The following is a 60,948-nucleotide window of genomic DNA, read 5'->3' on the forward strand; positions in this document are numbered from 1 at the left end:
CAAAGCTTCCTCCCATCCCTGGTGGAAGGTACCGGGAAGGGGGTTGGCTTTGGGTCCTGGGGGTTTGTGATGGCTGTTATTAGTTAATTAATCTATCTATCTATCTGCCTATCTATCTATTTATTTATCTGTCTGTCTTTTTATTTATTTCCCTCTGAAGTGTTACAGTTTACCATGAAAACAGGCCCCTTCTCCAAAGCTTCCCCATCCCTGGCAGAACGTACTGGGGGGGTTCTTGGGACCTGGGGGTTTGTGGGGGCTGTTATTAGTTAATTAATTAATTATTTTATCTGTCTATCTATCAATCTATATTTTTATTTATTTCCCTCCTGAAGTGAAAATGAGTCCCTTTCCCAAAGCTTCCCCCCATCCCTGGTGGAAGGTACTGGGAAGGGGAGGGTGGCTTTGGGGCCTGGGGGTTTGTGGAGGCTGTTATTAGTTAGTTAATTAATCTATCTATCTATCTATCTATCTTTTTATTTATTTCCCTCCTGAAGTGTTACAGTTTACCATGAAAACAGGCCCCTTCTCCAAAGCTTCCCCATCCCTGGCAGAACGTACCAGGGGGGTTCTTGGGGCCTGGGGCTTTGGGGTGGCTGTTATTAGTTAATTAATTAATTATTTTATCTGTTTATCTATCTATCTGTCTGCCTATATTTTTATTTATTTCCCTCCTGAAGTGTTACAGTTTAGCATGAAAATGGGGCCCCTTTCCCAAAGCTTCCCCCCATCCCTGGTTTATTTATCTGGCTGTTTAGTTATTTATCTGTTTGGATATTGATTTATCTATCTGGTTATTTATGTATCTATCTGGTTACTTATCTGTCTATCTATCTGGTTATTTATTTATTTATTTATCTGGTTATTTATTCATTTTTTTATCTGGTTATTGATTTATTTATCTGTCTGGTTATTGATTTATCTGTCTGTCTATCTGGTTATTGATCTATCTGGTTGTTTATTTATCTATCTAACTGGTTGTTTATCTATCTAACTCGTTATTTATCTATTTATTTGTCTATTCATTTATTTATTTTCCTGGGAATTGTTACAGATCAGCGTGAAAAACCTTCCCCTTTTCCCAACATTTCCCCCCAGTCCCTGGAATTGTCCAGAGTCAGGTTGGGGCAGAAGCTGCTCTGAGTGAAGGTGTCCCTTTAATGCCCCTTCCCACCCAAAGCATTCCGTGATTTCCTGACGTGGGAGGCAAACTGAGGGGAATTTCTCCTGAGATAAATGCCTGTTCCCACTTTCCCTAAATTCCTCACCCTATTATTTTTTTTCCTGGCTTGTCTCCAGGCTCAGGGATGTGGGGCAATGATCTGCCCAGAGCACTGAGGGGGTGTGGGCAGTGAGGGGCTGCTGGAGGCTTTTCCTCTCCTCTGGGATCACCCCCCTGCTCTGCTTTTCTGTGCCAGCCCAGCGCTGGTTTTACTGGTTTTTGGTGTGTTTTCCTACTGGTTTAAGGTGCTCCAGGTTTCAGCTGGGTTTTGGTGGCCCCTGTGAGCCCATCTGAGTGCCAGGACAAGGGGGAAGGGCTTCAAAGTGACAGAAAGTCGGTCCAGATGAAAGATTAGGAAAGAATTCCTCCCTGGGAGGGTGGGCAGGCCCTGGCACAGGTTGCCCAGGGAAGCTCTGGCTGCCCCTGGATCTCTGGGAATGTCCAAGGCCAGGTTGGAGCAACCTGGGATATTGGAAGGTGGCAGGGGGATGGAATGGGGTGAGCTGCTGAGGTTCCTTCAAACCCAAACCATCCCATGATCCTGTGAAAAAGGGGCACTGCTGCCGTGTTCCTCAGCCCTGGGGAGGCACAGCTGGAGTGTGGGGCCAGTTCTCCTCGGGACAGGAGGGACATGGAGCTCCTGGAGCGGGTCCAGGGGAGGTCGTGAGGATGCTGAAGGGGCTGGAGCATCTCTGTGACCAGGGGACACCGAGAGGGGACCTCCCCAGGGCGTGTCAGTGCCTGCAGGGGATGGACCAGGCTCTGCTCGGGGCTGCCCAAAAACAGGACACAAAACTGATGCCCAGAAGTTCCACCTGGGCACGAGGAAGAACTTCCCTGAGCAGTGACCCAGTGCTGAACAGGTTGCCCAGTGTCCCTCCCTGGAGATATTCCAGAGCCACCTGGACACATCCCACGTGCTCTGGGATGATCCTGAGCAGGGAGGTGGGACCAGGTGACCCCCTGAGGTCCCTCCTGACCTGCCCCAATTCTCAGGGAATTGTTGCCTCCATCTCTCCTGCTCCTGCAGGGAGCTCCTGGTCTGAGGGAGAGCTGAGCTGGGGCTGGAGAAGGGGGAGGAAGGAGATGATTCCTGGTTTTCCAGGGCTGGGTAACGTTGTGGGCCTGCACAGAGCAGGAGGGGAAGGGTTTCCCTGGCCCACAACCCCCTGGCTGTGCCTGCCCCCTGAGCTGGTGGCTGCTGTGGCAGCTGCATTTGCACAACAACCACGTTTTGAGCAAACCATCAGATATTTGCAGCTGCCTCACGTGACAGGAGGGGGTTTGAGAAAGCTGCTGGTGTGGGGGAGTGAGGCTGAACCAGCAGGAACCACCAGGGGATCTCTTTTTCCTGGGACTGTTCCCAGCAGGATGGAGCTGCTGCTGCTGTTCAGTCCACCTGGGTCACTGCCACAGGCTGCTTGTGCCAGGTTTAATGTATTTATGTATTTAAAGTACTTAAACTCTTGCTAGATTTAATGTATTTGGGCTCTGATAAAGTTTTGTGTCTCAACTTTGCTCTGGGATATCTGACCACGGCCTGGTGTGTGCTGTTCCCAGGGAAGATCCCCAAGCTGTTCACAGAGGTGGAAGTGAGTTCCCAGAGAGATCCATATCCCACTGAAAACCCCGAGTCTCCTGGGAGGAGCTCCCTGCAGGGGGCTGGAAGAAATCCTGCCACGACGAAGCCACCGAAGAACACCAGGGCTGGTGAGTGGCTTTTCATCCCACTGGGCAAGGAACAGGCTCTGGAACTGTGAACCCCCTGGTGGGGGCTGTTTAGGGGCAGCATTTTGTGGCTCTGTGGTTCAATAAACTGCAGATGTCCAAGTGGAACTTGCCTGAAGTTGATATCAGCAATTTTTGGTCCCTGAAAACGCTGCTTTTCCTTCAGAGAAAGTCATGATTCTTGCTTCCCTGAGCCAGCAAAGCAGTGCCTGTTGGAAAACACTTTAAATCCTGGAAGCTGCCTCCTGTTCTTGCCGTGTGGTGCCTGGGGTTTGCAGCTTTTTCTCTGGAAAAGGTGCACAGAGGCTGCTGAGGCCGTTCTGTAAAACCAGCCTTGAGGAGGCGGTGACCACACGACGTGGCTCAGCCAGCGTTTGAATCCATCATTCCAAAGGCTTCCTGGCTCTTGTGGCTCTCTCCATCTTTCCATTTGGGTGGCCTCCCATCAGCAGGGGGAAGTTTTACTGCCTCAGGAGCTGCAGGATCCTGGTTTGGGTTGGTTTTTAAACTCCTCTGGGAGGTGCCGGGGGCAGGTGAGGGTTTAGATCCCGTCTCCACTCGCTTTCAGAGGAGCAGGACGGGGAGGACCTGGAGAGGAGGAAGAGGAGGAGGAAGGCAACCAAAAGGAAAAGGGAAGGGAAGAGCCAGGAGGAGGAGGGGCCCCTGTCCTGTGACATCAAGCTGGACGACACCCTGGACCGCACCTTGGAGGATGGAGCCAAGCAGCACAACCTGACCGTGGTCAACGTGAGGAACATCCTGCACGTGAGTCTGGGGGGATTCCAGGGGCTGGGGAGAACCACAGGATCACAGGATCAGCTGGGTGGGAAGGGACTTCTGAGATCAAGTCCAACCCTTGATCTGCTACCACCACAGTTCCCACACCATGGTGCTGATGCCACATCCAGTCTCACCTTAAGAACCTCCAGGGATGGAGAATCCACCCCCTCCCTGGGCAGCCCATCCCAAGGGCTGAGCACTCTCTCTGGAAAGAATTCCTTCCTAATGTCCAACCTAAACCTCCCCTGGCACAACCTGAGCCCCTCCTGTCCTGCTGCTGGTTCCTGGGAGCAGAGCTCGACCCCCCCCAGCTCCCCCCTCCTGCCAGGGAGTTGTGCAGAGTGGGGAGGTCTCCCCTGAGCCTCCTCCTCTCCAGGCTGAGCCCCCCCAGCTCCCTCAGCCTCTCCTCCCGGGAATTGTGCTCCAGACCCTTCCCCAGCCTCGCTGCTCTTCCCTGGCCCTGCTCCAGCCCCTCCATGTCCTTCCTGAGCTGAGGGCCCAGAGCTGGACACGGCACTCGAGGGGGGGCCTCGAGGGGCACAATCCCTGCCCTGCTCCTGCTGCCACCCTGATCCCGAGCCAGGCCGGGATCCATTGGCCCTCTTGGCCCCCTGGGCACACTCTGGCTCCTGTTCAGCTTCCTGCCCATCCCAAATCCCAGCTCCCTTCCCACTCTGGCCCAGCCCGGGGGTTGTTGTGCCCCTTGGCCTGGTTGAGCCTCATCCCGTTGGAATCAGCCCCTGGATCCAGCCTGTGCAGGTCCCTCTGCAGAGCCCTCCTGCCTTCCAGCAGATCCACACCCCCCAGCTTGGTGTCACCTGCACCAGCTCTTCCCTGGCCCTGCTCCAGCCCCTCCATGTCCTTCCTGAGCTGAGGGCCCAGAGCTGGACACGGCACTCGAGGGGAGGCCTCACCAGTACTGAGTCCAAGCCAGGAATCACTTCCCTGGACCTTTTGGCCACACTGATCCTGATCCAGGCCAGGAGGCTCCAGCCCAGCCTGTGGGTGCTGGTGGGGGCCCTGGGATTCCTGCACAGGGATGTCTTGGCCACCCATGTCCCGTTGGATCCACAAAGGGAGGATCACGGGGTGTCCGTGTCACCCGGGCCCTGCTTTGGTGGGAGCTGTCGATCCCAATTCCCTTCATTTCCAGTGGCACACGGGGCTGTCCTGCTGTTCCTGAGCAGCAGGAATAACTGAGCTAAAAACCATCCTCTGGGGGAGCAGGTGTAGGCTGTGAGCTGCTCTTTCATCCCAAAATCCCGATGGAATTCCAGGGGGATTCCAGAAATGCATCGTGCCCAGGCTTTGAGTCCATCCCACAGCCCCCAGCTGGAGAGGAGCTGCCAGAATTCCTCTGCTGGCAGAGCTCTGCAGTGACTCTCTGACTCTGCCCCTCTTGGTCTGGATTCCAGCCCATCCCAAAGCTGGAGAGCAACAGGAATTATTTTCCCACAGAAATGGTGCCTTTTTTTTCCCCCTCCCCTGCAGTTGGTGTTGCTCCAGCCCAGGTGATCTCAGATATTCCCCCTTTTTGCCATCCCTGTGGCAAACAACGTGGAGGCTGCCAGGATGATTCTGTCAGGCAGATTCTGCACAATAAATTAATTACCATAAATTAATGCCTTTCTCTGTAGGTGCAGCACAATTTTTAAAGGGTTCACATATGATAAATATATAATAATGTAGTTTATTATTCCACACTTCCTACAGAGAATCAGCCCCTTGTTTTGGGAGCCTGTGAGTGCTTAAAGATTGGAGTTTAATTAAGATTTAAGTTCTCTGCTGCACCTCCCAGCTCATTTTGCTGACTGTGTGACAGGACTGATGACACAATTCCAGGGAAGCCGGGGTGGGCTTTTGTTTTGACTGCTTGGCTTTCTCTCTGCTGGGAATTTATTCTGTGGAGCTTTCACAGGGAATGCAGTGCAGGGTTTTTATCACTGGTTTTTATTGTCTGATCCCTGAACAGTGGTTTTATTTGCAGTGTAATTACAGAGCACGTTGTACACTGAATATTTTCCGGGTGGTTTGTTTTAAGGTTTGTTGTATTTATTGTATTTTCTGTGTCTTTTTAGCAAACAGAATGTAAAGGACACTTTTTTTTTTGTGTTTCCCCCTGCAGGAAGTGATCACAAATGAGCACGTGGTGGCCATGATGAAAGCAGCCATCAGTGAGACAGAGGATATTCCTCTGTTTGTGAGTAAAAAAACCTTGTTTAATTTGGTTTTTTTTCAGTTGTTCCAAATGCCTGATGCCCTCACTGGTCTGTCTCTTCAGGGGTGTGGAGAGGCAGAGGCAGAATAGGGGATTTCATTGTAATATTTATTATAATAATTAGGTTTCATTGCCAGATTCATCACCTGGATGAAGGGAGAAGTGTCAGTGTCTGAGTGTCAGTTATAAACAGAATTATGGGTAGTTATTTGTGGTGTCTGAAAGGGGGTGAATTTAAAGGGGGTGAATTTAAAGGGGGTGAATTTAAAGGAAGAAGAAAATTTCACAGTAAAGAGTTGCTGGGGAAGAGTCTGCAGTGAAGGCAAATGGCTGAATTGGTGGCTCTTGTCTTGTTTTAAACCCTCAGGAGCCCAAAATGACTCGTTCCAAACTGAAGGAGGTTGTGGAGAAAGGGGTGGTGAGTCTGAAATCTGCTTTTACTGTTGCACCCTCCCCTTCCCTGGGTGGGGAGCAGGGGCAGGGCCTGAGGGAGCAGCTGGAGCTCTGTTAGGGGGAGTTTAGGGGAGTATTGGGAAAATCCTTCCCCCAGGGAGTGGTTGGGCACTGACCAGGCTCCCCAGGGCTGCCAGAGCTCCAGGAGGGTTTGGACAACAGGGACAGGATTTTGGGGTGTCCTGGGCAGGGCCAGGAGCTGGGTTTGGATGATCCCTGTGGGTCCCTTCCAGCTCAGGGTGTTCCGTGGCTGGTTTGGAGTTTGGGGCCTCCTGAAGGGAGTTTAAAAGCTCTCACGTGGTGGAGTCTTGCAGTGGAAAAAAAAAAAAACCAGTTAAAAGGGTGTAAGAGAGAGTTGGTTGGAGCTGAGCAGCACAGGGCCAGGGCAGCGCTGGGCAGGGCAGTGAACCCCTTTGTCCCGAGGCTGCAGCCTGGAGATCCCAGGAGGGTTTGGAGCCTTTGGCTGAGCTCTGGTTCTTGCTTGGCCACTGTGCAGGTCGGGCTCAGGTGCTCCTTTGGTTTAAGAGCCCCCTTTAAGCTGTGGGAACAGCTCTGAAGCAGCTCTGGGGTTTCTGCTCTCCCCAGGTGATCCCGACGTGGAACATTTCCCCCATTAAGAAGGCGAACGAGGTGAAGGTGAGTGGTACCTTCTGGAGGGCTGGAGCAGCTCCTCTCTGGGCTTTGGGGTGTTCCCTCAGTCAGAAATCTCTGCTCTGACCCTGCAGCTCTTTGTCCTGCCTGTTAAAAGCTTCCCACCCTGGGACAGCAAAAATTCCTATTGCCCAAAACTTGATAAATCCCCCCCCAGGGTTGTTACTTCGATTTTATTTTCTCTATTTTTGTACTGATTTCTACCTTTCTACCCATAAAATATTTGGGCAAATGGAAGAACTTTGCATGACCTCTGGCTGCTTGTGCACGTTTCCCTGTTCAAAGGCAGGACACAGAGTCTTTCTGATGGGATTTAATGCCTCCCATAAGTGAAGGAATCACTTCTCTTGTGCTGCAGCCACCCCAGTTTGTGGACATTCCCCTGGAGGAGGATGATTCATCTGATGAGGAGTACCAGCCTGATGATGAGGATGAGGATGAGACTGCAGAAGAGGTGAGTGCAGCTTGTGCAGAGGTCTGAGGCAGGAGAACCCTCTTTATTTTAACTCACTCCTCGTGAGTCATCCCGGACCTTCTAGTGATGTTCCTTTGTCACTCTGTTATTAACTTGGCTAAAAAAGAGCCCCTGAGACGTTGGCTGGAGCAGAGTTTGAGGCCCCTCTGCCTGTCTTGCCCTGCAGAGCCTGCTGGAGAGTGATGTGGAGAGCACGGCCCTCTTCCCCTCGGGGGCCAAGAGATCCCGGGCCCGGCGCTCGTCCGACGAGGAGGGGGGGACCCCTGTGAGGTAAACCCTGGGGGGGGAGCCCCTTCCTCCTTCAGAACCAACTCACAGTCCTTGTTCCTGATTTATTAGCCCCAAATCTGGGTGCTGGTGGATTTGTGGTCCCCCTGCCTTGGCTGCTGCGTGGCCAGTGAAGTCCGAAATAAGCCCTTAAAGCTCTTGGAATGGCAACAGTTGTCTCAGATAATGGTTGTTGTCTCAGATAATGGTTATTTTTCTGGTTATTTGTGGGAGGAGTGCAGGGGAGTTGCTGTCTGTGCTTGGCTCAAGAGGAGAAAGTGGGTTTTGTAGAAGCATGAAGTTGTTTCTGGTGACTCTGGACACCAACACCTCAGTGGGAGTGGAAGGTGCAGAGTGATAAGGACCAAGGATCAGCAGAGAAGTGGCTGAGAACTGACCCTGCAGTCAGAAAGAGCAATATTATATTGATATTTTCCTGTTCTGCTCACCATGGGTTTGTATTCTGCCACAATAACTCGTTTATCAGCTCTAGAAATGTTGAGGCTGATACTCAAACCCTCCAAACATCTCCTTTCCTGCAAGTCTTGACGTATCTCTGTGCTTTCTGAGAGCCAAAGTGAGTGTAACATGAGGAATCCATTTCCTCCTGAGAAGCTTTTCCCTCCTTCCTTCTTGTGCCAGGCCAAGAAAAAAACAACCACAAAAAAAAGAGACTTTATCCTGTCCTTGGAAATGTCCAGGCTCTAAATCCAACCTTTTAACACCAAGGCCTTTCTGACTAGGTGGAGAAGGTCACTCCACCTGCTGTGAGGCACATCAGTGCTGAGGTTGTTCCCATGGGGCCTCCACCACCTCCCAAACCCAAGCAGAGCAAGGACAGCACGTTCATGGAGAAGCTGCACGCGGTGGACGAGGAGCTGGCCTCGAGCCCCGTGTGCATGGACTCCTTCCAGGTACAGCTCTGGGGGGGTTACTTGGGCCAAAACTGGGCAGAAATCAGGTGGATTTCTGGGGTTTTCTGCCCCTGCTTTCAGTGCACTCTGCTCTCCTTTAAATCATAAGTGGAACCCTGAGCAGGCTGCTCTGGGGGAAGGTGTCCCCTGTTGGGACAGGGTCATCTTTAAGGTCCCTTTAAGGTCCCAAACCCTTCTGTGGGTCTGTGATCCTGTGGAACTGAATCTCCACAGTGGCTCTGTGGGAGAATAGAAGTAACTGTAGTGTGTATATGTATAAATATATATAAAATATATATCTCTATTATACACGTAGATAACGAAGGAATGTTTTTAGTGACGTAGACTTTTAGTTTCTTGTAACTACACTTTGCATTTGTGCTCATGAGTCTCTCACTGCCTTTATTTTGGCTGTTAAATGCACCTCTCTGACATTTACAACACTAATCAGAATAGTTCTCCTTTTTGCAAGCAGTCCTGTTGGCTGAGCTGTGTTTTGCAGGAACATCCTGTTGGGACAGGGTGATCTTTAAGGTCCCAAACCCTTCTGTGGGTCTGTGATCCTGTGGAATTGAATCTCCACAGTGGCTCTGTGACAGAACAGAAGTAACTATAGTGTGTATATATATAATATATATATAAAATATATCTCTATTATACACATAGTTAATAAAGGAATGTTGTTAGTGACATAGACTTTTAGTTTCTTGTAACTACACTTTGTATTTGTGCTCATGAGTCTCTCACTGCCTTTATTTTGGCTGTTAAATGCACCTCTCTGACATTTACAACACTAATCAGAATAGTTCTTTTTGCAAGCAGTCCTGTTGGCTGAACTGTGTTTTGCAGGAGCAGTTTTTACTATTTACTATTAACTGTTTACTATCAGCTGTTTACTAGCTGAGGAAATTGGTTGTCCAGTTTATTTGGAACTGAGCTCAGTTCCAAATTGGAGTTGAGGAAATTGCTTATCCAATACTATTTACTATTAACTGATTATTTACTACCAACTATTTACTATTAACTAACTATTTACTATTAACTGACTATTTACTACCAACTATTTACTATTAACTAACTATTTACTATTAACTGACTATTTACTACCAACTATTTACTATTAACTAACTATTTACTATTAACTGACTATTTACTACCAACTATTTACTATTAACTATTTACTATTAACTGACTATTTACTACCAACTATTTACTATTAACTATTTACTATTAACTGACTATTTACTACCAACTATTTACTATTAACTAACTATTTACTATTAACTAACTATTTACTACCAACTATTTACTATTAACTAACTATTTACTATTAACTATTTACTATTAACTAACTATTTACTATTAACTGACTATTTACTACCAACTATTTACTATTAACTAACTATTTACTATTAACTATTTACTATTAACTAACTATTTACTATTAACTAACTATTTACTACCAACTATTTACTATTAACTAACTATTTACTATTAACTGACTATTTACTACCAACTATTTACTATTAACTAACTATTTACTATTAACTGACTATTTACTACCAACTATTTACTATTAACTAACTATTTACTATTAACTAACTGTTTACTATTAACTGACTATTTACTACCAACTATTTACTATTAACTGACTATTTACTATTAACTGACTATTTACTATTAACTGACTATTTACTATTAACTGTTTACTATCAACTATTTACTATTAACTAACTATTTACTATCAGCTCTTTACTATTAACTGACTTTACTATTAACTGACTTTACTATTAACTGACCCTTTACTATTAACTAACCCTTTACTATTAACTATCTATTTGCTATCAACTATTTGCTATCAACTAACTCTTTACTCTCAACTAACTTTACTCTCAACTAACTTTACTCTCAACTAACTTTACTCTCAACTAACTCTTTGCTATCAATTATTTACTATCAATTATTTACTATCAATTATTTACTATCAATTATTTACTATCAATTATTTACTATTAACTAACTCTTTACTATTAACTAACTTTACTATCAACTCTTTACTATCAACTCTTTACTATCAACTCTTTACTAGTAACTATTTACTATTAACGAACTTTACTATCAACTAACCACTTACTATCATCCACTCACTATCAACTCTTTACTATCAACTCTTTACTATCAACTCTTTACTATCAACTCTTTACTATCAACTAACTTTACTATTAACTAACTCTTTACTATTAACTCTTTGCTATTAACTCTTTGCTATTAACTAACTTTACTATTAACTCTTTGCTATTAACTCTTTACTATTAAGTCTTTACTATTAACTAACTTTGCTATTAACTCTTTGTTATTAACTATTTACTATTAACTAATTCTTTGCTATTAACTCTTTGTTATTAACTCTTTGCTATTAACTCTTTGCTATTAACTAACTGTTTACCATTAACTCTTTCCTGTGAACCATTTGTCAGCTGAGTTGGTTGTCAGTGAGCTCAGCCCTGTGTGGTGTCAGTGATGAGAAGTGTTTGTGCTCTGGGTGAGGGTGGGGGGAAGTCCAGTCCTGTGCTCTGCCCCACATTAATGGCAGACAGTGCAGGGGCAAACACGGGAAAACACGTGTGGAAATCAAACAGTGGGAGTGGAAACTGCTGGTGAGAGCCCAGTGTGGGATGATAAAGGAGCAATAATGAATTTACAAACAGGGAGAGCGGGCAGAGCTCGGCTCCCCCCGCCCCAAACCCAAAGGATTCCTGGTGGCAGGAGCGGGGTGGGGCCCGTGCTGGGCTCTGGGGAGGGCAGGGCCGTGGTGACAGCGCTGTCCTTGCCCTGGCAGCCCCTGGAGGACAGCCTGATCGCCTTCAGGACCCGCTCCAAGAGGCCCCTGAAGGACGTGCCCCTGGGGCAGCTGGAGGCCGAGCTGCGCGCGCCCGACATCACCCCCGACATGTACGACCCCAACACGGCCGACGATGAGGAGTGGAAGAGGTGGCTGGGGGGGCTCATGAACGACGACGTGGAGAATGAAGGTGAGCTGGGGGATCTGGGGGGGGTTTGGTCACTGGGATTGGGGTTTTGGGGTTTAATAAACCGAGGGTTGGGGCTGCGCCGGCGCCGGGGCGACGCCCGGGGTCGATCCGGGCTGGGGACGAGCAGAGCGGGGAGGATTTGGGGGAGAGGCTGGACATGAGCCAGACCAGAGGAGGCACCGAGGTGAGCAGGGCTGGAGCAGCTCTGCTGGCAGGAAGGGCTGGGAAGGTTGGGATTGTTCAGCCTGGAGAAGGGAAGGCTCCAGGGTGACCTTCCAGGACCTGAAGGAGCCTCCAGGAAGGATGGAGAGAGGCTGTTTACAGGGCTTGGAGGGCCAGGACAGGGGGGAATGGCTTCAAACCGGCAGAGGACAGGGTTGGATGGGATATTGGGAAAAAATTCCTCCCTGTGAGGGTGGGGAGGCCCTGGCACAGGTTGTCCAGAGAAGCTGTGGCTGCCCCATCCCTGAAAGTGTCCCAGGCCAGGCTGGATGGGGTTTGGAGCAACCTGGGATGGTGGAAGGTGTCCTGCCCATGGCAGTGGGGTGGAACAAGATGATCTTTAAAGCCTCTCCCAACCCAAGCCATCCTGTGGTGTTATGTTGAAAGCCCAAAGCTTTGTTTTCTGTTCATACCTGATGTCCTCGTGAGCCTTTCCTGCCCCCAGCTCCCCTCATCTCCCCCAGGGACCTTGGTGAGAGTTTTCAACCCTCAGGGCCCTCACTTGGGAATATTCACTGTCCAGCACAAAGGAAAGGGGTGGGTTTAAGCCCTTGTGCTGCATCCTGAGCATCTACAGCTGAACCCGAACGTGTCCTGCTCCTTGAGAGGGACCTGTTTGGGGAGAAACAGCTTTTTGTTCTCTGGGAAAGAACAGGGACAAGCTTTGGGGCTTCACCTCCTGTTCCTCCTGTGTTTGCTGGTTGCCCCCAGCTGGTTCCAGTCGATTTTCACCCGTGTAAATTGAACATGAAACACAAACTGAACTCATGTCACTGTGTGAAACTAAACTTTGGTGAAACTCTGGTCCTGGGGAATCCAGCTGACTCTTTAAAAGGGGAAAGGCAACAATTCCAGCCCTTCCTGTGCCGGGTCAGGCAGGGAACAAAGTGCTCCTGGGTGGCCCTGGGGCAGGGGAGTGACACCCCCAGATGTGCTTCCCCTCAGATGAAGCTGATGATGACGATGACCCCGAGTACAACTTCCTGGAGGATCTGGACGAGCCGGACACGGAGGATTTCAGGAATGACCGTGCTGTGAGGATCACCAGTGAGTTCCTGGGGAATCCTTGGGGAATCCTGGGGAATCCTCCCCTCCTGGCTCCTAATTCTTGTGGGGAAGGGTTTTGTTGTGAGGATTTTTGCAGTGTAGGGTGATTAAAATCTGCAGCTTTTGGCTTTGTGGGAGCTTCACCCCACAGCAAAGCCTGAGCAGCAATGTTTGGGTGGTGATAATAAACCTGGAAGCTTCAGCCAGTTCAGGCTTGAATGTTTGCCTTGTTCTTGAGTGTAATTAAATTTTCTCTTAAGTCCTCTCAGTCTTCAACTTATTTTATAAAGGTACCACTTTCCACCTTTGCAGCAAACCACAGTTCCTTTAGGTGTTATTACAGGTTAACATAACTTTGCATTCATTTGTGAAAATGAGGTTTTATATTGTATTTTTGAATCCAAACAATCTCAGTGAAGTATTTTTGGCCCAGAATTAAAAAGGGAATTACCAGGGGCCTTTCCTTTTTGATCCTCTCTGCTAGAGGAGGGTTTCCCTTTGTGAGAGAAATTCCTTAGATGACTTAATATCACAACAGGATTGCTGAGTGTTCCTCAGAGGAGGAATATTCACACTTCTTTTTGATTTTTGCTTGCAGAAAAGGAAGTGAATGAACTGATGGAGGAGCTGTTTGAGACAGTAAGTGATGAGCTGAGGGAAAGAGCTGTTGGATGTGACATGAGATGAGGGGAGGCACCAAGGGGTGGGCTCTGGGGAGGCCACAGCAGGGTCAGTTTAGGCTTGGGATCGTCTGTAGGAACTTCCTTGAGTGCCTGCAGGGGGGAATGTCTGTGCTGAGAGGCTCTTCCTGAGCTTTATTAACTGAAGGCAGTGGGAATGTGTTCCCTGGGTGTTCCCCCCTGGACTGTTGGCTCCGTGTTCTCTGCAGTTCCAGGACGAGATGGGTTTCTCCCACATGGAAGACGAAGGCCCTGAGGATGAAGACACTGTCACCGAGTCCAGGCCGAGCTTTAACACCCCCCAGGCCCTCAGGTGGGAGCCTTTGGTTGCAGGGGAAAAAGAGAGGAGCTGCCTGGGCAGCTCAGAGAGCTCTGGGGTGTTCTAATTTGTGGGATTGGGCATGGAGCTGCCTGGGCAGCTCAGAGAGCTCTGAAACGTTTTTATTTGTGGGGTTGGACACTTGACCCTCTTTTCTTCTGGGTGCCACGTTTAACTTTGCTGCTTGTGATGCATCTGGAGGAGGTGACAGCAGTGAAAGTGTGTCCTTTCAGAGAGAGACACGTTCAGAAGAGTGTTTGCACTCAAAGATTGGTGCTGCCAGTTCTGCAAACAGCCAAGGCCTCTCAGAGTGGTGATGTTTTCCAACAAGGCAGGAAGATTCTGTCCCTGCTTCTTCACCTCTGTGCTGAACAGAGAGTCACAGAATGGTTTGGGTTGGGAGGAACCTAAAAGATCAACTAATTCCCACACTAGCCCAGGTTGCTCCAACCTGGCCTTGGGACACTTCCAGGGATGGGGAATCCATAATTCCCTGGACAACCCGTGCCAGGGCCCCCCCAGCCTGGCAGGGAAGGGTTTCTTTGTAACATCCAATCTGAATCTTCACCTTCTTAAAGGAGAGGGTGAGGTTCTCTTGCTGCCCTGGTGGGTTTGGGGTGGCAAGGGAGGGACACCTGAGGGTTTGACCTTCAGTTTGAGTGAATAACTTGGTGTAATGTTGGCCTTTCCATGGAAAACGAGGCCTGGGACAGCTGAGGGCTGGGAATGAAGTGACTCTAAAGCTTGGAAATTGGCTTTTGATGATTTTTGGGTTGTGTTCAACAGCACCTTGAAGAGGAGAGGGGCTAAAACAGCTCCATCCCTGGGCTGGACGGGGCTTGGAGCAACCTGGTCTAGAGGGAGGTGGAATGAGAGGAGCTTTAAGTCCCTTCCCACCCAAACCATTCCATGATTTCTTTCTGGGTGATGATAATTCCTCTGTATTTACCAGCTGCAGGCTCTGGAAAGGGGGGCAGCAGGAGCAGTGGGGTCTCCTTGTTTATGGGGCAGAGCAGCTCGAGGTGCAGCTGTGTCTGTTTGGGAAGGGAGCTAAAGTGAAGGCTGGAGTTCCTGGATGCTCCCTCTGGGATGAGCAGTGCCAGAGGGGAGCTCAGCAACTGTAAAACCAGCTACAGGCTGAAAAGCCAGGAAGCTTTATTCCCTCTTTTGTTATTTTTATGCATTTGGGTTTGATAATGGGGTGTTTTATTCATTTTTCCTTGGTGGGCAGTTCTGCAATTGTTTCTTCCCTGGCTTTCTTTGCACACAGGATTTTTAGATGTCCCATAAAACATCTTTATTTGCTGGGTTTGTTGTTGTTTTTATGATACCCTGCATTAGGAGCATCACAGAACAACTTGACTTACAAGTGACTCCAGGCCTATTAGAGAAGAAAAGGTGATAACCAGCAGAAATCAGGGTATTAACTGATGTAGCTAAAATAAAATAGATAAAAATGAAATCATAACAGGGGATAGTTAAAACTGTTTTTGAAAGGGTGGTGGCAAGTACATCCTCTTTTCTGCTACTTGTTGTACTGTCTCTAGCAGAGTCCTCTGCGTGAAGCTGGGTGGTAATTTATTTGTTCATTTTTTTTTTTTAATAAAGTGACAGCTTTTGGAGCAGCCTGAGGTCTTTCTGGAGACCCTCCAGGTGATAAAATGCCCCCCAAAATACCTTGGGGAGACGACCAACAGTGCAGGGGTGGGTCAGAAGACTTACCCAGTGTAAATAACTGGGTGTTTTTTAAATTGGGGAGTGTTTGAGGAGCACAGTGAATGAACTGTGGTGAATCCCAGATAGAGTAAAATATTCTGGATCAATGGGAAGGGTTTTTAAACCCTTGGTTTGTTGTATTTTGCTCTCCCTGGCTGCAAACAGGTTCGAGGAACCTCTGGCCAACCTGCTGAACGAGCAGCACCGGACGGTGAAGGAGCAGCTGGAGCAGCTGAGGATGAAAAAGTCCTCCCTCAAACCACCCCAGGAGGCTGAGAAATCAAAACCCCCAAGCGAGAAGCCCCTGCAGAGCCTTGTCCTGGACAGTGCCCAGAGGAAGAGGCTCCAGCAGCAAATGCAGCAGGTAATTAATTAAACGTGGGGTGGCCTGAGCTGATGAACCTTTGCCTGGGGGCCCTGGGAGCCAAGGGCACAGCAAGGCTTTGCTTCCTTAAAGGAATTCCTTGGAAAAGCTGAACCTGGCTGTTGTTAGGGGTTGATTGCACATGGAGGGACAATTGGAATTGAGTGTGTGAATCAGAGCTGCTTCCTGGGCATCTCTTCTCATGTGGGATGACCTTGGCCACCTTGGAATCCTGACTCTGATCTGTCCAAATCCTCTCTTTTCATCACCTTCTTTATCACTGTCTGTCCAAATCCTCTCTTTGCAACACATTATTTATCACTGTCTGAGAATATTATTCCTGATCTGATTTAGGTTCTTCTTTTTTTCCCCCTCCCACCTTGAAGAAACCTGTGTAAAACTTCAGAAATGGGCAGTTCTGAGAGCTCAGGTTGCTGAAGAAATGGAGATCTGTTTGTTTAGGGGGAAAAAAAAAATCCTCTCCATGTGGCTTGTTTTGGTTGTGAGGTTTTGGCACAAAAACTGAGAAACTGCCCTGAGATCACACGGACAGTGGGTTCAAACTCTGTGTATTAAACTTCCTGCCAGTGGGTGTCAAACTGTCCCCTCAGTTTTCTGTTGTCTAAAAGGTGTTTTGCAGACAGGGGGTTTTGGGGCTGCTCTCTCGTGCCTCTGGACTTGTGCTTTTCAAGTTTTTTGATTTCTGGTACTCTGAAAAAAACCCACTTTGTGTGATTTTTTTATTTTTTTTTATTGTTCTTCCAGCACGTTCAGCTCCTGACCCAAATCCATCTCCTGGCCAGCTGCAACCCTGCCCTGAGCTCCGAGGCCAGCACCACCAGGATGTTTTTGGTGAGGATGTGCCTGAAATCAGAGCTGCAGGAGCTCTGATAACTCATTGGGATGAGCACTGGAGATGTTTGGAGAGATTAATTTGTTTGGTTAATCCTGTTAAAACTGAGAGAGGAGCCTTGGAAAGGTTCCAGGGAGTGGGGGGGGGAGTTACAAACAAGTAAAAGTCCTGGAATGGTTTGGGTTGGGAGGAACCTTAAAGACCATCTGATCCCAACCCTCTGGAATGGGCAGGGGCACCTTCCACAGGAGCAGTGGCCTTGGGCACTTCCAGGGATGGGACATCACGGAATAACCTGTGCCAGGGCCTCGCCTGCCTCGCAGTAAATCCTCTGTTCCTGCTCAGAAATAAGGATTTTAGTGCTGGTTTTTGCATTTGTTCCCTGCCTGCCCCGTGGAGGGCAGTTCTCTGCCCTGTCTGTGTGTCCTCTACCCTGTCTGTGTGTCCTCTGTGTGTCCTCTGGCCCGTCTGTGTGTCCTCTGGCCCGTCTGTGTGTCCTCTGGCCCGTCTGTGTGTCGTCTGACCCATCTGTGTGTCCTCTGACCCATCTGAATGTCCTCTGGCCTGTCTGTCTCTCCTCTGACCCATCTGTGTGTCCTCTGCCCTGTCTGTCTGTGTGTCCTCTGGCCTGTCTGTGTGTCCTCTGCCCCATCTGTGTGTCCTCTGTGTGTCCTCTGGCCTGTCTGTGTGTCCTCTGCCCCGTCTGTGTGTCCTCTGTGTGTCCTCTGCCCTGTCTGTCTGTGTGTCCTCTGCCCCGTCTGTGTGTCCTCTCACCTGTCTGTCTGTGTGTCCTCTGGCCTGTCTGTGTGTCCTCTCACCTGTCTGTCTGTGTGTCCTCTCACCTGTCTGTCTGTGTGTCCTCTCACCTGTCTGTCTGTGTGTCCTCTCACCTGTCTGTCTGTGTGTCCTCTCACCTGTCTGTCTGTGTGTCCTCTCACCTGTCTGTCTGTGTGTCCTCTGCCCTGTCTGTGTGTCCTCTCACCTGTCTGTCTGTGTGTCCTCTGGCCTGTCTGTGTGTCCTCTCACCTGTCTGTCTGTGTGTCCTCTGGCCTGTCTGTGTGTCCTCTCACCTGTCTGTCTGTGTGTCCTCTCACCTGTCTGTCTGTGTGTCCTCTGTGTGTCCTCTGCCCTGTCTGTGTGTCCTCTCACCTGTCTGTGTGTCTGACCCCTCAGAGCGAGCTGGGGAACTTCGCCCGGAGCTCGACCCTGCTCCGCCTGTCGCTCCAGCCCAAATTCCAGACCGTGTTCCAGCCCTGCAACCTGCAGGGAGCCCTGAGGCTCGTGGAGGATTTCCATGCCCAGGTGCCCGTGGACTGGAGCCCCAGGAAGGCTGTGAAGAAGAACAATGGTAGGTGAGGGGAGGGCAGGGGGGAAGGGTTTCCAGGGAGGTCATTCCGTGTGTTGTGGGAACTTCCCAAGTCCCATTTCCCTCCAGACTGTCAGTGCTGGGCCCTTTTCCCAGCAGCAGCTCCAGTGCTGACCCCCCCAGAACCAGTGCTCCCAGTTCCCTGCCCAGCTCAGCACTTGGGGAGTGGTGCTCCCAGGGAGGGACTCCCAAACAAACCAGGAGATGGATGGTTTGGGTTGGATTTGGGATAGAAACCCTTCCCTGGCAGGGTGGGCAGGCCCTGGCACAGGTTTCCAGAGAAGCTCTGGCTGCCACTGGATCCCTGGAAGTGTCCAAGGCCAGGTTGGAGCAGCCTGGAATAGTGGAAGGTGTCCCTGTCCCTACCATGGATGAGCTTCAAGGTCCCTTCCATCCCAAACCATTTCAGGATTCTAAGAATTAATTAAATTTTTTTTTGGTGAGGTATTTTTAGATAAAACCACCCCCTCGACTCCTTGTTTGCTTCCTAATCTTGCAACAGAATAAAGCACTGACCTACTGACTTTTATTTAACATCATAATCCAGCCACTTATTGTCCTGCAAATGATATTTGGAGCTGCAAAAGTCCATCAAGGGGGCAGTGAAGCTGGAATTAATTGTTCCAAACGTGTTGGTCAACACACATCAAGGAAATACTTTCCTTGGGGGGGGGGAAAAGCTTCCAGGCTGCTTCAAATATTTGGTTTGGGATTTTGCTGCTGCTTTAGAGAGGGAACTCATTGGAAATACTTCCAAGAGCTTTTTCATTATATATATAATATATCTCTATATATAAATATAGAGATATAGATGATATATAGATATAGATAGATATATAGATATAGATGATATATAGATATAGATGATATATAGATATAGATAGATATATAGATGATATATAGATATAGATGATATATAGATATAGATGATATATAGATATAGATGATATATAGATATAGATAGATATATAGATGATATATAGATATAGATGATATATAGATATAGATGATATATAGATATAGATAGATATATAGATGATATATAGATATAGATGATATATAGATATAGATGATATATAGATATAGATAGATATATAGATGATATATAGATATAGATGATATATAGATATAGATAGATATATAGATGATATATAGATATAGATGATATATAGATATAGATGATATATAGATATAGATAGATATATAGATATAGATAGATATATAGATAGATATATAGATATAGATGATATATAGATATAGATGATATATAGATATAGATGATATATAGATATAGATGATATATAGATATAGATAGATATATAGATATAGATGATATATAGATATAGATGATATATAGATATAGATGATATATAGATATAGATAGATATATAGATATAGATGATATATAGATATAGATGATATATAGATATAGATAGATATATAGATATAGATAGATATATAGATAGATATATAGATATAGATGATATATAGATATAGATGATATATAGATATAGATGATATATAGATATAGATGATATATAGATATAGATGATATATAGATATAGATAGATATATAGATATAGATGATATATAGATATAGATAGATATATAGATATAGATAGATATATAGATATAGATGATATATAGATATAGATGATATATAGATAGATATATAGATATAGATGATATATAGATATAGATAGATATATAGATATAGATAGATATATAGATATAGATAGATATATAGATATAGATAGATATATATAGATGATATATAGATATAGATAGATATATAGATATAGATAGATATATAGATATAGATGATATATATAGATGATATATAGATATAGATAGATATATAGATATAGATGATATATAGATATAGATGATATATAGATATAGATGATATATAGATATAGATGTTATATAGATATAGATGTTATATAGATATAGATGTTATATAGATATAGGTATAGATATAAATAGATAGATATAGATAATATAAATATATAGATATAGATAGATAGATATTATATATATATAAAGCAAAAGAAAAGATGGAAAAAAGATGGAAAGGTAAAGGAATTTTACCTTTTGCTGGTGTAAACTCAGAAGGAAAAACTAAGAACACTACAAGCCAGGCAGAAAGGCTCTTTTTGCAGTGGAGACAGTAAAAGAAACGGTGTCTGCAGGAAGTCAGTGGTGGTAAAACATTTGTCCTTTTTGTGTCCTTACCTGTTGATTCCCCCCCCAGCCAGTGAATTTTCCTGTTTGCCAAAGCAAGTGGCCTGGATTTTCGCCACCAGGAAAGTCTTCATGTACCCAGAGCTGCTGCCAATCTGTTCCCTGAGAGCAAACCCCCCCCGGGACAAGATTGTCTTCACCAAGGCAGAGGACAAGTAGGTGCTGGGATGGAATTCCCACTCCAGACGTTTGGGAAGGAGCGTTTTTGGAGGGGGGCAGATTTTGGGGAAGCGGCTGGTAGGCTTCTTACCAACCCTGCCCTCCTTTCCCCCTTGCTCAGTTTGTTGGCTCTGGGGCTGAAACATTTCGAGGGCACCGACTTCCCCAAGCCCCTGATCAGCAAATACCTCCTGCCCACCAAAACCGCCCACCAGCTGACGGTGAGGATCAAGAACCTCAACATGAACCGGGCCCCCGACAACATCATCAGGGTAAGGGGGTCTGCCCAGCCTGGCCTGGCCTTGGGCACACCAGGAGGCAGGGGATGGTTCCTCCAGGGGCCTTCTTTTGGCTGGCACTCGGGAGAAAATGTCACCCCCTCGTTAGCAGAGAGGGTTTATTCCAGGAGGTTTTATTTATTTGAAAGTGCTTTGGTTGTTGGTTTGACTCTTCAGAGCCCAGCACGGTCCTGGTGCCTCTGTTCTCTAAGTAATGCTGGTGAAAAATCATAAATGCAACCTTTAGAGTAGCAAAGGTATAATAAATACAACTTTTTGAGGAGCAAAGGTGTAATAAACGTGAGCTTTTGAGTAGCACAAGTGTAATAAATGCAACCTTTTGAGGAGCAAAAGTGTAATAAATACAACCTTTGAAGTAGCACAAGTGTAATAAATACAAGCTTTTGAGGAGCACAAGTGTAATAAATACATTTTGGAGTAGCACAAGTGTAATAAATACAACCTTTTGAGGAGCAAAGGTGTAAAAAATACAGGTTTAGAGTAGCAAAGGTGGAATAAATACAACCTTTTGAGGAGCAAAAGTGTAATAAAATAAATACAACCTTTGAGGAGCAAAGGTGTGATAAATACAGCTTTTGAGGAGCACAAGTGTAATAAATACAAGCTTTTGGGGAGCAAAAGTGTAATAAATACAAGCTTTTGGGGAGCAAAAGTGTAATAAGTACAAGCTTTTGAGGAGCAAAAGTGTAATAAATACAAGCTTTAGAATAGCAAAAGTGCAATAAATACAGCCTTTTGAGAAGCAAAGGTGCAATAAATACAAGCTCTAGAATAGCAAAGGTGCAATAAATACATTTTGGAGTAGCACAAGTGTAATAAATACAACGTTTAGAGTAGCAAAGGTGGAATAAATACAACCTTTAGAGTAGCAAAGGTGGAATAAATACAACCTTTTGAGGAGCAAAAGTGTAATAAAATAAATACAATCTTTGAGGAGCAAAGGTGTGATAAATACAACTTTTGAGGAGCACAAGTGTAATAAATACAACCTTTAGACTAGCAAAGGTGTAATAAATACCTTTAGAGTAGAAATAGATGCAGTAAATACAACCTTTTGAGGAGAAAAGGTGTAATAAATACAACCTTTAGAGTAGCACAAGTGTACTAAATACAACCTTGTGAGGAGCAGAAGTGTAATAAATACAATTTTTGAGGAGCACAAGGGTAATAAATACAACCTTTAGAATAGCATAAATGTAATAAATACAACCTTTAGAGGAGCAAAGGTGTAAAAAATACAGTTTTTGAGGAGCAAAAATGTAATAAATACAAGCTTTTGAGGAGCACAAGTGTAATAAATACAATTTTTGAGGAGCAAAAGTGTGATAAATACAACCTTTTGTATAGCAAAAGTGTAATAAATACAACCTTTAGAGTAGAAAAGGTGTAATAAATACAACCTTTTGAGGAGAACAAGTGTAATAAATATAACCTTTTGAGGAGCACAAAAGTATAATAAATGGAACCTTTTGAGTAGCAAAGATGTAATAAATACAACCTTTAGAGGAGCAAAAGTGTAATAAATACAACCTTTTGAGGAACAAAGGTGTAATAAATATAACTTTAGAGTAGCACAAGTGTAATAAATACAACCTTTAGAGGAGCACAAGTGTAATAAATACAAGCTTTTGAGGAGCAAAATGTAATAAATACAAGCTTTTGAGGAGCAAAATGTAATAAATACAAGCTTTTGAGGAGCAAAATGTAATAAATACAAGCTTTTGAGAAGCAAAATGTAATAAATACAAGCTTTTGAGGAGCACAAGTGTAATAAATACAAGCTTTTGAGGAGCAAAATGTAATAAATACAAGCTTTTGAGGAGCAAAATGTAATAAATACAAGCTTTTGAGAAGCAAAATGTAATAAATACAAGCTTTTGAGGAGCACAAGTGTAATAAATACAAGCTTTTGAGGAGCAAAATGTAATAAATACAAGCTTTTGAGGAGCAAAATGTAATAAATACAAGCTTTTGAGAAGCAAAATGTAATAAATACAAGCTTTTGAGGAGCACAAGTGTAATAAATACAAGCTTTTGAGGAGCAAAATGTAATAAATACAAGCTTTTGAGGAGCAAAATGTAATAAATACAAGCTTTTGAGGAGCAAAATGTAATAAATACAAGCTTTTGAGGAGCAAAATGTAATAAATACAAGCTTTTGAGGAGCAAAATGTAATAAATACAAGCTTTTGAGGAGCAAAATGTAATAAATACAAGCTTTTGAGGAGCAAAATGTAATAAATACAAGCTTTTGAGGAGCAAAATGTAATAAATACAAGCTTTTGAGGAGCAAAATGTAATAAATACAAGCTTTTGAGGAGCACAAAAGCGTAATAAATGCAACCTTTAGAATAGCAAAGGTGCAATAAATACAACCTTTTGAGGAGCAAAGGGGGAATAAATACAAGCTTTTGAGGAGCAGAGGTGTAATAAATACAGGTTTTGAGTAGCAAAGGTGTAATAAATACAACCTTTTGAGTAGCACAAGTGTAATAAATACAACCTTTGAGGAGCAAAGGTGTAATAAACGTGAGCTTTTGAGGAGCACAAGTGTAATAAATACAAGCTTTTGAGGAGCAAAAGTGTAATAAATATAAACTTTTCACTACCACAAGTGTAATAAATACAACCTTTTGAGGAGCACAAGTGCAATAAATACAATTTTTGAGTTGCAAGAGTGTAATAAATACAACCTTGTGAGGAGCAAAAGTGTAATAAATACAACCTTTAGTGTAGCAGAAGTGTAGTAAATACAAGCCTACCTCTCTCCCCCACCCCCCCCTGGACGGGTGGAATTGTCTGGAATTCTCTCCTGTCTCCTCACAGTACTACAAGAAGACAAAGCAGTTGCCTGTCCTGGTGAAGTGCTGCGAGGAAATCCAGCCCCACGAGTGGAAACCGCCCGTGGAGAGGGAAGAGCATCGCCTGCCCTTCTGGCTGAAGGTGCTTCTTCATCCCCTTCATCTTCTGCATCGCTGTTGGGTTGATTTCCTGTGGGTTTTCCTTGGTTTTCCTTGGATTTCTTGTGGGTTTTCCTTGGATTTCTTGTGGGTTTTCCTTGGATTTCTTGTGGGTTTTCCTTGGATTTCTTGTGGGTTTTCCTTTCTCTTGTGCGTTTTCCTTGAGGGTCTTTCCCTTGGGTTTCCTCCGAGGAGTTGGAGGCCTGGAGGAGGAAGAACAGTGTCTGGGGAAGGAACTGGACTCAGATGCCATAAAATCCAGTTCTCCTGACCACCCACTGCTCCAGGAGGAATTTTCCTTCCCAAAAAAATCCCACGTTTACTAAAGCAAACTTTATGAAGCAATTTATTGTTATTTCTCTCAGGATCCCTCAATAATTTGGTGGTTTCTCTCAGGGTCCCTCAATAATTTGGTGATTTCTCTCAGGATCCCTCAATAACTTGGTGGTTTCTCTCAGGATCCCTCAATAATTTGGTGGTTTCTCTCAGGATCCCTCAATAATTCGGTGGTTTCTCTCAGGATCCCTCAATAATTTGGTGGTTTCTCTCAGGATCTCAGAGTCTTTTAAAGGCTCATGAATTTAAAGCAATATTAAGCAATATAGAGTAGTATGAAGTAAATAAAAACCCACTTGCAAAAGCAAGTTGCTCTCTGTCCCCTTCTGTGGTGCTGTGGGAAGGTGGGAATACGGGAACAGCTCGTAAATAACAAATCCTAATAAATCCTTGCTCCCTCAGGCGAGCTTGCCCTCCATCCAGGAGGAGCTGAAGCAGCTGGCAGAAGATGCCAAGGAGACGCCGGGTTCACCTGCTGCAGAGCCCGTGTTTTTGGGGGCAGGAAAGGAAACTTCAGATGCAGAGCACGATGAGAAATACCCTCTGCTCATGCCCAAGGGGCTCGTCCTGACCCTGAAGCCCTTGGCCAACCGGTTCTCGCGGCGGGCGTGGAGGAGGCAGAGGTCCTCGGCCCTGAAGCCCGTCCTGATCCGCCCCAACCCCGGGCTGCAGCCCAGCTCCAACGCCGTCAGCATCCAGAAGGGTGTGAAGTTGTCCCAGTCGGAGGCTCCTCCCAGCAAAGTTCTGCTCCAGGTTCCTCGGCCGGTGCCGGTTGTCCCGGTGGTGCCGGGAGTGCAGCCCCTCAGCGTCCCGGCAGTGGTGGGAGGTGGGGACGGCCTGGAATTCCAGAATGTTCTCCCCACCGCGCCCCCGGATTCCAGACAAGCCTTCTCAGCTGCCGTGCCACCGGCTCTGGTGTCCTCAGAGCCCGTCGCTCTCCAGCCCAAGCTGATGCTCCCGGCGCTGGCCGGGACCAAATCCCGCAGGCCGTGCGTGCGCAGGGGCTACCAGAGGAAAAAAGGGACCAAACCCGCCCCGCTGATCAAACCCTCCCCTCTGATCCAGCCGTCCCCCGTCATCCTGACCGTCCCCGCCACCACGGTGAAGGTGCTCAACATCGGCAACGGCTGCAACGTGATCCAGCCCCTCGGCACCGCCGTGGGCCGGGGCCCGCAGGCCATCCCTGTCACCACCCTGCTGGTGAACCCGTCCCCGTTCCCGTGTCCCTTGAACCAGCCCCTGGTGACCTCGTCCATCCCGTCCCTGATCGTGTCCCCGAGCCCCATGGGTCTCTCCGCGGCGCCGGCCGTGGGCGAGGGCGAGGAGCAGCTGACCCTGGTTCCCGCCGGGAGCGGCGGCGGCCGCGCGTATCCCACGGGAGAGCCTCAAGCAGAACCCCCGGAGCTCTGCGTTCCCCGCTCCTCCCTGTCCCCCGAGGAGGAACATGGCACCACTCCTGCCCCTGCCCAGGACAAGGGGAGCGAGGGCGAGTGCTGGGCAGCAGGAGAAGGGGACCGGAGCGCCGCGGAGCCGCTGCCCGTGGTGGAGCTGCTGCCTCGCCTGGAAGATCCGGGCGAGGCGGCGAAAACCGAGCCCGAAGAGCCCCGTGGTACTCCTGGGGAAGCCAACCCGGGGCAGAAGAGGGCAGAGGAGGTGAAGGAGGAATTCCTGCTGGGCCTCGGCCAGGAGCTGAACGTGGAGGCCGCGTGTGCGAGGAAGGACCGGGAACGCACGGCGGGCGAGGAGAAGGGGGAGGAGGAAGGCCGGGCCCTGCAGTCGCCTCCCCGGGGGGAGCAGCAGAGCGAGGCGGCGGCTCCGGGGCCCGCGGGGAGCGGCGAGTCCCCCGGGAACCCCCCGAACCCCCCGGAGGGTGAGGCCGAGTTCAGCAGCCCCCTGGGCCGGCCCGAGGACTCGTCCAGCATCGACGGCCAGTCCGTGGGCACCCCGGCGGGCCCCGAGGCCGCGGGGGACAGGGAAGGGCAGGAGGAGGAGGAGGAGGATGACTTCGATGATTTCACCCAGGATGAGGACGAGGAGATGTCGTCGGCCTCAGAAGAGTCCGTTCTGTCAGTGCCGGAGCTCCAGGTAAAAACAAACCCTTTTAATTTAAAAGGCTCTCTGGTGGAACCGTGGGTGTCCCAAAACACCCTGTGGGGTCAGGGCAGAACACGGTGGGAGTTCAGCTGGAAAGGAGGACTGAAAAAAAATACATATATAAATAAATTGATTAATTAGTTCATTGATTGATAACAGCCACCACAAACCCCCAGGTCCCAAAGCCACCCTCCCCTTCCCGGTACCTTCCACCAGGGATGGGGGGAAGCTTTGGGAAAGGGGCCTGTTTTGTGCTAAACTGTAACACTTCAGAGGGAAATAAATAAAAAAATAGACAGATAGATAAAATAATTAATTAATTAACTAATAACAACCTCCACAAACCCCCAGGACCCAAGAGCCCCCCCTTTCCCAATACCTTCCGCCAGGGATGGGGGGAAGCTTTGGGAAAGGGGCCTGTTTTCACTTCAGGAGGGAAATAAATAAAAAGATAGATACATAGATAGATAGATAGATAGACAGATAAAATAATTAATTAATTAACTAATAACAGCCACCACAAACCCCCAGGCCCCAAGAACCCCCCCTGGTACGTTCTGCCAGGGATGGGGAAGCTTTGGAGAAGGGGCCCATGTTCCTGCTAAACTGTAACACTTCAGGAGGGAAATAAATAAAAAAATAGACAGATAGATAGACAGATAGATAAAATAATTAATTAATTAACTAATAACAGCTTCCACACACCCCTAGGACCCAAAGCCACCCTCCTTCCTGGTACCTTCCACCAGGGATGGGGGAAAGTGTTGGGAAGGGGACCTGTTTTCCTGCTAAACTGTAACACTTCAGAGGGAAATAAATAAAAAAATAGACAGACAGACAGACAGATGCCTTGGCATTGTGCTGTTCACAGAAGAATTGGATACCACTTTTTCCTGAGCAGATTTCAAGTCCAAAGCTAAGGGAGGGTATTGAAAATACATAGATTTAAACTCTGCTGAGCTGCAAGGACTCCTCAGCGAGGCTGCTCTTTAACAAGAAGTGCTTCGAGTGACAGTTTATTTTCCAGGTCACAGTTCCAGCAGGCCTGTAAGAGCCAAGATTGATCCTTGTGGAATCCCACCTCTAACTCAAGGCCTGACCTGCTGAATGGCAGAGTCTGAAATTTTAATTTTTCACAGTAAAAAAAAAACCAGGCAGCTCTGGAGGGTTTTGAATTCTGTCCCTTCGTGGAATTTTGGGCAGATGCTGGGCTGTGAAGTTGGCTCTTGGAATTGTGGTGCAGGGGGGGGTTGCTGAAGGATATTTAAAGAAACAGTAAAATTAAACAATGTGATGTTCTTCTGTCATTGCTCTCTAAGGAGACCATGGAAAAACTCACTTGGCTCGCAACAGAGAGACGTTTGAGCCAGGAGGGGGATTCTGAAGAGGAGAATTCCCAGGAAGAGAACTCTGAGCCTGAGGAAGAGGAGGAGGAGGAAGGGGAAGGGATAGAGAGTTTACAGAAAGATGATGAAACGTGTGGAGATACCTCAGAGGAGCCCAAATCTGCCTTCACACTGTCAAAGGCAGCTTCCCCCCAGGTGGAGACCCACAGGATTCCAGCAGGTGAGGGCTGGGGGTTTGCTGGGACACGAGGAGTGGGGAAATGGAGCTGCTCTTCCATGGAAAGCAGGACAGTGGGGGTGCCTTGTTCTGCAATGAAATTAAACCCTTCCTGGTTTAATTTCATTAAAGGTTTAATTTAATTAAACCTTCCTGGTTTGATTTCACTGAGTGTGTCTGAGCTCTGTGCTGCTTTTAACCTGGAACTGCAATTTTGTGACTCAGTCCCAGCCCTGTGAAATCAGGGCCCACAGAGGTCCTGGCATGTGTGAGCTGGGGGCCTTCAGTCCATTTGAAAGTGTTTGTGCCTCAAAAACCTGCAGGCAGATTTGGGGTTTTGTGTCAGCTTCTATACCCAGTTGTAAGAACAACATTAAACAGCCAAACCTTTGCTGAGCTGAGTTTTGTGTGATGGGGAAAAAGAAATGAAACAAAACAACAGCTCAACAGAGTCCAGCAGAGTGGGAGATGAACTTGAGGAGTTGGACCTCAGCCCATTAAACCAACAGATTCCTGAGGCTAAAGCCATAAAAATCTTGATGTAGCACCTCTCAGTACCCTGTTTCCTTCCTTATTGTGTGTGATTTTAGCTCTGTTGTGTAAATAATGAGCTAAAAGAGTCATTTGCAGAGTGAACAGCCAGCTCTGATGCTCTCGTTGTGTCTCTGTCCCCCTCCATGACTGCTCTACCCTGGAGTGCAAGACTCTGGTGGTTTTTGGCAGGTTGGAGCTGAGGAACAGCTCATGGATGTATCCAGAGGTTTCTCCTGTCAGATGCTGTGAAAACAAAGGGGCAGTTTGAGGTTTTGGCCAGCCTGACTCCTGGGAATTGTGTTGCTCCTGCACTTCCAGGGGAGACAGGGACTCACCACTGGCTCTGGAAGCTGCCTTTCTGTTGGAATGTTGCCCCGTGTGCCACCAACTCACCCTGTGCTCCCTCCCAGGAGAGAACCTGAAGGCCCCTGGGAAGGGCAGGAGCTCCCACAGGACCAGGAACAAGCGGGGCCGGGCCCGGGCCAGCAAAGACACCTCGAAGCTGCTGCTGCTGTATGATGAGGACATCCTGGAGAGGGATCCCCTGAGGGAGCAGAAGGACCTGGCCTTTGCCCAGGCCTACCTGACCAGGGTAAGGGGCACTGGGGGTTCCCTGGCACAGAACTGAGCCCCAGCTCTGCCAGGTCCAGCTGGGAGCACTGGGGTGGGGTTGTTTCTCCTCACACCCCCCGTGTGTGGCCCTTCACTTCCCAAACTCTCTCTGTCCTGACCTGTGGGTTTTCTTGCTTTCTGTCCTGTGGGGGGGAGGTGGGAGTGAAGGATTTGAGGGCTGGGGGTGCTCAGGGGGCTCCACAGCACCAGACCCCTCTGAACTTGGGAGCTCTGTGGTCCCAGTTGGGTTCCCCTCTCCTGGGAGCAGTTCAGGTTTATCCTTAAGGAAGAGTTGGCTCAACAAAACTGGAAGCACTGTGTGAATTCTGGGTAGGAGGAGATCAAAGATTACCAGGGTACAGGAATTTAGGAAGGAATCCTTCCCTGTGAGGGTGGTGAGGCCCTGGCACAGGTTGCCCAGAGAAGCTGTGGCTGCCCCATCCCTGCAAGTGTCCAAGGCCAGGTTGGAGCAGCCTGATCTAATGGGAGGTGTCCCTGCCTGTGGCAGGGAGGTGAAATGAGCTGATCCCTTCCAGCATGAGGTATTCCATGATTAACTTGTTTCCTTCCTGGGTGTCACCAAGTCCTGTTGCTCCTTCCAGGTCCGTGAGACGCTGCAGCACATCCCGGGCAAATACGAAGACTTTCTCCGTGTCATCTACGAGTTTGAGATCAGCACAGACAAGAGGACAGCTGTGGATCTCTACTCCACCCTGCAGAAGCTGCTGCACGACTGGCCCCAGCTGCTCACAGACTTTGCTGCCTTCCTCTTGCCAGAGCAAGCCTTGGAGTGTGGGCTGGTAGGTGGGAAGGAGAGGAGGAGGCCAGAGTTTAAACAACCTGAATGGCTGTGGGAGTGAAAGGATAAAGAGTTCTTCCCAGGGCAAGGGGCTGGGAAATCACTGGCTGGTTTCTCAATCAGAATTGGGAGGTTTGGTGTGGGTTGTGAATCTCCTGCTCGGGGTGACTGGGGGAGCCTTTCCCGGTTCCGTCAGGGACAACGTGCAGACCCAGCAAACTGTGGTTCCCTGGCCTCCAGGTCAGCCTTGCACTGATCAAATAGAGGGTTTCACCTCTTCCATTCTCTCTGAGAATGTCCGTTCCCTGTTTTGTGTGCAGGTGGTTGAAGCAGAACTTCATAGCTGGTGTAACATTGATCACACAAAGTGTTGTTTCTCCTCCTCAGAGTCCCCCCAGATTTGCCCCCCCCAGGAGCATCAATGCCATGGAAAACAAAGAGCAGGACAGGGATTTTCTGGCTCGTTTAAGCCAGCTCGAGGTGTTTGGGAGTGTGTTGTTGGCTGTGAGGGTGACTGGGTTTGGTTTGTGCAGTTTGAGGAGCAGCAAGCCTTCGAGAAGAGCCGCAAGTTCCTCCGGCAGCTGGAGATCTGCTTTGCTGAGAACCCTGCCCACCACCAGAAGATCATCAAGGTCCTGCAGAGCTGTGCAGACTGCCTGCCCCAGGAGATTGCAGAGGTAACCAGGTGTCCCCTTTCTACCAGAGCCCTGAGGGTGATTCCAGCCTGGCTCCCTGTCCCGCTCCTGGGCAGCAGTTTGGGGGCACAGCTCAGTCCACAGAACCATAGAATGGGTTGGGTTGGGAGGCACCTTAAAGCTCCTCCTGTTCCACCTCCTGCCCTGGGAAAGGACACCTTCCACTGGACCAATCCACCCTGGCCTTGGATTCCAGGAGAACTGGAGCTGCCTCTTCAAGGGGCCGCCCAGTTGATGCCCTGCCTGTCTCCTCCGTCCCACCTCACCTTTGTCACCTTGCAGGTGAGATTTTTAGCTTGATGCCTCCTCCAGAGTCTGCCTGGAATTCTGGAGGGGCAATTCCATGCTGATTTGCTGGCTGGGTATGGAATGACCTCAGAATACTCAGGAAGCAGTCGCAGTGCAAGCACAGACATCCACGTTGGAGGCTTAATGAGCCTTTGATGCTCCACTTGCTTTGAGAATCCTTCAGAGGGCAAGGTGATGGCATGGAACGAGACTCATTTCCTCTGGGTTTCTCTCCTCCAGCTGAAGACCCAAATGTGGCAGCTGCTGAAGGGCCACGACCACCTGCAGGACGAGTTCTCTGTCTTCTTCGACCACCTCCGGCCCTCGGCCAGCAGGATGGGAGACTTCGAGGAGATCAACTGGACAGAGGAGAAGGAATATGAGGTGCAACAATCTTTTCTAAGGCCAGAAAGGGTAAAAGCAGAGGTGGGAGACAGGTTTGAACTGGGAGAACTCAAGCAGGGACTGCAGCTCCAGGGAGGGGGAAGTGGTGGGGTGGGAGAGGAGAGTTTGAAGGGAACTCTTCAGATCTTTGGACAGGATTTGTGTCTCTGGGGAAAACAAAGCTGGGAGCAGTGATGTGTGTTTGTTTTGTTGCAGTTTGATGGGTTTGAAGAGGTTTCCTTGCCAGATGTGGAGGAGGAGGATGAGCCACCCAAGATCCACGGGGCCACGAGGAGCAAGAAGAGGAAGGAGATGGGGGGACAACACAACGACAAGGTGGGGCTGGGGGACCTCACTGCAGGCTCTGAGCTGGGGAATGGCCACGGGGAGAGATTGGGGGACATGACAAGAACCTCCCAAGGGGGCTGGAGTGCTCCTGGTGTGCTTTGCTTGCCAGCAGCAGCATCCCTTCAGTGCCCATGTGTCTGTTCCAGGAGGTCGAGTGGGTGGAGGGGATGAAGGAGTGTCCCTGTTCCTGCCACGAGGGGAGCAGTGACCCCAAGCTCAAGAAAAGCAAGAGGAGGAGCTGCAGCCACTGCAGCAGCAAGGTCAGTGGGCAGGTCAGGGATGATCCCAAATAATGGCACGAGGAAGGAAGTCAATCCCGAGGTGCCCAGCAGTGTCTCCCTCCCTGGACCTCTGCCCAACCTTCTCCCACCTCTCTCCTCCTCACTTCCCTGCTGCCCCTCCTTGCTGTGCCAAATGATGTCATTTTTGATGTTCTTTTGGGTTAAGAACAAGCTTTTTGAGTGGAAGATGGTGGTGTGGCCACTGCGTGAAGACCTGTGCCTGCTAATAACAATAACAATAACAAACACAGTGCCAAAGTGAAGCCCTGGGCAGGGCCAGGAATCTTGGGAAGCAGAGGTTGGGATGGACAGGCCACGGGTGTGACTGTGCCTCTGGGTTGGTCTGCAGGTGTGTGACAGCAAGTTTTATAAAAGTAAGGATTCTCAAGAGCTGAGTGCGAGCCTGGCCCAGCAGGAGTCGAGTCCTCAGGCGGAAGGGAAGGATTCTGGGATGTCCAGGGAACCTGCAGAAGAAATCCTGGAGAACAGGGATGAGGGGGAGGATGTCCAGGGCAGAACCAGACCTGCTCCCAGGAAGGTGGACTCTGTGTCTGCAGGTGGGTGCCAGTCTTGTGCCCAGCCAGGTGTGGGACCCTCCCCTCACACAGGTTTAGGGCTCTCCAGTGCACATTTATTGGGAACAATGAGAATTTCTGATCATCTTATTTCATTTTTTTTTTACTCTTGTGGTTTTTTTACTCTTGTGTACTGCTGAGCATTCCCTCCAACAAAACCTTCCCTGCCTGGGGAATATTTCCCCTTTTCATAAGAGTTGGTCCAGTTCAGCGCCTCTTGCCAGGGTACCAGTCCAGCCCCCAGTACTGCCAGTCCATGGCACTGGTTCTTTCCCAGTTTCCATCTGAGCACAGCAATTCAAACCCACCCTCTCTAAATCTGCCCTTTAAATTGTGGTGCTTGTTTTTCCCTCAGTCTGGTACTGAAGAAAATATATTTATATATATTTAAATAGATTTTTTTTATATATAGAAATATATAAATATATATTAAATATGTAAATATTATTAAAATAATAACTTTATATAAATCTATATATTAAATCTATATATTAAATATATATTTATCCACAATTACTTGATAAATTTATAAAGATAAGCAACTCGAGGGGGATCTTTTCCTCCCCCAGGTGCCAGATCTGAGTTTGTGCTGCTGTTGGGGGCAGCACAAAGTGAAATGCAGGTTGAAATGTTGGTTTAAACGTGGTGCAGCCTCGTGGCTGGGTTTGTAACCGGGGTGCCAAGAGCTGCTCTTTCCCTTCAGGATTTTGCTCTGGGCAGGGCACTCGAGGTTTTTGTGTCTCCATCACTTCCCACAGTTGTGGTAACTCACAGTGGTGAAGAACATTGACTGTGGATGGTCTTTGAGGCACAGGTAGAATAACAAATAACAGAGCTGCTCCCAAACTGTTCTCATTTGCAGCCTTAGGCTCTAAAATGAAAACCTCTTTAAAAGCCAAGGAATCAAAGCCTGCAGGAGTTTTTTTTTTTCTTGCTGACATTTTTATCTCCCCTCGTTTGGGTTTCTCCTCAGGATCTCCCCTGGAAGGAAGAGTTGCCTCCAGCAGACACGGAGCTGGGGACAGACCTGCCCCTCCTGGTGCTCAGGTGGCAGAAGGTGCCAGTGCTGGGGTGGAAGGTGCCCAGGACAGAGACTCTGCTGCCACCGGCCCCAGATGGACCCAGCTGCCAAAAGCTGCTCTGAAACTACCTCAAGAAACCAAAGACACTGTGGGGAGTGAGGGACTGACCCAGCAGCCTGGAGGGGATGGGGATGGTTCCCTGGGGCCAGGCAGGGATCTGCTGCTGCCTCCTCCCTCTGCTGCAGCCACGGGGCCACCAGGACCTCAGTCCTGCTGCTGCCAGAGCCCAGGGCAGAGCCAGGGGCCAGAGAGCCTCAGGGGGCCTGGCCCTGCCTCACAACCAGCTGGGGAAGGACTTGAGGGGCCACCTTTGCCTCTGGAGGGCAGAGCTGAAGCCGGGCAGGGCTGGATGCCGGCGGGTGGCAAAGCCGGTCGGCGCGGCGTGGGGGCAGCTGGCACAGCCTGCCCTGGGGACGTTCCCCCCGAGGGCAGAACGGAGGGGAGGGCAAACAGCTGCCTCCAGGGGCATCAGCATCCCGAGCAGCCGGAGCCCAGGGTGGTCCCAGCCCTGGAGGAGCAGCAGCAGAAGGTCACCGAGGCCACCGTGTGTGCCAAGAACAGCAAGGTCAGCTCCACCGGGGAGAAGGTCGTGCTCTGGACCAGGTACTTCTGCCTGCCCTGCCCTTCCTGCCTTCAGCTCTCACACTGCAGAGCATCCTTTCTTTTCCTGTTGTGTTCCCATTTTCTGCTGTGTCCTGCCCCCTCTTGTGTTCCTGCCTCGTTTCCTCTGACCAGTCCATCAGAGCTCGGTCCTCCCCTGTTACTGGAGCACTTCAGCCTGGGAAAGGATCTTTTTTCTCCTTCAAAAAACAACTTAAAACAGCTGAAAACACAAAAATCCTAAAGGCAGCTCTGCTCAGAGATGGGTCCTGTGAGGGGAGGTGGCAGGAGGGGTGAAGGAATCCCTCGCCCAGGGAATTGTTCTCCTAAACTGGGAACAGGCTTCGTGTGGGGAAGGGAGAGCTGGAATTCCATGGCTGGTTTTTTGGGCTGTTTTACAGCTGCTTGTTTTGCAGGGAGGCTGACAGGGTCATCCTCACCACCTGCCAGGAGAAAGGGGCCCACCTGGACACCTTCCATGCCATCTCCCAGAAACTGGGCAACAAGACGGCGAGTGAGGTGAGGGCTTGGTGTGGGGGAGCTCCCAGGGGATGGGGCTGGAAAGGAAGGAAAGGTGGGGGGAGGGTGCTGTTCATATACAAAGTCTCCCAAACTTAAATTTGATGAAAAATCATCCCAGCTGCAAATTAAAAAAAAAAAAAAACCTCAAAACAAACCCTGGAGCCAGAAATCCTGAGGTATTTGAGCCTCACATTTGGGACCAGGGTTGTTTCAGTGGCTGCTGCTCAGGTCTTCAGCCTCCTCCTCCTCTTCCTACATAAAGAATCTGCCTGGTTTTGTCTCTGAATCTTCCCAAACTGCCAGATTTTACCTGCAAATCAGCAGAATGTTCTTCCAGAGAGAACAACAACCTGCTGCTCTTGCATTTATCTTTCATACCGAACCTTGTATGAAATGTCTCTGTGATATTTATATATATATTTTTTAAAACATTACAAAACACCCTGAGCTTTGCAATATGGGATTTCAGTTCCCTCACACCTTTCTGGCCACTGCTCACGTTGGATTCCCCTCATTCCTCAGGTGTCCCACAGGTTCAGGGAGCTGATGAGGCTCTTCCACACGTCCTGCGACGGGAGCTCCGAGGATGAGGAGGATGCAACAAGTACCAGCAACACGGACCAGCTGTCAGATAAAGATCTCCTGCTCTCCGAGGAAGAACCTGATGACTGAGGTGATAAACTACTGACCTGCCCCAGAAGAAGTTTGTTTGTTTTTTGCCAGTTTGCTGCTAGACAGGTGCTGTGGGAAAATGTTTGCACAGGTATTATGACAGCACCTTCCCGGGTTTTTGTTCACTTTCCTGCTCCACTTCTGATGAGCTGCACAGCCAGCCTGTACCAAACGGGAGGCACCAAGCGAGGTGTCGGGGTGAGGATGTTCTCCAGAACCTCCCTGGGGAGCTTCAGCAGAGAAGCAGCAGAGCTGGGGCTCGGGGCCACTCGCCTGGCCTGGGGGGGAAGGTTGGGCCCAGCAGCTTTGGACCAGAACGTGTAAATATTGTACCCTAAGATGTCAGTTTTCTCGTGGAAAGAACACAGGACTTTTTCTAAGTTCTCCCCTTGTGTTGATTGTATGTGAGAAAGTTACAGTCTGAGCTCTCTTATTTATTGTGTGGGTTTATTTGAACGGGGCAGAGCAAATCCGCTTTGCACAGTTATAAAAAAAACACAAACAAACAACCCCAAACATACAAAAACAGCCCCCCCCAAAGCAGCTTTCCTCCTCTACAACCCAGCTGTGAGTAGCTGGAGAATTTAAGCCAGCCTTTGTTAGGGGATTTTGGTGAAATGAGAAGGAAGCAGTAGCTGGACCGTCCCCAAAGCCGTTCCCTTTATTCCCAAAGTGACCTTAAAGAGGCTCCCACTGCCTCTATTCCCGGGAATAAAGGTGGGTTAGTCTGAATCTGCCTCATCCTCGGAGCCATCCCCCCCAAACCCCGTTTCATAGCACTGGGACAGAGTCTTCAGCTCCTCCAGGGCCTGCTGGAAGTCGTCCTGTTCCAGCCCGGCCGTGAAGAAGCTGCTCCAGCGCCGCACGTTCCGCGCCCGCAGGTCCCGCCAGAGGCCCGAGAGCAGCTGGTGCAGGACAGGGGAGGCCTGCAGGGCTGCCAGCACGGGGATGCTCTGCACTGCTGGGGGGTCAGACCAACAGCTGGGGTTAAAGAGCCCCCAAAATCCGGGGCCTGGCCCCGTTCCCCTTCACCTTGGCGTAAAGAGCCGCTCGACACTCGTAACTCGAGCCCTGCAAACCCTCCAGGGTGGGGTGGGGTTGGTGTTGTTTTCGTGGGTTTTTTTACCTCTGTTGGGCCCTGCCGAGGAGTGACCCAGAGCTTTGTCCTGGAGGAAGCCTTGTCTGGTCAGGAGAGGAGAGAAGAACTGGGGGAAGGGAGGTCGGGTGTCGCAGGGCTGCTGGAGTACGTGGGCTGTGCTGGGGGGGAACAGGGGAATAAAGTTACCCCAAAACGCCCTCAAAACTGTTCCCTGGTCTAAACCAACCCCCCCACGCCTGTACCCACCTGAAGGAGCCTGGGAAGTGGGTGTGGAGGTAGTGCTGGAGCATCTCCTCGGGGCTCTCACAGCCCTGCAGGGGCGTCCGGGGCTGCTGTCCCAGGGAGCTGCTGCAAAGGAAACCAAATCAGGGCTTTCCAGGCTGAAAACACCACTGACTCAGCTGCTTTTTAGCTGTTTTTGCTCTAAAATTAAACTGGCTCAGTCACTAGACTGCTCCTCCATCCAGCTCCTCTCTGAAGGGAGGGGTTTGGGATGACTCCTGGGAGGAATCACTGCAGTTCCGAGGGCAGAGGTGCAGTTCAGAGGCTGATTTACCTGCTGGGCCTTTCTTTGCAAACTCCTCGGAGCACAACAGACTGAGCAAAACAGCAGCTGACCTTTTGCTCCCTCCAGGAGGACAGGAGGAGCTTCCAGGGCACGTCCTGCTGGTGGGCACTTAAAATCTCTGGGAGCGAGGAGCCGGCAAAGGCAGGGAAGGGGAGAGACGCCCACGCAGCCACAACCTGGATCGGGGGGGAAAACAGCCTGGAACACACTCCTGGAAGTGCAGAACAGCATCCCCTGCCCGCAGCAGAGCTGGAGGGGTCAGGGGTGGCTGGTTTTGGTGTCCTCACCTTCCTCCCAGAGAAGGTGAGGGAGTCAGCAAAGTGCACCATGGAGCCCTGGGACGACCAGAGCCGGTAGGGAACCGTGAGGGTGTCGAGTGCTGCTGCCAGAATTGCACTGCTGTGGTAGTTCAGAGATGCCTGGGAGGAGAAAAAGGGGGACAGTCACAGGACAAGTCCCAGTCACCAGTTCCTTAACCCAGTTTTGTGTATTTAACTTAATTGTGCCCTTGAAAAAGGTGGTTAATGGTTATTTCCAGGTCGGGATAGTGTGTAACAGTTATTCCAGGTTTGGGATAAGGAGTCAGTCTGTAACAGTTATTCCAGGTTTGGGATAAGGAGTCAGTGTAACAGTTATTCCAGGTTTGGGATAAGGAGTCAGTGTGTAACAGTTATTCCAGGTTTGGGATAAGAAGTCAGTGTAACAGTTATTCCAGGTTTGGGATAAGGAGTCAGTGTAACAGTCCAGGTTTGGGATAGGCAGCCAATGGGTAACAGTGATTTTAGGGTTTGGATAAGTAGTGTTTAATGGTAATTCCAGGTTTGGGATAAGCAGCCCGTGTGTAAGAATTATTCCAGGTTTGGGATAAGCAGCCAGTGTTTTAGCAGTAATTCCAGGTCAGCTCTTTCCTAACAAATACTCTGGTGCCAGTTTTCTTGTCAGCAGCTTCCTGGGGCTCCAGTAACTCCTGGAGTTACTCCAGGCATGGAGAATGGTGCAGTAAAGCCTTTTTTTCAGTGCCAACACACTGACAAAGCCCAGCAGCCAAGGAAGCGTGGTAATGTTTTCAAAAGTAGGAAGAAAGCTGTGGAAATGACAAGTTGGAAGCCAAGTCCCAGTGAAAAGGCAGGAAAGAGTCTCTGCTGAGCACAACAGCACCGTGGAAAAGCACCACTAAAAGCAGAGGGCTGCAGGAAACACTTCAAGGGGGTGAAGCTGCATGAGCAGGACTTACATCGTATTTTATGTATGGAAATGTCACAGGAGGCCGTGGCCTGATTCCCAAACTCCCGCTGAGGGACAGAGGGCAGAAGAGGGAGCTGTGCTGGGAGAGGTGGACGATGCCAAGGGCCGTGTTCAGCAGCCTGTAAAAACTGCTCTGGGGATCCTGGGAGGGGGGAAAAACAACCCAACCTTTGGAATGTTAAAGGTGCAGACGAGCCCCAGGCTGGGCGTGGCAGCACCACCCAGGTTTGGTTCTCCCCGGGGTTTGGGGTTTACTTACCCCCACGTCACTCGTGGCCGGAGTGAGGCCCCAGGAGAGGATTCCCTTCCCCGAGTACTCATCGTGGAGCAGCTCTGTCACCTTGGCACCAACCCCCGAGAACCCGTTGTGGAGGTCACAGAGGACCTGGAACCCCTGTGTGGAACGAGGGCAGCACCTCAGATACTAATCTTGAGCAGGAGGCTTCTCAAAAGCAGAGGGAGCTTGGCCTGGGCTGTGAACCTGCAGGTAATCACACTCCTCCACAAAGAAGTGCAGCCGATCCTCCAGCTCCTCCACGCAGGCGGGATCCTGCAGGAGACTCTCCCCTTGTGCAAAGGCTTCCAGACAACCACAATCCCTGTGGGAAGAAACGGGTGGGAAAGAGCTTATTCCAAGCCCTCTGAATTCCTCCTTGAAGGCACAACTTTGCTGCTGTTCTGGACAAGAGGTTCCCGAGGCAGAGCTGGGCCGTACCCATCGTGCAGGAACTGCCGGATCACGTGGACGCTCCGGGGGTGCAGGGGCACGTTGAGGTAATCGGACCAGAGCCTCACCGAGGGGGGGTCCTGGGACCCTGGGGGAGCTGCTCCTGCTGGGAAGAGCAAAGGTCCTTTCAGCTCTGAGCCTCCCCTCAAGAGAGAAATCAGGTTTTGTGGAGGTTTTTTTGCTGTGCCCTCACCCACCCATGTGCAAGCAAAGCCATCTTATCCCACTGCTTCCCTTCTCCTCGTCGCTGTCACGGCGTCCCACAGCAGCCCCCTGGCACAGGGGACCTTCTGGGACCCTCTGACCCAAACCTAAACCCAAACCCTCCCCCTGGGCACCCACCTGGCACCGCAGCGCCGGGACCCCCCTTCCCGTCACAGGCAGCGTCTCCCTGCGGGACAAAAACCCGGCACGGGGCGTTACAGGGCAATTCCCATCGCCCCTCCCCGGGGCAGGGAGCGATGCGGGACAAAAACCCGCCACGGGGCGTTACAGGGCAATTCCCATCGCCCCTCCTCGGGGCAGGGAGCGATGCGGGACCCGCTCTCACCGCGCGGTTCCCGCTGTCCCGCGGCGCGTCCCGGTAATCGGCCACGGCCCCGTCCCTGCGACACAAAGCGGCGGCAGCTCCGGCGGCTCCGCATCACCCCTGCATCACCCCCGGCCCGACCCGCATCACCCCCGGCCCGGCCCGGCCCGCCCCGTACTCACCAGGGCACCGGAGCCTCCGCGCTCACCCCCTCGGGTCTCAGCGCGCCCACGCCGCCTGCAAGAGGAGAGCGCGGGCACGGTGATGGCCGGGCACGGTGACACTGCCCCGGGCATGGTGACACTGCCCCGGGCACGGTGACACCGCCTCGGGCACGGTGATACTGCCCCGGGCACAGTGACACTGCCCCGGGCACAGTGATGCCGCCCCGGGCATGGTGACACCGCCCCGGGCACAGTGACACTGCCCCGGGCACAGTGACACTGCCCCGGGCACAGTGATGCCGCCCCGGGCATGGTGACACCGCCCCGGGCACAGTGACACTGCCCCGGGCAAGGTAATACCGCCCCGGGCACGGTGATACCGCCCCGGGCACAGTGATGCTGCCCCGGGCACTGTGACACCGCCCCGGGCACGGCGATGCCGCCCCAGGCACGGTGATGCCCGGGCACTGTGATGCTGCTCCGGGCACGGTGATACTGCCCCGGGCACGGTGATGCCACCCCGGGCACGGTGATATCGCCCCGGGCACGGTGATACTGCCCCGGGCACGGTGATATCGCCCCGGGCACGGTGATACTGCCCCGGGCACAGTGATGCCACCCCGGGCACGGTGATGCCCGGGCACGGTGATGCCACCCCGGGCACTGTGATGCCGCCCCCGGCACGGCGATGCCCGGGCACGGAGGGGTTGCCAGACCCCCGCCCACCCCCGGTACCTTTCAGCTCCAGCGCCACGAGCCGCGGCGAGGGGGTCTCGGTGCCGCCGGGCCCCCGCCCGGGGCGGAGCAGCGCGGCCGCGCGGAGCTCGGCGGGCTCGGCGGGGCCGCGCAGCGCGGCGGCCTACGGGGGGAAAACCGGGAAAAAGCGGGGGAACGGGTCGGAGAGAGCCCCCGGTGAGCCCCCCCCGGCACCCGCGGCCCCCCCCGGTACCTGCAGCCCCCACCAGTGCGCGCCCACACAGCCCGAGTAGTGCCCGAGCTGCAGCGTCACCGCCTCCCCCGGCATCGCACCGAGCGACGGCGCGGACCGGGAGCGTCACCGGCACCGCCCCGGACGGGGAGGGGACACCGGCGGGGGAAAACAGCGCCCGACTGTCAGCGGGAACTGCTGCCCGACCGCCAACAACCGGCGGTGATTCGGAATTCCGGGTGACATCCCTGGGAGCGGATACCGGGAGGGGAAACAACCGCCCGACTGTCAGCGGGAACTGCTGCCCGACCGCCAACAACCGGCGGTGATTCGGAATTCCCGGTGATATCCCTGGGAGCGGACACCGGGAGGGGAAACAACTGCGTGACTGCGAACAACCGGCGGTGATTCCGGGACATCCCTGGGAGCGGACACTGGGAAGGGAAACAACCGCCCGACTGCCGACAACCGGCGGTGATTCGGAATTCCCGGTGACATCCCTGGGAGCGGACACCGGGAGGGGAAACAACCGCCCGATGTGCCCCCCTGGCTGCGAACAACCATCGGTGATTGGGAATTCCGGGTGACATCCCTGCGAGCAGAAACCGGGAAGAGAAACAACCGCATGACTGCGAACAACCATCGGTTATTCAGAATTCCCTGGGAGGGGACACCGGGAAGGGAAACAACTGCCCGATGTGCCCCCTGGCTGCGAACGACCATCGGTGATTCAGAATTCCCCGTGACATCTCCGGGAGGGGACACCGGGAAGGGAAACAACCGCACGACTGCGAACAACCACCGGTGGTTCAGAATTCCCCGTGACACTCCCCGGGATGTGCCCCCTGGCTGCGAACAACCACCAGTGGTTCAGAATTCCCCGTGACATTCCCCGCGTGCTCCCGGGCCGGGAACGAGCTGAAATAACAACCCGTTGAGGAAGCGAAAACCGCGGTTGCTCCTTTACGGGATAAACTTTGGGGATTGGCAAAAACTTGCCCTCCCCACGCCTGTGCGGGCTGATTTATTCCGCGCGTGTGCTTCGTTCCCTCCGGGCTCGGTTTGCCTGGAACGCCCCCGCGTACATGTAACGTGCTAACCACAATTCCAGTCGGGTGTCAGACGCCCCAGTTCGGTGTGGCAGAACGCGGAACGTGTAAAATCCTCTTGGGAATACCAAATCCTCTTGTTTAATACCAAATTTGTACAGTGATCAACGGGAGGGGAGATTTCCCCCGCGGAGCAGGGAGCAGCCCCCCAGCCCGCGGCGCTGGGGGCAGGGGAAGGGTCCCAGCCCCATTCCTGCCCTACAGGGGCCCCGCCAGCCGGTCCAGCTGCCGCGGGTTGGAGCCGCTCAGGAACTGCAGCTCCGCCTTCCCGTCCTCCGTGCGAGCTGGGGGAGAGAGGAAGAGAAAGGAAGGGAGATTTAGAGAGACTGAGAGAGCCTGAGAGAGCCTGAGAGAGGGCGGGCAGAGCCCCGGGGGCACCGACCTTGCTCGTGCTGCAGCCACTTGCGCTCCAGGTAGTACCCGTAGCAGCTCTCGAACTCCCGGGGGCTGTAGTTGGGCACCAGGATGGGCACGAAGGGGTCCAGGGCGTCAAACCCCTCCTAGGGAAGGGGGAAGGGAGGGAAGGCTGGGTGAGTAACAGCTGGACACAGCCTGCATGGATGTATCTCCACAAACAGCCCCCTAAACAGGGGGGTGGTTCTGCTTAACCCAGTGCAGGCAGAGCTGGAGCTTTGAGAAGGAACTTTCCTGCAGCCTTTTATTTGCTAAGGCGTGGAAAAACATGCCTTAATTTAAGGATGTTTCCCCTCCAAGGTGAATAAAGAAAAAGGGGTTGTTACAATCCTGCAGTGCAGTTGTAACTCTGAACAGAGGAGAAGCACTTTCCAGTCACTTATGCAATTGTATCTGAGTGACTTGATAACGTCCATGAGGAATTCTCCTTCCAACAGGTGCTTAATTTTATCCCCTGCCTGGGAAAGGACCAAAAGAAAGTCAAAGATGTCGTATTTCCATGGCAACAACCCAAGCACAGCAGCCCTTGGAGGAGGCAGAGGAGAGACTGGACTTTCTCCTCCAGTCAGCCCACCAGAAAGTTCTGAAGGACCCGTAGCTCAGGAATTAGTTGGTGTAAGGAAGCTAAACAGGATATGTCATTTTATGGTAGTACAGGTTTTATCTTGGATCTGAACAATTCTGCTTAATAATACCTATTTGGTTTAATACAATTCATTCACTATGAGAAATAAATGGATATTTTCACATTTCTGAAAATTCGCCGACCAGCTTTCTAACAAAGAGGGCTGTTGAGCACTTCAAGCTTTCTACTGACTCTGTACTACTTCCAGAATACTTATTTTTACAAGTTTAGCTGAAAGATGGAGGAGAAAGAAGAAAACACATCCAGCAGTTTTTGTAGCTGATGTGAACCTTTACCAGAGCTCAGTCGTGGAATATCCTGAGGGAAGGGAACCACAAGGATCATCCAGTCCAGGATATCCCAACAATCCCAACCCATCACTCAGAGCATTGTCCAAACCCTCCTGGAGCTCTGGCAGCCCTGGGCTGTGCCCACTGCCCTGGGCAGCCTGGTCAGTGCCCACCACCCTCTGGGGGAAGGATTTTCCTGAGATCCACCCTGAGCCTGCCCTGGCACAGCTCCAGCCCTTCCCTGGGTCCTGAGAGAGCAGGGGTTGGAGCTGTCCCTCCACACAGCACAGTCTGTCCCCCTGAACAGACACTGGGCCCCCAACCAGGGGTTTTGTTTCCCGAAGCCAAGAGGAAAAATAAAACCAAAGCAACCCCAAAGGAGGCCCCGGGACTCACCTTGCCCAGCAGCTCCTGGGGCAGGTAGGCAGAGCTGGGTTTGAAGAGCGAGCCCGTCTGGCTGAGGGTGGTCACAACAGCCCCTCCACTCTGAAAGGCAGGGCAGAAACAAACCCTGAGAGCTGCAAGCACGGCTCTGCTTCACAATCAACCCACCAGGAACCTCCTTCTCGGGAGACGGAGCTGCTGGAGCAAGTCCAGAGTGGGCTGTGGAGGTTCCAGGATGGAGCCCCTCTGCTCTGGAGCCAGGTTGGGAGAGCTGGGGGGTTCACCTGGAGAAGAGAAGCTCCAGGGAGACCTGAGAGTCCCTTCCAGGGCCTGAAGGGGCTCCAGGAGAGCTGGAGAGGGACTGGGGACAAGGGATGGAGGGACAGGACACAGGGAATGGCTTCCCACTGACTAAGGGGGATATTGGGAAGGAATTCTTGGCTGTGAGGGTGGGGAGGCCCTGGCCCAGGTTGCCCAGAGAAGCTGTGGCTGCCCCTGGATCCCTGGAAGTGTCCAAGGCCAGACTGGATGGAGCTTGGAGCAACCTGGGCCAGTGGAAGGTGTCCCTGCCCATGGCAGGGGTGGGACTGGATGAGCTTTAAGGTCCCTTCCAACCCAAACCAGTCTGGGATTCTGTGATTCTTTGATCTTACATCAATTCCAAAATTCTATAAAATGGACTTAAAATGCTCCTGACCACATTAACTCTGTTACTCCAGCTCCATGGGGGCATAGGGAACACACAGCTTGTGTTCCCAGCACTGCCATTTAAACATCTCTTACCTCTAAATGGTTTTGTTTGCAAACAACTGAAAGGCTTTAAAAAGGACCTTTAAATCTGAAGCCCAACTGTTGGAGCTCTGAGCATCCAGGGGACTGAAAAAGCAGGAGGAGGACTCGACCTTCAGGGACTAAAACTTCTAATCAGTTAAAAAAAATCATAAACCCAGATGTCCTAAGGGCTATCAAACACCTCCAGCTTGGGGTCCCACACTGGAATTCGGCACAGGAATCAGGCAGTGCTGTGGATTTGAGCTGTTCTCCTTCTCTTTGGGTGATGCCAGAAGCACTGATGAGACACCAGCACTGGTGGAGACCCAACTGGGCTGCAGGACCTGTGACCTTTGGGCCTGGGGTGGCTTTAGTGGCTGAGAGTGACACCCCAAAAGGCCCAGCCTGGAACTCACCCAGTCGTTCATCATCATCTTCCTCAGGTTGTGCACAAGTGTCAGCTCCTCTGGAGAAACCTGGGGAACATTTGACACATCAGCTTTGGGTTTGTTTTTTTTTTTGCCAGCAGCTTCTGCCTGAGACAGGAATTCCCCTCCCCTCCCTCCAATCAGCCTGGGAGGATCCTCTGTGTCCTTCAGGCAGGTTTTTCCCTGGGAGGATCCTCTGTGTCCTTCAGGCAGGTTTTTCCCTGGGAGGATCCTCCGTGTCCTTCAGGTAGGTTTTTCCCTGGGAGGATCCTCCGTGTCCTTCAGGCAGGTTTTTCCCTGGGAGGATCCTCTGTGTCCTTCAGGCAGGTTTTCCCTGGGGGGATCCTCCATGTGCTTCAGGCAGGTTTTTCCCTCTGCCCTGCAGCTCCGAGCCTGAGCCATCACTGCCCAGGGAACCCCCCAGGCCTTTGCTGCTCTAACAACACCCCCCAGCTCTTCTGCCTTCAGGAGGGACCTTCCTTCTCTAAAAACACGGGCCTGGCAAGGGAGGGACTGTCCTTCCCTAAAAACATGGGCCTGGCAAGGGAGGGACTGTCCTTCCCCAAAAACACGGGCCTGGCAGGGAGTGAGCATCTCCCAGGGATCACTGATGAGCTGAAGCTGCACAAAACCCCCTCCCTGCCCCTGTCCCCATCAGCAGGGCAGCAGAGACCCCCAGCCCTGTCCTTACAGGGCTCTTGTCCTCCCTCCTGAGCGTCGTGCGGCCCCACAGCGCGTTGACCCCGTCCACGGCCACGAGCAGCCGGAAGGTTCCGAGGGGGCTCTGCTGCTTCAGCTCCCTCAGCACGACCCCCACGGCGTCACTGGCTGTCCTGACCCGTGCCAGGCCCTGGGGGAAAGGGAACAGGGCTCAGTGTGGGCATCCTGGCACAGTCCTGACCCATGCCAGGCCCTGGGGGAAAGGGAACAGGGCTCAGCACAGGGAACAGGGCTCAGCACAGGGAAAAGGGATCAGTACAGGGAATGGGGCTCAGCAAAGGGAACAGGGCTCAGCACAGGGAACAGGGATCAGCAGAGGGGACAGGGATCAGCAAAGGGAACAGGGCTCAGCAGAGGGAATGGGAACAGGGCTCAGCAAAGGGAACAGGGCTCAGTGTGGGCATCCTGGCACAGTCCTGACCCATGCCAGGCCCTGGGGGAAAGGGAACAGGGCTCAGCACAGGGAACGGAGCTCAGCAAAGGGAACAGGGCTCAGGACAGGGAACAGGGAACAGCACAGGGAAAAGGGATCAGTACAGGGAATGGGGCTCAGCAAAGGGAACAGGGCTCAGCACAGGGAACAGGGATCAGCACAGGGAAAAGGGATCAGCAGAGGGAAAATGGATCAGCACAGGGAATGGGGCTCAGCACAGGGAACGGGAACAGGGCTCAGCACAGGGAACAGGGCTCAGCACAGGGAACGGGAACAGCAGAGGGAAGAGGGCTCAGCAAAGGGAAGAGGGCTCAGCACAGGGAACAGGGCTCAGCACAGGGAACAGGGCTCAACAGGGCTGGCCTGGCACGGGGTAACGCCAGGGGGGTCTGGGCTGCCCCTCCTGGGGGGAAGAAGGAGAAACCAGCAGCAAGAGGGGACACGGGGGGGGCAGTGGGGACACACAGGGGACACACAAGGGACACAGGGGACAGGAGGCCCAGGGAACACAGGGGACACACAGAGGATACAGGGGGGATGGGGACACACAGGAGACAGGGAACACATAGGGGGAACACACAGGGGACACAGAGGGACACAAGGGACATGGGGACACACAAGGGACACACAGGGGACACAGAGGGGACACACAGGGGGACAGGGGACACACAGGGGACACACAGGGGACAGAGGGGGACACAGGGGACACACAGGACACACAGGGGGACACACAAAGGACAGGGGGGGACACAGGGGGAATGGGGACACACAGGGGACACACAGCAGTCATGGGGGGCACATGGGACACACAGGGGGGACAGGGGACACACAAGGGATACAGGGAGGTACACAGGGGACACAAGGGGACACAACAGACACATAGGAGACATGGGGGGACACACTGGGGACATAGGGGGGACACATAAGGGACACACAGGGGTCATGGGGGGACACAGGACACACAGGGGAGACACAGGAGACACACAGGGGACACACAGGGGACAGAGGGGGGACACAGGGGACAGAGGACACACACCAGGGACACAGGTGACACACATGTGACACAGAAGGGAACACACAGGGGACACACAGGGGAGACACAGGAACACAGGGGACACAGAGGGGACAGGGGACACAGAGGGGACAGGAGACACAGAGGACACATAGGGCACACACAGGGCACACACAAGGAACACAGAGGGGACACACACACAGATCCATCACATCCCCCACAATGTTTTCTGTCCATAGGGAAGCCCCTTCCCTTTCCAGGACTCCCATCCCTCAGGGCTCCCGGAGCAGTTTGTTCCCCACACAGACGGGGGGATCTCCTGGCTCCAGGTGGGGCCCCCAGGATTGTCCCTGTGGGTTATTCCTCACCTGCTCCACCACCTCCCCCAAGGGCCTGCCCTCCTCGGTGCTCTCCCGTTTGCCCCACACGTATTTCCTCTGGGTTTTTATCTGTGGGAAGAGAATTACAGTGAGACTGGGGGGGGAACTGGGGCAAAGGATGGATTCCTGGTTCTTTCATGGAATCACAGGATCAGCTGGGTTGGGAAAACCCCTTCAGTATCATCCAGTCCAACCCTCACTCCAACCCCGCCGTGGTTCCCAGCCCATGGCACTGATGCCACATCCAGTCTGTGCTTAAAATCCTGAAGGGAATGGAGGGTGGGGACTCCACCCCCTCCCTGGGCAGCCCATTCCAATGGCTGGTCACTCTCTCTGGAAAGAATTCCTTCCTAATGTCCAACCTAAACCTCCCCTGGCACAGCCTGAGCCCCTCCTGTCCTGCTGCTGGTTCCTGGGAGCAGAGCCCGACCCCCCCCAGCTCCCCCCTCCTGCCAGGGAGTTGTGCAGAGTGGGGAGGTCTCCCCTGAGCCTCCTCCTCTCCAGGCTGAGCCCCCCCAGCTCCCTCAGCCTCTCCTCCCGGGAATTGTGCTCCAGACCCTTCCCCAGCCTCGCTGCTCTTCCCTGGCCCTGCTCCAGCCCCTCCATGTCCTTCCTGAGCTGAGGGCCCAGAGCTGGACACGGCACTCGAGGGGGGGCCTCGAGGGGCACAATCCCTGCCCTGCTCCTGCTGCCACCCTGATCCCGAGCCAGGCCGGGATCCATCGGCCCTCTTGGCCCCCTGGGCACACTCTGGCTCCTGTTCAGCTTCCTGCCCATCCCAAATCCCAGCTCCCTTCCCACTCTGGCCCAGCCCGGGGGTTGTTGTGCCCCTTGGCCTGGTTGAGCCTCATCCCGTTGGAATCAGCCCCTGGATCCAGCCTGTGCAGGTCCCTCTGCAGAGCCCTCCTGCCTTCCAGCAGATCCACACCCCCCAGCTTGGTGTCACCTGCACGTTTGCTGATGGTTCACTCGATCCCCTCACCCCCATCATCAACAGAGACATTGAACAGGACTGGGCCCAACTGGGGGACACCCCCAGTGCCCAGATCCCACCTGGATGCAGCTCCATCCCCCCTGGGGACACCCCCAGTGCCCAGATCCCACCTGGATGCAGCTCCATCCCCCAGCACTCCCCAGGCCCTAAACCCAGCAGGGAATGTCCCTGTCCAAGCCCTGGGCTGAAGATTTTCCAGGGCAGATGATTCCCAAGGCTCTGCTGAAAGCTGGGCAAACACACCCAGCCCCTCCCCTCACCCCCAGGGTCCCCTGGGCCTGAAAGGACGTAGGGGGGGGTCAGGCAGGACCTGCCCTTCCTAAACCTGTCCTGGCTGGCTCCACAAACCTCTCTCAGGAATCGTTCATTGGTGGTTTTGAAGTTCTTGAGCCAGGCAGAGGCCTGCAGAGGCTGATCCAGCCGCTCCTTCTTGTAGGAGGACTGCAAGAGCTCCCTGCAGTTCTTCACCCAGAGATGAGCTGGGAGCAAAAGGAAAACAGTTGGTTTGCATTTTTTATCTTTTTTTTTTTCTTTTTTTTCTTTTTTCCAGTCAAAACAATGATGTCAGGTGGGGGAGGGAGGGGGGGGTTATTGATTGTCCTTATCCTGCTACACTGGTAAGGAAAGTCAGAGAATCATGGAATGGGTTGGGTTGGGAGGGACCTTAAAGCTCATTTCACCCCCTGCCATGGGAAGGGACACCTTCCACTGGCCCAGCTTGCTCCAAGTCCCATCCAAGCTGGCCTTGGACATTTCCAGGGATCCAGGGGCAGCCACAGCTTCTCTGGGCAATCTGTGCCAGGGCCTCCCCACCCTCCCAGGGAGGAATTTCCTCCTAATATCCAATCTAAATCTACCCTCTGTCACTTTGAAGCCATTCCCCCTTGTCCTGTCCCTCCATCCCTTGGAAACAGTCTCTCTCCATCTTTCCTGTAGCTCCTGCAGGCACTCAAAGGCCACAATCAGGTCACCCCAAAGCTTCTCTTCTCCAGGCTGAACAATCCCAACTCTCCCAGCCTTTCCTCCCAGCAGAGCTGCTCTGATCATCCTGGGGCCTCCTCTGGACTTGCTCCAACAGCTCCACGTCCTTCCTCTGCTGGGAACATGGAGCTGGAGGCAGCACTCCTCCAGCTTTACTGGAGGACTCTCCCTTGGGAGCAGAGGATCCACACAGACCCCCACACTGGGGAAAATCAGACTGACTCAAACCCTGTGTGAGCTAATTATTATTATTATTATATTGTATTTTATTATCATAATATATAATATATATTACTATATATTATAATAGATTATAATCTAATTATAATAGTATAATTACATATTATATTATCAAATCTTCATTCACAAAGCCTAGCCATGATGATTATATTATAATTATTATTATATTATATTATTAATAATTATTATGCTCTGCTTTATTTGGGGGGTTTGTGCTTCATAAACCTTTTCTAGGGGAAAACGAGGGTGGTTTGCTGTGGCCCCAGCCCGCAGCTTTCCCTGGGAGCAGCATCTCCTGGAGCAGCACGTGTTTGGTGTGGGGACAGAGGGGACACTGGTGTTCTCACCATCGGGGATGTGCAGCACCAGCCAGCCTTGCCTGGAGCAGAAGTGAACCACGTGGCACAGGGTCATGGTCTTCCCTGTTCCCCTCTCACCATCTCCAACAGGGACTGTCAAGGAAAGTCTCTAAAAACCACTTCAGCTCACACCTTGTGGTCGTTTTTTTCAGGAAAGGCACTAAGGGGAGTCCAGAGGTTGTCAAAGCAAGGGTGACGTTCCATCCAGCGACAGGATGGGGCTCCTTCCCCCTGCATCCCACCCCCTGGGCAGAGCTGAGGAGCCCCCTCCCCTCAGGAGTGATGCCAGCCCTCTGTAGGGAGGGATGTGCCACGAGCCAAACCGGGTCAGAGGAAAGGTCTCCAAGCCCCAAACTCCCCGAGGTGCTCGGAGCCGCTGGGCTGAGCGCAGCCCACGGGGCAGAACCAGCTCCTGGAGGCTCAGCCTGGCTCAGAACATCACCCTCCCTGCACGGACCATTTGGGTTTCACCTGCATTCCCCCCTCAGGGGGTGGCCAAGGATACAGATGACGTATCTGACCGCGGGGTTGGCGAGGTTGGTGCCCCTCAGGTAGGCGAAGAGCTCGAGCGCCGGCCTGCGCACCATCACACAGGCCTCGTTGAAGGTCTGGATCTGAGGACAGGAGCAGAGAGGGACTGAGCTGATGCTGCTGCTGGTCAAGCACAGCTGCTCCCAGCTCTGCTCCATCACTGCCTGGGGGCTCTGGACACCCCCAGCTCTGCCCTCCCTGCCCAGGTGTCAGGTCGGTCGAGCCGGTGAAGCCGCGCTGCTTCCCAAGGACCTTCCCGTCCCTTCCGTGCCTGGAAACCCTTTCCAGGATTAGCTGCTCCATCATCTGACAGATTGAGGTGCAGCCAACCAGCCTGCCCATGAATCCAGAGCCAAGGGATGCCCCCAGGTAAGGAATCTGCTCCCAGCTCACAGAGCTGTCTCACCACAGAAATCAAGGCACCGGGGTTTTTTTGTTGCCCCCATAAACTTGATTTCATCAGACAGCCTGTTGCACACAGAAATATAACCATGGCAAACATTTCTGTAATTCAGCAGGTGCTGGGGAGTCAGGGATGGAAAATATGGGAATGAACGTTGCCCGAGGTGGGATCCCGGAACTCTGCAGCCTCTCCTCCGGGTGGGCTGACTCGTCTCTTTTAGGTGTTGGAAATAACAGTCAGGACCAGGGATAACTGCACTCCTGCAGCAGGTCATCCCTCTTATTCCAACAGGGGAGTATTGTAGTTGCCAAAGGATCTGATTCTTCCCACACAGAATCAGGGAATGGTTTGGAAGGGACCTTAAAGATCATCTCGTTCCGACCCCCTGCCGTGGAAAGGGACACCTCCCACCAGCCCAGGGTGCTCCAAGCCCTGTCCAGCCTGGGCTTGGACCCTTCCAGGGATGGGGCAGCCCCAGGACCCTCCCTCCAACGCTGCTCCAAGCTGGAGTACCTGCTGCTGGAAGCGGTAGGGGAGTCCATGTGGGAACACGGCCTTCACCTCCTCCAGGGGGATGTTGTAGTGCCGACCCTCGTGCTGCTCCGTGTGCTTGGCCTGGCAGGGGAGAAGGGCAACTGTCACATTCCTGAAGGGCTGAGGCCTCTGACCCAGACAGAGAAGGGAGGATGGAACAGAGAGGGAACACTCACTCCATCCCAGCAGTACCCACTCACTGGGATCAGAGCACAGAGCAGGAATTGTGGGGTCAGGACACTGCTGGGAGGTGCTTTGGAAGAGCCTGAAGAAAGGAGCTCCCACCTGGCACTGAACAATGAAGGGATTCCCTCAGCTCCTGTAGGAACCTCCATGGATTCATCTCACCTTCCATCAGTCCCCTCGTCCTTCTGGTCCCCCCAAACCTCCACAGCAGCTCTGGAGTTCCCTGTGGAGCCCCCTTTACTTTTTTTGGTGACAAAATGATGTTTTCTGCCTCGTGCTGCTGTGCCTCAGCAGCAACTCCCAAGGTGCCACTTGGTCACTGCTGTTGGAGGCTTAAAAAAACCTCCCAGTCTCTTTCCTGGGGCAATAATTTCCAGTCCCTTGCTGTGACCTCAGTGATCAGGGTTATTCCTGCACCAGACCTGAATCCTTCTGTATTTATCTCTAGTGAATACCTGCAGATCTGACTGTGCACTGCAAGAAGGTGTTGCTACTGAAATATGAAAATTTTAATACCTATTTCATGCCTTGTTTTTCCCTTTCTTTACTGTCTTTTCCTGCCATGCAGTACCTGCAAAGCACTTATTTATTTCCACTTGTTCCAGTCATCAGATTTTGTGTCTAATTAGGACAGCATATACAAGAGATTTTATATATATATATATATATAATCTATATATTCTGCAGCCCTTCTTGTGTGACTTCCAGCAGTTTGGTGCCAAGCTTTGAAGCTTCTATCATGTCCTGCTTTCTGCACTTTTCCATGGATTTAAAGTAAAAAAATCCTCCTCTTCCCTCTTGTGCACGTCAGTCTCATATATATATATATATATATATATAAAAACAACAAATATAACAAATCCCCTGTTTTCTTTCTTCTTGAGTAGCTGGACCTGGGTGTGATTAGTGCCTGTTTGGCCAGGAATATTTGTCTTTTCCCAGTTCTTGAGGGATCCTTCACGTGCCACTGCTGCAGCGCTGCCACACACCCAGGAACTCTTGTTATGAAGTGTCCCTTCCCTTCTCCAGACCAGATTTCAGCACAGGACACTCCTGTTCTCTCACCTTCTGCCCCCTCCTACTCCCCATTCCACACCTGGCTGAGGGCAGGTGTTCCCAGGGCAGGTCAGGGTGTCCTGGGCTCCGTGGTTTTCCCTGGCACAGCCGCAGGATTCCAGGAACTCCCAGTTTTGGCCAGAGGAAGAAACCATCTGGTAACTCCAGCAAACCACTGGGCTGCTGCAGCTGCCAACCTGGTGCCTGCTGGTCAGGAGGAAACCTCTGCAACAGGAATCCTGGCTTTCCAAGAGGTGCCCTGCTGCAGGGAGGGGTCACTCGGGGAGATCTGTGAACTGGGACTCCAGTCTTTTCCCCATCAGAGCTCATTTCAAACTCTGGGCTCCCTGGGGTTTTCCTGCACGTGTTGGACACAGATTAACTGCGTTTTTTTCAGGGCAGTGTCACCTTTGGGCTCAAAGAGTGGACTCCAGAGCCCGTTTTCACTCTCAGCTTCATCCCTGACTCGCTGCATAACTTCAGGCACATTCCCTCCCTCTCCTCCCTCTGCAAAGTGGGTCACGGTGTCTCTGCCCCCACGTTCAGTCGCTCTGAGCTTTGCTAATGGAAAGGTACAGAAAAGCCACATCCTATGAAAAATTTCGTGTTCATCTGGTCTTCTCAATCCGTTTTTCATGGGCCTCCCTGGGGTGCAGGTTTGCTGCTGAAGCGACCCAGGGAGCCCCAGGAAGGCCGAGCCGACGGAGCAGGACGCGGTGGCTGCCACCAAAGCCACCAAAACCCCGGGCACATCCAGCCAGAATGCCAAAGCCAGTTGCCTGGCAACGTGAAAGGCAGGCACAGGACGGAGGGGGGACAATCGCTGCCATCTGGACTCTGCTGTGCAATCCATAGACAGGGGGTCACGTGCGGCAGGATCATCTCCCCGCTGCCGTTTCCATAGAGACCCTGGAGGAATCGGCACCGAGAGGCTCCAATTACAGAGGCAGCAGAAAAGCACCTCAAAGGCTCCTTCCATTCCTTTATTCCACTTCATTTTGCATCCCAAGACGGGGAGTGTGAGGCTGGAATTGTGATGCTGTGGGGCTGTGCCGGGCCGAGGGCCCTGTGGGCCTGGGGGGGTTTTGTCCCCTTCACGGCCGATTCGGGGAGGTTGGTCAGGGAGGAACAACCCTGGAGTTGGAATTAATGGTATCATCAGACACATCTGAGCTTCTGCAAAATACAGATGAAGCTCACATGTACAAGCTTCCTCTGTGCAGCTCTAGGGAAAGGAATCAATACTCGTTCCCAGGGGCTTTCGGGCAGAGCAGCCCCGTCCTGCCCTGCACAGCCACGGCTGTTCCCACGGGATTGCATCCCTGTTTTAAGGCTGTGTACCTCCTTCTCTGAAACAACACAATCCCCATCAGCATTCCTGGCCCCTGCACGTCCAGGGTGGCACCCAGGCCTGGCTGTGTGACAGGGACAGGGGTGTCACACAGGGGACTCACCGGGTCGCTCTCGCTGGTGTGGAAAACCGCTCGGGGCCTCTGTGGGGTCGGGACATCCTGGCTGGCAACGGAGCTCAGGCACTCCTTGGCTGCTGTGGGGAGGCCACAGCCTTGCTGCAGCTAAGGGAAAAACAAGGCAAACACACAACAAACCTCTCAGCAGCCAAGGATTAGCAGGAAGAAAAACACCCAGTGGGTTTGTTTTGTGCGCTCGTGGCACTGGCACGTGCCAGCCAGAACTGAACTCTAATTGCAATTAGAATTAGAGAGCTCATCATTAGCATGTCAATTCATTACGAAAACATCACGCTGTAGAACCAGATTTCACATTTAGATACCTGCACCTAAACCATTCCCACCTGAACTCACCTCAGCTGAGACAAGCCCTGAGCCCGAGTTCTTCCCTGCAAGATTCCTTAGGATTCCCAAGTCCAGCTGTTGAGGCCCCACTGCTGGGAAGTGCCCACCACGTTTCTGCCCCCACTGAGGAGTGGTAGTTAGCACCTCGGAAACTCAGGCTGTCTGGTAATCCATAATCACCTCAATTACTGAGGGATTAGTGCAGCTCTGCCCACTATTTGATGTTTGTAATTACACTCCCCTGCACTGATTTCCCTGTGTCCCTGCATCCAGGCTCTGTCATTAGAGAAACCAAAACAGCCAGCTAAGCTGATTAATTCATTTCTGCCCAGACAGGCTGCTGAATCCTGCCCGGGCAGCCCAGCCAAAACAGGCAGGAGAGGGAGCAGAGGCAGCACAAGCATTTTATTCTGTGGTGGTGAAAGCAAACACAGGCATTTGTCACTGATTTGGAAAGTGCATCCTCCAGAGAGGCTCAGGGAGGAGCTGAGCCCCTCTCAGCACTGACAGGGACACTTGCAGCTGAACACAGAGCCAGCAGTTTCCCTGTTCTGTCTGTCCACACGGGAGCAGCAGGAACCAGAGCTCAGAGCCAGGGCCAGCTGCCTCAGCTCTCTGTGGCATGACACAGCTCTGCTGCCACCCCAGTGCTTCCACAGGGGCTCAGGAGAAGGTGGGATTGCCCCACATTCCGTGCCCAGCACACACTGGACGCCTGAGTCAGCATTTCAGCACTTGCTGTCCTGTGGGGGAAGGAATGAAACCAGTTTGGAGCCCACAGCAGATCCCTCAGGGACAAAGTGCTGCAGTGGGAACGGGGAGATCACCCAACAGCCACTGGGTCATCACTCTCTTCCCTTGTTCCCACATTTCCTCCCCAAATCCAAATGATCACTCAGGATGATTTATTTGGCTACATTTAGCCCAAAGTCCACAGAAGTGACCATTTGCAGCCCAGAGCAGGGCCCAAAGATGTCAATTTAACACAGGAATAACTGGAGCAGGTAACTCTTGGCACCTGTTCACCCAGAAAATGTCAGCCCTAAGCCATTCCCAGCCTGGAATCACAGTCCCCCTCACTTTCCTTGAGCAGGTTGCCCAGAGAAGCTGTGGCTACCCCATTCCTGAAGTGTCCAAGGCCAGGCTGGACGAGGCTTGGAGCAACCTGGGCTAGTGGAAGGTGTCCCTGCCCATGGCAGGGGGTGGCACTGGGTGAGCTTCAAGGTCCCTTCCAACCCAAACCATTCCATGACTCCATGATCCCACATTCCCTCCTTCTCAAGGCTCAGGTGAAGCTCTGGGGCTGTAAGACCCCCTTCCCAGGAGTCCCACCCAGATCCTTGTCCCTGAGCTGCGCAGCCACAAAGGGAACTGAAGCAAGGATTCACCTCTTGCTTGGGGCTGAGTTTTTAAGTGTGTCCTCACACAGCCTTTGGCTGAAGGATGTTCCCTCAAACCAACACCCCCAGGTATCACGTTTTAGAAAGCCCAGTCTCAGGCCAGGACCTGGAATCTCTACTGGACATAATCCAGTTCCCAGTGAGTTCTCTAAGGGAGTGGAATTCAGGATGATTGACAGTGTGAGGAGGACTTTGCCCTGAAGTTCAGTCCCCTGGTTCTGCAACCAAAACACATCAGATTTCTACTTTTCCATCCACAGAGCAAATCCCATCCCTGAATGACTCCACCTTTGTCCTGGAAGGACACTGGTTTACAGTGTCACTTGAAGTTTTAACAGGTCTTTCCCAAAACCTCTATGTGGCCTTCAGAACTTTCCCTTCGTTGGCTGTGGCTCCAGAAGCAGCTTCCAAGAACCTGGAGACAGGGAATCCTTCACCTCTCCAGTGCTACCAAGCCAACACGAGCTCCTGGAGCCGTGAGCAGGATCCAGCTCGTGGGTATCCCAAGTTTCAGAGATTTCAGAGACACAGATTATCTGTGATTTACAAAATCCATGCAGGAATCTGTGGATATTTAACAGGCTGCAAGAAGACCTTCAAGTGACCCAGAACAGCCCTGGTAAAACACTACATATTCTGATTTTAGAGCAGCAACACGTCCCTCCTCTTTGACAAACAGCTCATCACTGATCCCTGGAATGCCAGAAACGCCCCCAACCCTCCCTGCACAGCAAATCCCAGCACGTTAAACAGCTCCCTTAAAGCTGTTTATCCCGGGAGTGGGTTTCTGAGGGCGAGTTTCCATCTGCCAGAGGACACAGGAGTCTCCTGACGGGGATCCCTGAAATGGCAGCGGAGCATCACGTGGTGCCCGGGGATTTATCCGGAGCCTGGAGCCGTGAGGTGGAGCTGTTCCCGCACATTCCACGGGATCCTGGGCTCTGGGAAGGGCTGGCTGTTCCCTGCAGGATGCTGTTCCCTGCAGGATGCTGTTCCCACACGTTCCATGGGATCCCGGGCTCTGGGAAGGGCTGGCTGTTCCCTGCAGGATGCTGTTCCTGCACATTCCACGGGATCCCAGGCTCTGGGAAGGGCTGGCTGTTCCCTGCAGGATGCTGTTCCTGCACATTTCATGGGATCCCAGGCTCTGGGAAGGGCTGGTTGTTCCCTGCAGGATGCTGTTCCTGCACATTTCACGGGATCCCAGGCTCTGGGAAGGGCTGGCTGTGCCCTGCAGGATGCTGTTCCCTGTAGGATGCTGTTCCTGTATGTTCCACGGGATCCCAGGCTCTGGGAAGGGCTGGCTGTGCCCTGCAGGATGCTGTTCCCTGTAGGATGTTGTTCCTGCATGTTCCATGGGATCCCAGGCTCTGGGAAGGGCTGGCTGTTCCCTGCAGGATGCCATGGGCAGGTACAGCAGCAAACCAACCGACTGGAGCTCCTTTCCCCCGGGAAGCTGCTCCAGAACATCCCTTGGGCTGAAGGATGTTTCCTCAAGCCAACACCACCAAGGATCACGTTTTAGAAAGCCCAGTCTCAGACCAGGACCTGGGATCTCTACGGGACATGAGCCAGTCCCCAGTGAGTTCTCTAAGGGAGTGGAATTCTGGAATTCCAGGAGTGGAACTCCCGGCGGGGGAAGGAAGCTCTCCCGGGATCCCAGGGCTGCTCCGAGCCGGGGCACAGCTGATTTTGACACCCTGGTAAAAGCACTGAGCCGTTTTTTAGGCTCAGAAAATGAAAAAGGGGAAAGGTTCTTCCCCCAGACAGGTTCCCCAGGTCCCGGCCCCGAGGCTGCCAGAGCTCCAGGGGCGTTTGGGCAACGCTCTCAGACGATAAATACAAGAAAACTCTCATTTTTTACAGCTGTAAATCACCATTCCAGGTCGTGGGACAGCTGAAATATTGGGAATACCACGAGGCTCTCACAGGACTCACCTTCAGCGAGCGGCAGGCCAGTCCCTTCAGGCTTCTCAGCATTTTTCTGCAGGGACACAAGTGGATATTTTAGGGGTTTTTATTGTGCTTAATGTACCTTATGCTGGGAGAGAATAGTTCCATGTCAAGGCACACAAATAACTCAGGCCAAGGGTCAGATGCTCTGCAGCCATCCAGGGGTCAGCATCGTTTGCCTGATAAAAACCACCCCATTAATTACACGGCCCTTTCTTCAGAAATGCATTTGCACAAAAAAAACCCAAACCCTCAGGTTCTAAATCAAGGTATTTCCCTTTTTTTCCCAGAAATACAGTTACCAAAAAAAAAAACCTCCTTAATTTGTGAATCAAGGTATTTCATTCATCTGGTGAGGAGAACAGAGTCTTTTGTGGGGGAAGGAATTTTGGCTGCAGCTAAAAGAAAAGTTAAAAGATGTAAGAGCTGCAGGGGTGATTATTGTGAAGAAACTGGAATAATGTAGACACTGAAGATGCTTCTAATTTTTTTAACTTTCTGTCCATTTTTTAAACTCTATGTCAATTCTTTTAAACTTTCTCTTAATTTTTTACACTTTGTCCTTTTTTCTTTTAACTTTCTATCCATTTCTTTCAAACTGTGTCCTTTTTTTAAAACCTTCTATCCATTTTTTCAAACTTTGCCCTTTTTTTTAAACTTTCTGTCCATTTTCATAAAACTTCCTGTCAATTTTTTAAACTTTACATCCATTTGGATAAAAACTTTCTGTCCATTTTTTAAACTTTCTGCTCGTTTTTTTAAACTTCCTGGTAATATTTTTAACTTTCTTTCTGTTTTTTTTTAGAACCTTGCCTTTTTTTTTTTTTCAAACTTTCTGTTAATTTTTTTTAAACTGTTAAATTTTTTAAACTTTCTGTCAATTTTTTAAAACTTTCTGTTAATTTTTAAAGGTTTTTTTCAGCATTCTGACAGAATCCTCACGCAGCTCTGGGGGCTCCTCCTGGGATTTTTGTGTCCCTGGGAGAGGAGATAAAAACTGCAGCCACTTTTTGAGTGCACCTGGATCAGGACAAGAACTGCACAGCACAAGGGGGACACCAGGGAAAAACTAAATACAGGGAATAGGGAAAAATACAGGGAACAAAGAAAAATACAGGAAATAAAGAGCCTGTGCTCTTTATTATTTATATTATTTATATACATAAATAGAATATATATATTTATGTATTCTTTGTTACTTATAAAGATTTCTATATAAAAATATATTTATATATTCTTTATCATTTATTTTATAAGGATTTCTATATGGAAAAGATATATTTATATATTCTTTACTATTTGTATTATTTAAAAATATTTCTATGTGAAAACATATATCCTTATATATATTTTTTACTATTTATATTGTTTATAAGGGTTTCTTTATGAAAACATATATATTCTTTACTATTTGTATTATTTATTATATTTCTATATGAAAACATATATATTTTTATATTCTTTATTATTTACATATATGAATATATATTTCTATATTGTTTATTATTTATATTACTTATACATGAATATATTTCTATATTCTTTATAATTTCTATTACTTATACAAGAATATATATTTTTATATTCTTTATTCTTTATATTACTTATACATGAATATATTTCTATATTCTTTATCATTTCTATTACTTACACATGAATATATTTCTATACTCTTTATCACTTGTATTATTTATACATACAAATATATATATGCGTGCATTCTTTATCACTCATATCATTTATAAGGATTTCTATAATTTAAATTTAAAGAACTAAAAACCACGCCGATAACTCCCCCCCCCCCCCAAAAAAAGGCGCATTTTCCGCCATAAACCCGCAACCTCAAAAGTTAAAACACAATAAACCCCCCCCCGGTTGTTGCGGAGTCTCTGCCGAGCCCACCCCGGTGCCCCCCCGGTGCCCCCGGTCCTCCCGGTGCCCCCCACGTGCTCCCCGCTCCCCCTTCCCGGGACTCCAGCGGGGCTCCGGGAGCGCCCCGGGAGCGGCCGGAGGCGGCCCCCGAGGGTCTCCGAGGGGTCTCCGAGGGGTCTCCGAGGGGGTCGGCGGTGCCCCCGCACTCACCGGACCCGCCGGTGCCGGTGCCACCTCCCGGTGCCACCCCCGGGATGACGCGCGGCCGCTACGGGTGGCTCGGAGGGACAGGGAGGGCGTGGCGGGGGCGTGGCCACAGCGGGGCGTGGCCACAGCGGGCGTGGCCGCGTGGGCGTGGCTCTCTGGGCCCGTTTCCGAGCGGCGTTAAAACGTTAATCGCGTTAATTGGCTGAATTTCGGTTTCTCCGGGAGCCGCGCGGCTCCTCGGTGTCCGATTTTTGCGCGTCCGTGGTTTCGTTTCCGGCTTTTCGCCGATTTAATCAATAATTGAAGTCGCGGAGTCACAGAATGGGGCAGGTTGGGAGGGACCTGGTCCCACCTCCCCGCTCAGGCAGGGTCATCCCAGAGCACACGGCACAGGACTGTGTCCAAGATGGCTCTGGAATATCTCCAGGAGAGAGATTCCACACCCTCCCCGGGCAGCCTGTTCAGCGCTGGGTCACTGCCCGGGGAAGTTCTTCCTCGTGTCCAGGTGGAACTTCTGGGCATCAGTTTTGTGTCCTGTTTTTGGGCAGCCCCGAGCAGAGCCTGGTCCATCCCCTGCAGGCACTGACACGCCCTGGGGAGGTCCCCTCTCGGTGTCCCCTGGTCACAGAGATGCTCCAGCCCCTTCAGCATCCTCACGACCTCCCCTGGACCCGCTCCAGGAGCTCCATGTCCCTCCTGTCCTGAGGAGAACTGGCCCCACACTCCAGCTGTGCCTCCCCAGGGCTGGGCAGAGGGGCAGGATCACTCCCTGACCTGCTGAGAATTCTCTTCCTGATGCCCCCCAGGACCCCCCTGTCCTTCTTGGCCCTGAGGGTACAGTGCTGGCTCAGGGACAGCTTGTTTGTCATTTCTTGAGGAGTTGTCCAGCTCCTCAGTGTCGAATTGTTCCTGTCTGCTGCAAAAGCTGTTCATGGGTTTGTTGCCAGGTTTTCAGGTATCAACAGCTTAAATCTGTGTTTCTGCAAAGGCTTTGACTCCATAGAGTCGTAGAAACATGGAATGGGTTGGGTTGGAAGGAATCTTGAAGATCATCTCATCCCACCCCCTGCCATGGGCAGGGTCACCTTCCACTGGCCCAGGTTGCTCCAAGCCCTGTCCAACCCGGCCTTGGACACTTCCAGGGATGGAGCAGTCACAGCTTCTCTTGGCAACCCCTGCCAGGGCCTCCCTGGTTCTCACAAGGAAGAATTTTTTCCCTATATCTGATCCAAACCTAC

At 51.1% G+C, this 60,948-nt stretch overlaps 3 protein-coding genes across 4 annotated transcripts; 1 reads left to right on the forward strand and 2 right to left on the reverse strand.

The window, feature by feature from the left end:
- Positions 1-7,694: 7,694 nt before the first annotated feature.
- On the forward strand, positions 7,695-35,787 carry GON4L (gon-4 like). 2 transcript variants are annotated; one of them, XM_032713204.1, is made up of 24 exons: positions 7,695-7,797; positions 8,538-8,708; positions 11,548-11,740; positions 12,908-13,009; positions 13,608-13,648; positions 13,899-14,002; positions 15,890-16,088; positions 16,854-16,940; positions 18,115-18,289; positions 20,562-20,706; positions 20,832-20,982; positions 23,836-23,952; positions 24,708-26,390; positions 27,719-27,965; positions 28,907-29,088; positions 29,711-29,908; positions 30,441-30,584; positions 31,131-31,304; positions 31,491-31,610; positions 31,769-31,882; positions 32,253-32,460; positions 33,452-34,163; positions 34,577-34,679; positions 35,205-35,787. In XM_032713204.1, exons 2-24 carry the CDS (start codon positions 8,592-8,594, stop codon positions 35,352-35,354), a joined length of 5,466 nt encoding a protein of 1,821 aa, XP_032569095.1. In that variant the 5' UTR covers positions 7,695-7,797; positions 8,538-8,591; the 3' UTR covers positions 35,355-35,787. The 2 variants fall into 2 exon arrangements, with proteins under 2 accessions (XP_032569095.1, XP_032569096.1); XM_032713205.1 differs by having other exon boundaries at positions 31,131-31,274.
- On the reverse strand, positions 35,768-40,710 carry MSTO1 (misato mitochondrial distribution and morphology regulator 1). Its single transcript, XM_032712871.1, has 14 exons — positions 40,636-40,710; positions 40,422-40,545; positions 39,705-39,759; positions 39,544-39,598; positions 39,336-39,384; positions 38,982-39,096; positions 38,748-38,865; positions 38,526-38,660; positions 38,256-38,408; positions 37,309-37,440; positions 37,010-37,197; positions 36,700-36,801; positions 36,481-36,611; positions 35,768-36,315 (listed from the first exon to the last, which is right to left on the reverse strand). Exons 1-14 carry the CDS (start codon positions 40,708-40,710, stop codon positions 36,077-36,079), a joined length of 1,671 nt encoding a protein of 556 aa, XP_032568762.1. The 3' UTR covers positions 35,768-36,076.
- Positions 40,711-41,776: 1,066 nt separating this feature from the next.
- On the reverse strand, positions 41,777-59,789 carry DAP3 (death associated protein 3). The gene is made up of 13 exons (XM_032713288.1): positions 59,714-59,789; positions 57,617-57,662; positions 53,919-54,038; positions 51,202-51,303; positions 50,260-50,368; positions 49,743-49,835; positions 48,523-48,653; positions 47,169-47,249; positions 45,327-45,485; positions 44,624-44,683; positions 43,449-43,538; positions 42,106-42,223; positions 41,777-42,007 (listed from the first exon to the last, which is right to left on the reverse strand). Exons 2-13 carry the CDS (start codon positions 57,656-57,658, stop codon positions 41,922-41,924), a joined length of 1,191 nt encoding a protein of 396 aa, XP_032569179.1. The 5' UTR covers positions 57,659-57,662; positions 59,714-59,789; the 3' UTR covers positions 41,777-41,921.
- Positions 59,790-60,948: the final 1,159 nt, after the last annotated feature.

The sequence above is a fragment of the Chiroxiphia lanceolata genome, chromosome 29 (assembly GCF_009829145.1).
Source record: "Chiroxiphia lanceolata isolate bChiLan1 chromosome 29, bChiLan1.pri, whole genome shotgun sequence".
Lineage (NCBI taxonomy): Eukaryota > Metazoa > Chordata > Aves > Passeriformes > Pipridae > Chiroxiphia > Chiroxiphia lanceolata.

What these genes read in the sequence shown, in the direction of transcription:
- MSTO1 (XM_032712871.1), bottom strand. Translation starts at nt 40,710, where the DNA reads ATGCCGGGGGAGGCGGTGACGCTGCAGCTCGGGCACTACTCGGGCTGT. An exon ending in CGCACTGGTGGGGGCTGCAG is followed by an intron (nt 40,546 to 40,635) that starts GTACCGGGGGGG and finishes TTCCCCCCGTAG; the next exon opens with GCCGCCGCGCTGCGCGGCCC. An exon ending in TCCCGGCGCTGCGGTGCCAG is followed by an intron (nt 39,097 to 39,335) that starts GTGGGTGCCCAG and finishes TCTTCCCAGCAG; the next exon opens with GAGCAGCTCCCCCAGGGTCC.
- GON4L (XM_032713204.1), top strand. Translation starts at nt 8,592, where the DNA reads ATGGGGCCTCCACCACCTCCCAAACCCAAGCAGAGCAAGGACAGCACG. An exon ending in TGTGCATGGACTCCTTCCAG is followed by an intron (nt 8,709 to 11,547) that starts GTACAGCTCTGG and finishes TTGCCCTGGCAG; the next exon opens with CCCCTGGAGGACAGCCTGAT. An exon ending in CCCCCGACAACATCATCAGG is followed by an intron (nt 20,983 to 23,835) that starts GTAAGGGGGTCT and finishes GTCTCCTCACAG; the next exon opens with TACTACAAGAAGACAAAGCA.
- DAP3 (XM_032713288.1), bottom strand. Translation starts at nt 57,658, where the DNA reads ATGCTGAGAAGCCTGAAGGGACTGGCCTGCCGCTCGCTGAAG. An exon ending in CGCGGTCAGATACGTCATCT is followed by an intron (nt 49,836 to 50,259) that starts GTATCCTTGGCC and finishes TCCCTGTTGGAG; the next exon opens with ATGGTGAGAGGGGAACAGGG. An exon ending in GTGGCTGCAGCACGAGCAAG is followed by an intron (nt 42,008 to 42,105) that starts GTCGGTGCCCCC and finishes TCTCTCCCCCAG; the next exon opens with CTCGCACGGAGGACGGGAAG.